Source organism: Schistocerca piceifrons, chromosome 8 (genome assembly GCF_021461385.2).
Source record: "Schistocerca piceifrons isolate TAMUIC-IGC-003096 chromosome 8, iqSchPice1.1, whole genome shotgun sequence".
NCBI classification, from domain to species: Eukaryota; Metazoa; Arthropoda; class Insecta; order Orthoptera; family Acrididae; genus Schistocerca; species Schistocerca piceifrons.
This window is the reverse complement of record NC_060145.1, coordinates 1,419,753-1,491,841: the sequence shown is the minus strand read 5'-3', so window position 1 is coordinate 1,491,841 and position 72,089 is coordinate 1,419,753. Positions and strand designations below refer to the sequence as shown.

At 43.6% G+C, this 72,089-nt stretch overlaps 1 protein-coding gene across 1 annotated transcript; it reads left to right on the top strand.

The window, feature by feature from the left end:
* The first annotated feature begins 23,288 nt into the window (after positions 1 to 23,288).
* LOC124711468 (circumsporozoite protein-like) lies at positions 23,289 to 66,585 on the top strand. The gene is made up of 5 exons (XM_047241564.1): positions 23,289 to 23,385; positions 23,497 to 23,565; positions 41,023 to 41,313; positions 41,504 to 41,872; positions 65,933 to 66,585. Exons 1-5 carry the CDS (start codon positions 23,289 to 23,291, stop codon positions 66,583 to 66,585), a joined length of 1,479 nt encoding a protein of 492 aa, XP_047097520.1.
* The last annotated feature ends 5,504 nt before the right edge of the window (positions 66,586 to 72,089 follow it).

The window sequence follows — 72,089 nt, the reverse complement described above, 5'->3', positions numbered from 1 at the left end:
TTCATTTCCAATAATTTGTTTTTACAATATTAATTTTTCTAAACTCATAAGTGTACAGTGTATCATGTTTTAGTGTGGTTATATATTTTCTTTAGTTAAGCTTGCGTAAATGTTTGCAAAAGCTCTGTTGTGTTACTTCGTTTTATTTATTTAGGCATTATCTTCTTCTTCATGTGTCATTGTTTTTTTTCTTTTTGTAAGAATGGAGAAGCGTTTCCTCTTAATTCTGTCCTCGGTCTAGGTATTAACATTATTACCCCAAGAAGGTGTTTTTGAATGTTACTTAAAGAAGAAAAATCCTGCACAAATCCTTTTATAATTTTACATATAAAATAAATGAATAGACTTTTCATGAGTTTGTGAGATTGTATAACTATACTAAGTTTCTTTAAAAAAGGTTTAATGTATCTATAAATTGTGGATTTTAAATACATAATAAAAATAATTACTTTTACAAGAAAGGGAAAAGGTACTTTTACAAATGTATCATGTTCTTAACTCTACATTTCTGCTTTATGATTTCTTTTTCTTTTTTGCTGCGTCAGATCTGTGCTTGATGATCCCCACTGAAATGCTGGAGGGCATCGACTCTTTTGTATGGGTGTCACAAATCATGAGAGAAGAACTCTAGCATGCGATGCCGGGTCTTACTTGTTGACATTGTCATCTTGGAGTGGTACCTTTAACCGATGATGATGACTGTGGTTTATTGCATAAACAGTGATGTGTTGGTACTTCTTTGCTGTCACACCTGGGACGGTGTGGCAACTTGATGATGTGGTAGGGAGATTACTGTTCATTTCGCTGAATCTATTTCTAGATAATGTTGGTTGGTACTAGTTAATATTCCGTTTGCCATTCGCTTGTATTTGTTTGACGATTCAAGGTTTATTTTTGGAGAGGTGGTTGTAGTAGTTGCTATGCCTCAAAGTTCATGGAAAGACGTTTGTAGCAATTTGCTTTGTAGGATAGGCAAGAAAGGTATCTTGCTGTCTTCTGCCCTTCTTCATCTTGCATCTTCTGTTCTTCCCTTGTTTCTTGAATTCTTCTGTTCTTCTTGGGCTAGGAATATGTGAATTTTAGTGTAGGAGTTATATAGGATTTGTAGGATCTGACTGCCTTTCCAACTGCTACTTGATGAGTTTGTAGATCTTAGTAATTTTTTGTACCTTCATTGTCGTCTCATCACATTGAGATTCTCCCTACACTCTTCTGTTGTGTAGCAGTGTCGTGACATATGACATGTCCATGCTACACATTGTCCTCCTGAAGTCCAACCTGGTTGCAACCTGCATTTCCAGTGTGGCGTTGGTCTTCATGTTGTTGTTATTGCCTAAGTACTTTCTCAACATGTCTGTACCCTCTCCGTCGCTATCTCGAAGCATCTAGTGTTAAGGGAGCTGGTGATTGGTGTTGGTGGCGATGTCCCTCTGATGTGTAGAAATATTTACAATTTTTTGTTTTACATATATTTGTTGTTTACAAAAAAACTCTGATTTTATATAATGCAAAAATTTTCTGATATTGGCAAAAATTATTGTACATATATGATATCATTTCTTTATTCTGATTATGTCCTACCACTTCCTCATTCTTTTAATTTCATGTGTACCATTTACTGTTTGTGAGCATGTTGTAGTGTACTTGATACTACAAGATAGGGTTAGTGTGTATTGTGTCTCTCTTTTCTTTTAATTAGTGTGTTATTTTGTTGAATCTATTAATTTAAGTTTTATTTAGTGGTTAGTATAAGATAGGGTGGACGTTAGTCTGCCTAACCTCTTCCGCAGTTTTTCACTTCAATATTTACGTTTTGCAGTGTTTGGTTGCCTAATTTCTACTTCTGGTTTCCCTTTGCTGTGTGGTTCTTGTCTCTGTAGACCATGATTTCCTCGGTAATTATTCGCACCCTGGTCTCGCCAATTGCTATTTCTAACATTGTGACCTCTTTCAAAGTACCCTTGGCCATTAGCATTTTGATTCCTAAACCCATATCCGCCACTGTATGAGTATCCATTACCGTTCCTATTTCGGTACCAATTATTCTGGTTATCGTTTCTATGCCAATTGTCTCCATTGTGCCACTGTCCTTGTCTGTTAAATTGCCTGAAATTATTGGTGTTACGATTACGATTTTTATTATTATTGGAATATTCGTTCCTAGTCCTCTCCTTTTGCTGTTCCCTTTCCTTTCTTTTTCCTTTCACCTCGTCTTCTTTAAACATAAATTCAAGTTCCCTTGAAACCTCTTTGATTTTTTCGGTATTTTCATTTTTTCCTACTGTTGTCTGTTGATACTTTACCGGTAATTTCATTCTACACAGACGTATCAGCTTCCGTTACTGTATGGTTTGTCTAGGCATTGATTCTTTTTGTCCATTGCATCAAAGAATTTTACCATGCTTTTCTCTCCTGAGTTTTCATATGGTGTCATCTGAAGTAACTCGTATTTATTTTTGTTTTTCGCCTCCTTGGACCAATATCTTTCGAGAAGCGCTGTTCTGAACTGTAGGCAAGACCTACAGGTAGCCGCGATCTTTCGCATCACCTCTGCTACTGTCCCTGACATGTGTTCACAAATGAAGTCAAGTTTGTGAGCTACGCTCCAGTGGTTTGGTAAGACTACTTGAAACTGATCGACGAATGTGCGTGCATGCAAGCTATCGCCTTCTTCCTTGACATGTTGAAATTTTCTAACTGTCAGGAAGTGGTCTGTATCATATCTACTCATAAATCCGGTTTGTGGCTGATTCATGGACTCAAATAATCTGCCATTGCTTGTGTCGTCGTGTTTATTCTCTGGTAATCTACTGCCTGTCAGCCTATTCTCAATTTCCTGGCTCATATCCGCGTAATATCGTATCATTGGTGAAGAAAAGTGTTGTTCATGTGTTTCTACTCTCGTCGTTCGTGGTATAGTACCTGTGCTGCTATTACACTCCTGGAAATTGAAATAAGAACACCGTGAATTCATTGTCCCAGGAAGGGGAAACTTTATTGACACATTCCTGGGGTCAGATACATCACATGATCACACTGACAGAACCACAGGCACATAGATACAGGCAACAGAGCATGCACAATGTCGGCACTAGTACAGTGTATATCCACCTTTCGCAGCAATGCAGGCTGCTATTCTCCCATGGAAACGATCGTAGAGATGCTGGATGTAGTCCTGTGGAACGGCTTGCCATGCCATTTCCACCTGGCACCTCAGTTGGACCAGCGTTCGTGCTGGACATGCAGACCGCGTGAGACGGCGCTTCATCCAGTCCCAAACATGCTCAATGGGGGACAGATCCGGAGATCTTGCTGGCCAGGGTAGTTGACTTACACCTTCTAGAGCACGTTGGGTGGCACGGGATACATGCGGACGTGCATTGTCCTGTTGGAACAGCAAGTTCCCTTGCCAGTCTAGGAATGGTAGAACGATTGGTTCGATGACGGTTTGGATGTACCGTGCACTATTCAGTGTCCCCTCGACGATCACCAGTGGTGTACGGCCAGTGTAGGAGATCGCTCCCCACACCATGATGCCGGGTGTTGGCCCTGTGTGCCTCGGTCGTATGCAGTCCTGATTGTGGCGCTCACCTGCACGGCGCCAAACACGCATACGACCATCATTGGCACCAAGGCAGAAGCGACTCTCATCGCTGAAGACGACACGTCTCCATTCGTCCCTCCATTCACGCCTGTCGCGACACCACTGGAGGCGGGCTGCACGATGTTGGGGCGTGAGCGGAAGACGGCCTAACGGTGTGCGGGACCGTAGCCCAGCTTCATGGAGACGGTTGCGAATGGTCCTCGCCGATACCCCAGGAGCAACAGTGTGCCTAATTTGCTGGGAAGTGGAGGTGCGGTCCCCTACGGCACTGCGTAGGATCCTACGGTCTTAGCGTGCATCCGTGTGTCGCTGCAGTCCGGTCCCAGGTCGACGGGCACGTGCACCTTCCGCCGACCACTGGCGACAACATCGATGTACTGTGGAGACCTCACGCCCCACGTGTTGAGCAATTCGGTGGTACGTCCACCCGGCCTCCCGCATGCCCACTATACGCCCTCGCTCAAAGTCCGTCAACTGCACATACGGTTCACGTCCACGCTGTCGCGGCATGCTACCAGTGTTAAAGACTGCGATGGAGCTCCGTATGCCACGGCAAACTGGCTGACACTGACGGCGGCGGTGCACAAATGCTGCGCAGCTAGCGCCATTCGACGGCCAACACCGCGGTTCCTGGTGTGTCTGCTGTGCCGTGCGTGTGATCATTGCTTGTACAGCCCTCTCGCAGTGTCCGGAGCAAGTATGGTGGGTCTGACACACCGGTGTCAATGTGTTCTTTTTTCCATTTCCAGGAGTGTATGTTGTGTCATTGGATTTACTGGTTCAGTTGCCTGTATTTCGATTGGTATTGGCTGAATGTATGTGTTCCGTTTTTCTAGATACTGTGCCTGGTCCTGTGGCATGTCATGTATTACTTTAATCGGGGTTTCTGTTTCGATTTCTGCGCGAGTGTTACGTCTAGCCTTGAACTGTCTCCCCGTGAAAATCTCTGAAACTCTTGGCCGCTCCCACGCAGTGTAGCGGAATTTGCTTTTAAGCGGAACACGGGGTTGTTCCCCCCTTTCATCCAGGCCCACGCTGTCTGCTACACGGGCGGTCACCAGCCGACATGGGCAGGGTCGTCCTCTGAAGGGACCGGCGTCCCGTTGTGCGGTTTCTCTTCCAAGCTAAAAGCTTCTGTGTGTCTGGAATGTATGTGTGTACGCCAGCCTCGACTATTTCAACCACGGTGCGCTTACTTGTTAATTGCATATCATTTACATGAATTCATACAACATTGACTTTATCTTATCGAGTTTGGGTTCGAATGAAGCGTCTTGATGTGCAAAATATGATTGTGGGTGCGGAATATGTAAGCAATGAAGGTCCGGAGACCAGGATGTCTTACATATTATTACTTGGTGAATTTCTGAAGCACTGGTTTGAATAAAGAGACACTGGAAACTAAAGCTGTCAAGCATTCTGTTGTGCACTTTTGTTAAAGATATAAATGTATGTGTTCATTCTGTTAGCATTGTTTGTTGGTCTTAAATAAGAAAAAGGCGCGCAGTTGGTAATGCCCTCGGCGTTTGCAGCTGTGGATTTGCCTTCACTCGTTGTTCTTATAATTACGTTTCTTCGCAAGTGTTAGTCAGACTTTGTTGTTCAGTACCACGTTCTCATTTAAAGATTAAGCTCTTTCTTAATGACTATGCAAACCACACCCTTTGATCAAAGATTTTGTTAAAGATTAAGAACACTAATAAACTTTAGAGAGAGGTTCCTTAAACACAAATAAGTAAAAAATGTCTAGTAGAGATGGGCATATCTTAGGAGCTATGAGCACTTGTTAATCTTGTATGCCGGCCGCAGTGGCCGAGCGGTTCTAGGCGCTTCAGTCTGGAACTGCGCGACAGCTATGGTTGCAGGTTCGAATCCTGCCTCGGGCATGGATGGGTGTGATGCCCTTAGGTTAGTTTTGTTTGAGTAGTTCTAAGTTCTAGGGGACTGATGATCTCAGCTGTTAAGTCCCGTAGTGCTCAGAGCCATTTGAACCATTTTTTAATCTTGCATACTATGAAACAGATCTCTTCTATTGCAAAGTCTTTGGTTTCCTCATTTTTGGGAGGAGGGAGTGTTGCCCAAATCAAGAAACAAAAGCATCTAATAAATATGGAGTCGGCATTGCATACTTTAAGAATTGTGAGCACTTGTTCATCTTGGCTAATGTGGAACACAGCTCTGCTACTGAACAAGCGCTCATAGATCTTAAGGTATGCATTTTAGAATCCCATGTTTACTAGACATTTTTTTCTTGCTGTTGTCCATACTACCTCTTCCCAAAATACGGCAAGAAAAGAGATTGCAGCAGAAGAGATGTGTTTCGTAGTATCAGGGCTGAACAAGGGCTCCTATCCCTTAAAGTATGCGCTAAAGAGACTTTTTTTACTAGTTATTTTTCCTTGTTTTGGTGCAAGGAACGTGCCCTAATGTTTGTTGGTGTTTCTTTTGGGACATGTTGTACACAGGGTTATTGATCGATGAGAGTATACGGAATAAAAAAGGTCTAATGAACTTACGTCCGAATATACGTGGTTATATGCTGGAGACATTTTATTCTGTCACACTTTGTTACAGAGACTGCGGTCTAATACGCGCTGTACCATGCAGCCACTGTCGCAGATATTTCGGAAATTGGAACTGCTACTGACGTGCGGTTTTGACCGAATGCATTAGTAATTAGGGGCTCTTATTATTAGCTAATCAACAGACTATAACAACACTTACAAAGTGTATTTTTTGTGCAAACATACATTTTAAATGGAACGATGCCTATTGGCATAACAAACCAAAAGTAGGGTAAATTAGGAATGTCAGTGGTGTTTGTTGGAGGATTATAGTGCGAGACGATTACGAGATAAGGTTTTTGAAAATTTTTCCACTTCAACTCTTGTTTGTGTCATTGAACCTTCGTAGCTAATAGATACGATGTTGCTATGTTTCATTACAATGTGTTTGGTTGTTGCTTAAGTGCACTGCGACTTGCTAGTCATTTATTGTATGACAGTCCAAACAATAGGTAGTGAGTGAGCGGTGGGATTTACCAATGCAGAAGAAATCGACCTACTCATGATGTGTGAAGAGTGTAGCAAGAAAGCAGTTCGTTATTGTACGGTGTATGCAGCAAGAAATCCCAATAGACGTCAACCATCTCGGCCATTATCAATCTCTTGTACCAGTTACGTGAAAGTGATAGTGTAACACCTGGACAACGATACGTAAGGAAATAGGGGGTCTTAGAAGAGGTGGAAATTCATCTTCTTGCCGCTGTTGCAGTTGATTCGCCCGTTAGTTTCGGGCACAATCACACGGGGAAGTGGCATCAGTCAGGCAAATGCCCTACGCATTCTTCATTGACATGTTTCATCGCTATCACATCTGTCTCTATCAAGAGCTGCATGGAAACTATTGCGAAAATAGTGTTAACTTCTGTACACGGGCATTAAGACAGAATGCTCCAGATGTATCATGAATCTTGTTTAGTTATGAAGCCACATTTACCAATTAAGGCCAAATAATTCGACGAAATATGCGCTATTAGTCTGTTGACAATCCGCGTTGGCTTTGTCAGGTGAAATGTCGGCGTCCATTAAGTGCAAACGTGTGGTATACAACAATGAACCATCAGCTCATAGGTCCGTTTTTCACAGACGTAACAATGAACGTGCACAAGTGTCGTAGCCTCCTAACAGACCATCTTCCGCGGATACTAGAAAATGTTCCTCTACAGACTAAGAGGACCCTGTGATACCAACATGATGGCTGTCCAGCCCATAGTGCGCGAAGTACTACAGCATGTCTTCACTTCTCTGGAGCACTTCTGACGGTACACTTGCCTGTCATGAGCACTCGTCATCGAGGACAACATACGGGGTTGTAATACTTATGAAGTCTTCGAGCCATTCACATATCTGAGAACATATTCCATATGCTCGTCTAGCTATATCGGATCCCGCTCCAGCTACTGCCGGGTCTGGGTGCTGGCGAGTCCTCTCCATTTCGCTCGGTCCTCCCACCACTTTTCTTCCTTCACTTGCTGCCAGGTCACACCTCTTCTGTCCATCGATATTCTCACTCCCGTTTTCCTCCGTGTTATTGGGCACCCTCAAGGTCTTTTTCCATCCATCTTTAGTTTTTTCATAATTTTGAGGAGTCTCTGCACCCACATCCTCTTAACATTCCCATACCATCTTAGTCTCTTTTTTTCAATTTCTTCTCTCAGACTTTCCTGTTTAAGGTCCTTTCTGTTATCTGCGTTCCTTAGTCCATTCTTATTTTTCCCTTAATTGCTCTGAGAAATTTCATTTCCCTGCTTGCAGTCTGCTCCAGTCCCTTTCCGTCATTGTTCATGTTTCTCCTCCATAGGTGACAATAGGGAAGTCATAACTTTCATACATAAGGAGTTTTGCTTTTTCTGAAACTTCCTTATTCCAAAATAGGGGTTTTATTGTTTGGTAGAAATTACCTCCCTTCTGTAACCTCCTATTAATTTCGTTGGTTATTCTTCCATCACTAGATATTTCACTCCCTAAATAAGTGAACCTGTTCACCACTTTCAGGGGCTCTCCATTCAAAGTAATGTTTCCATTGATCGCTTTGTCTCTTCCAAATACCATTACTTCACTCTTATGTTCATTTATTTTTAATCCATACCTTTTCATTGTTTCCTTCCACGCATCAAGTTGTAACTGTACATGTACCTCTTTATCGCCCCATATTACCATATCATCCGCAAAAATCATATTTTTGTCTTTTTCTTTTACTATATCTTTAACTGCCCTATTCATTGCCTCCATCACAATATTAAAAAGTGGAGGAGGTTGAATACTTCCTTGTTTAAGCCCTAGTCTTGTTTAGAAGTATTCAGAGTTGCCCAATGATGTTCTAATTCTACAATTGTGTCCTTTGTACATTGTCTTTATTACACTAATGTATCCATCTTCTGTATCTGTTTCCTTTATTTCTTCCCAGAGTCTTTCCCTTTAACTGAGTCATATGCCTTTTCTACGTCTATTAAAACCTTATCACCCTTTTGTTAACTCCCAACTTTTTTCCATCAGTTGGCTGACAGAAAATATCAGGTCGATTGTGCTTCTTCCTTTCCTAAGCCCGTGCTGTTCTTCACTCAGCTCCTTTTCTATCTTTTCACTCATCCGATTTAGTGAAATTCTTTCAAAAATGTTGGCCGTATGACTCATAAGGGTTGTTCCTCTGTAGTTTCTAGAAAGTCTTTTATTGACTTTTTTGAAGATGGGAACAATGTCTCCTCTTCTGCAATCGTCAGGTATTGTACTATTTCTCCACTCACTTTATAGTACTCTATGCAGCCACTGCGTTCCCACTGGGCCTGCTGGTCTTATTATGTCCACTGATACTTCATCAGGTCCTGGACTTTCCCCCAGTCATCTTCTTCACAGCTATTTCCATTTCTTCCCATGAAAGTTGTCCTACTTCTGCTTCCCAAATTCTCTCAATTTCTCCATATGCTCGTACCTTCATTAAAAGCCTGCAGAACGCAAAAGGAGGTCTAAACATGAAAGTACCTTTGCACAGCTCCTAATAAAAGACGGTCATGAAGCACCTAAAATGATACAGGGCATGAAAAGTGTTAGGGGGACAAATCACAACAAAAAACTGTTGCCATCACGCGAAAACTTTCACCTAGAATGAGCCCTTGAAATGGAACAGAAAGTAATAATCTAAGAATTTAATATATAAATAACAACTCACTGATCGTATAAGCCATTACAACCATGGCAAACAAAGATATAGAACATAACCAAAAGAAACATCGTACACACACACACACACACACACACACACACACACACACACACACACACACAAAAGAATATTAAACTACATATAGACGTCACAACACAAATAAAATATGAATGAGAAAACAGGGCCGGTCGCAGTTTCGAATCCTGATTCGGTCATGGATGTGTGTGATGTCCTTAGGTTAGTTAGGTTTAAGTAGTTCTAAGTCTAGGGGACTGATGACCACAGATGTTAAGTCCCATAGTGCTCAGAGCCATTTTTGAATTTTGAAAAAACAGGGTGACAATTGCCAGCACAACATATGGTAAAGAAACCAGACCAAAACCGAATGATCACTGGAAGTGAGGCGTTAAGGCGAAAAGCGTCCGTAATACGCCGAAAATCGGACATCCTGGGTAGACATACCATCTAAATACGTAAAACTCTAGAACGGCACAAACGCGCCAGCAAAATCACAAATCTTAAGTGGAATCATATACTAATGTAATGTCACTAACGATGTGCGACAAAAACTTATTACCCACATAAGAACAAAAGAATGAGAAATTAAGTGTAATAGCATATTTGTACTTATTCTGTAAAGCTAATATTACGAACAAAAGGAAACTTCATTACATGGCGCCGGCCGGTGTGACCGAGCGGTTCTAGGCGCTTCTGTCTGGAATCGCGCGACCGCTACGGCCGCAGGTTCGAATCCTGTCTAGGGGATGATGTGTGTGTCGTCGTTAGGTTAGTTAGTTCTAAGTTCTAGGGGACTGGTGACCAGAGATGTTAAGTCCATTAGTGCTCAGAGCCATTTGAACCACTCGAACCTCCATTACAGGGCACTGAAACTGTGCGGCTGGTCCCGGCGGAGGTTCGAGTCCTCCCTCGGGCATGGGTGTGTGTGTTTGTCCTAAGGATAATTTAGGTTTGTAAGCTTAGGGACCGATGATCTTAGCTGTTAAGTCCCATAAGATTTCACACACATTTGAACATTTGGCACTGAAGATACAGGCCATTGAAGATGCTTCAGGAATAAAACGAAGCAAGACTTTTATGGCATGACAGACACATCTTCTCATGCAGCTGCATTAGAAGAACCAGATATCAAGTACGTTCAGCAACTAAGGGAAGACGAAAAACAAACGATGACGAAGGCGCTAGTTACACGTGTACTTCGCAATGTCCTAAAAACTTTATTTACGTGTGCAGGAAGCGAACACACGCCTATTAACGGGGCGACTTCACAGTTTAGAGTGGCTACGCAACAACGTGTGAAGTGGCGCGTGGGAGTTGCCCGCGCCGAAAGCCTGCGGGTTTCGCGTCCGCTGGCGGTGTGCCAGGGCGCCGCGTCTGCTGGGGCACTTGGCGTGTTGCGCCAGCCGCGGCGCGCAGAAACCTTGGGGGGCCACAGGCCGACGTCTCACGGGCGCTGACGGTCCGTCACCGGCAGGCAGACGTCACTTGCGAGCTCGCTGGACAAAGTATTAGTCGCCCTCCTTAATCACTCCGTTCGAAAGCTGGCGTGCAATGCTGCAGAGGAATTTTACTGTCGTCTACAACACCTAGATGAAGCCACGGGTACTGCTGAGGTCGAGAATACACTACTAGCCAATGAAATTGCTACACCACGAAGATGACGCGCTACACACGCGAAATTTAACCGGCAGGAAACGATGCTGTTATATGCAAATGATTAGCTTTTCAGAGCATTCACACAAGGTTGGCGCTGGCGGCGACACATACGTCCTGACACGAGGGAAGTTTCCAACCAAAAATGTCTCTGAGCACTATGGGACTTAACTTCTCAAGGTCATCAGTCCCCTAGAACTTAGAACTAATTAAACCTCAGTAATCTAAGGACAACACACACATCCATGCACGAGGGAGGATTCGAACCTGCGATCGTAGCGGTCGCGCGGTTCCAGACTGTTGCGCCTAGAACCGCTCGGCCACCCCGGCCGGCAGTTACCAACCGATTTCACATACACAAATAACAGTTGACCTGCGTTGCCTGGTGAAACGTTGTTGTGATGCCTCGTGTAAGGAGGAGAAATGCGTACCATCACGTTTCCGACTTTGGTAACTATCGCGATTGCGGTTTGTCGTATCGCGACATTGCTGCTCGCGTTGGTCGAGATCCAATGACTGTTGGCAGAACATGGAATCGGTGGGTTCAGGAGGGTAATGCGGAACACCGTGCTGCATCCCAACGGCCTCGTATTACTAGCAGGCATCTTATCCGCATGGCTGTAGCGGATTGTGCAACCACGTCTCGATCCCTGAGTCAACAGATGGAGACGTTTGGAAGACAACAACCATCTGCACGAACAATTCGACGACGTTTGCAGCAGCATGGACTATCAGCTCGGAGACCATGGCTGCGATTACCCTTGACGCTGCATCACAGACAGGAGTGCCTGCGATTGTGTACTCAACGACGAACCTGGGTGCACGAATGGCAAAACGTCATTTTTTTCGGATGAATCCAGGTTCTGTTTACAGCATCATGATGGTCGCATCCTTGTTTGGCGACATCGCGGTTAAAGCACATTCGAAGCATGTATTCGTCATCACCATACTGGCGTATCACCCGGCGTGATCGTATGGAGTACCATTGGTTACACGTCTCGGTCACCTCTTTTTCGCAGTGACGGCACTTTGAACACAGGACGTTACATTTCACACGTGTTACGACCCGTGGCTCTACCCTTCATTCGATCCCTGCGAAACCCTACATTTCAGCAGGATGCACCAGCGCATGTTGCAGGTCCTGTACGGGCCTTTGTGGATACAGAAATGTTCGAATGCTGCCCTGGCCAGCACATTCTCCAGATCTGTCACCAATTGAAAACGTCAGGTCAATGGTGGCCGATCAACTGGCTCGTCACAATACGCCAGTCACTACTCTTGATGAACTGTGGTATCGTGCATGAGCAGCTGGACCTGTACACGCCATCCAAGGTCTGTTTGACTCAATGCCCAGGTGTATCAAGGCCGTTATTACGGCCAGACGTGGTTGTTCTGGATACTGATTTCTCAGGATCTATGCATCCAAATTGCGTGAAAATGAAGTCATATGTCAGCTCTAGTATAATATATTTGTCCAATGAATACCCGTTTATCGTCTGCATTTCTTCTTGGTGTAGCAATTTTAATGGCCAGTAGCTTAGTTGTTATTCGCAATTACTCAGATGCGCTTCAGGAGTTCTCCTCATTCACGAATGCTTGACGAGTAAAGACCTACGTTCTCTCCATTATAGCTTAACTCACCCTACCTTTCTATGCTTGTTAGTGGAGTTGGGGTAACCATATCTCACATTTTTAAGAGTGTTTTCTAGATTTTTACCAATGTGGCACCTGCCGTAGGCGATAGATGCTTTTTATACCTGTACTGTTATACAATAATATTACAATATTTTATCATTTCATTTGTTCTACACTGACATGACAAAAATCTTGTGATGCCATATAATCTCGTGTCTGACCTCATTTTGGCCGGCTTAGTGCAGCAGCTCGACGTGGCGTGGACTCAACAAGTCGCTGGAAGTCCCCTGCGGCAATGCTGAGCCATGCTGACTCTACAGCCGTCGCTAACTGCGAATGTGTTTCCATTGCAGGTTTTCGATGACCTCCATGGCGGGCGATGAGGGTGGCCAAATCATTCGCTAGAATTGTCCAGAATGTTCTTCAAATAAATCACGAACAATTGTCGGCTGCTGACACGTTTGGAAACATGAAGTCCATTTCCAGTCAATAATCGGTTTAGTTGGACCAGTCGTCCCAGTAAACAAAGCACACACCATTCTGGAGCTAACTCCAGCTTGCACAGTGTCTTGTTGACCATCTGGGTCCATGGCTTCGTGGGGTGTGCGCCACGCTCGAACGCTACCATTACCACTTCCCAACTCAAATTGGCACTCATCTGACCAGGCGACGGTTTTCCAGTCATCTAGGATCCAACCGACATGGTCACGAGCCCAGGAGAGGCGCTGGCAGGAGATGTGCTGCTGGGAAAGGCACTCGCGTTAGTCTTAACCCATTAACGCCCAATTTAGCTGCACTGTGTCATCGCCACGTTATTCGTAGGTCCCACGTTGATTTCTGCGGTACTGCTTGTCTGTTAGCACGAACGACGCTACGCGATCGCCGCTGTTCTCGGTCGTTAAGTGAAGGCCTTCCGCCACTGCGTTGTCCGCGGCTACAGGTAATGCCGGAATTTTGGTATTATCGGCACTCTATTGACATTGTGGATTACGGAATTTTGATTTTCCTAACGATTCCCGAAACGGAATGTCCCATGTGTCTAGCTGCAACCGACATTCCGCATACAAACTCTCTTAATTCCCGTCGTGCGGCCATAAACATTTTCACATGAATCATTTGAGTACAAATGGCAGCTCCATCAATACACTGCCCTATTATGCCTCGTGTAAGCGATACCACTCTCATATGTGCATATCGCTATCCCATATCTTGTCAACTACGCGTGCATCTAGGCTGCTGGTATTGCCGTATTTTTGTACTATAATTATGTAAATCGAAGAAAGACGAAGGTACTGACAACTAGTAGAAATGAGAACAGCGAGAATCTTAATATCAGTATCGATGGTCACGAAGTAGATGAAGTTAAGGAATTCTGCTGCCTAGGCAGTAAAATAACGAGTGATGGACGGAGCATGGAGGACATCAAAGGCAGGCTAGCTATGGCAAAAAGGGCATTCTTGGCCAAGAAAAGTCTACTAATATCAAATATTGGCCTTAATTTGAGGAAGACATTTCTGAGAATGTACGTCTGGAGTACAGCATTGTGTAGTGGTGAAACACGGACTGTCGGAATACCGGAACAGAAGAGAATCGAAACATTTGAAATGTGGTGCTACGGAGGCATGTTGAAAATTAGGTGGACTGATAAGGTAAGGAATGAGGAGGTTTTGCGCAGAATTGAAGAGGAATGGAATATCTGGAAAGCACTGATAAGGAGAAGGTACAGGATGATAGGACATCTGTTAAGACATGAGGGAATGACTTCCATGGTACTAGAGGGAGCTGTAGAAGGCAAAATCTGTAGAAGAAGACAGAGATTGGAATACATCTAGCAAATGATAGAGGATGTAGGTTGCAAGCGCTACTCTGAGATAAAGAGATTAGCGGATGAGACTAATTCGTGGCAGGTCTCATCAGAAGACTGATGTTGTAATGATATTGTCTTTCAGCTGTGATCTGTGAACAGGGAACCAAATGAGGGCAGAGGAGGAGGCTGACAAGAATTTCGAGGAAGGCCCAAAGAAGGAACCACCACCTGACAATGGGTGCGAGGAGTCTGATGGATAGATTTCAGAGAGCGAAGACGACACTGACTCAAGTGACGATGCCAATGAGAATGATACCTACAGCCAGATATGCACCGCGTAAAGTGCGGGGGTTCACAAATTGGATGAAGAAAACCCCAGGTACGCAGACGGTCAAAGGCAGGACGTGAAACATCCTCAGACTGGCTCCTGGACGACGAGGAAGCAAAGACTGGGAAGACCTTCGAGGAAACCCTCAGTCTTTCCACTACCCCAGAAAATGTTCAGATCGTCGTCGACCAACGAGAAGATCAAGAAGTTTACTAAAAGCCACGAGAGGAAGAGGGAAGCCTTGTACAGAAAGACGGACAAACCTAAAGCCCTGTCCTTCATGGGGCTTCTCTAGCTAATGCGAAGGTTGAAAGCGGGAAGAATAACCTGGAAACCTTCTGGGCCACCTACAGGACTGGTGTTGAGATCTTCTCCATGTCATCCCCTTGTGTTGTCACGTTTGACCATCTCAGTTTTCGACAGATTCGTAGTGTACGTGTCAGATTCACTCCAATCCACGAAGTCTTTGGTCTGTTCAGCTTGAACGGCCAGAACAATTGCATCCTCGGTAGCAACGTCAGCACCGATCTGGAGCTGGGTAGTTTCAGTGGTCGGAGCTCTTTCATTGGTTACATCCCGTCAAAACTGACCAATTACAGCATCAGTACCTTCACTGTGTACGACCGCCTGCATAGCGAACGTTTGTACGTTCTGCTTCAAAGTTCCTGCACCACTGCCACGATTTGCTGTAACATATAAAAGTTACATAATGTGAGCTGCATGAAATCGGCCAACACCCCTCAGCATGAAAAAATATAATGAGAGCACGTACTTAACACCTGGAAGGACAGTCTGTTGTTCTAGGCTTCTTCACATGCTCCCTGTGCGCTCAGAAGTAAAAAGAGAGACGTGAAGCGATCATCAGACATAGTAGAGACACTGTGAACTGCATCTGAGGAAAGGTTCATCATATTTTCACTGTGGTTTTAATTTAGCACCTGATCGCTCCCTCAAGCAAAAATAACCCTCGTTTCAGTGTGAATGAGAGTCACAGGCATCTTCTCTGTTTGAAGGTGAATAAATTAAGTAAACGGATATCATTTTTATTGTTTCCTATCTCAAGAACGTGTTATACCGGAGCCAAGGTAGCCCCTGAGGGCCGGCAACCCATATTATACCATAGAGGACGAGGTTGTCTATGCCCAAGGCGTACCAAAAGCACCATGGTAAACACTGGCTATTTACATACAAGATAATGGAAACAGACATTCTGCGCACTACTTCCTGCAGGGTGAGCTCGAGCCAAGGCCTGCAGAAAATATCACTATGCCAAAACCTGATTGGCTCAAGACAGCTATTTAGGGGCTAGAACCAGCCCCAAACTTTAGTTCACGCCGGATGCCAACCTCGTCTCCTGCAACCATTGAAGATTACGTCTTCGTCTCTGAATTGGACTGTTACTAGTGTATGTGTGAGTTACTACGGACCTTTGAGAAATAGCGAACTGTCAATCAGAACACAAGTGCCGACGAGTTGGTGCCTGTGTGTGTCTTCCTCATGGCGGAAGTTGTCCTTCAGCAGCTGGTCGAAAGTGTGCACGACTTACTACAAGGTTTTCAACAGTTTTGCAAGAACTCACAAGATACACAGGAACGTTTATTTACAGAACTTTTGCAAAACCGCCCAGTTCGCCGCCTCTACCATTTCCCACTTTCAACGAAGATGTTGAGGACTGGGAAACATATGAGAAGCGTCTCCAGCAGCATTTTCAAATCCACCAGGTTGGCCAGGAGGCTGCTCGTCGTTTCTACTTTTTGTCCTGGAACCAGTCAAAGGTGTATGTTCTCTTGACGAAACTCCAACCTCGACCTCCAGATTCTTTGAATATCTGCCACATCCGTGAGGTTCTCGCAGCTTACTACCGACAATGGTTCTATGTGTCAGGTTCCTGTGTCGAATTTTACCAGTGTCGCTAGAAGGCTGGCCAATCCTATCGCCAGTGGGCAGCAGAACTGCAGGGTCTCAGACGAAAACGTCACTTCAACAAACGAGTCTCCAAAGAATCCTACGTGGATGGGATGGACCGCAACCACCTCATCCAGGCCGCCTCTGACACGGCTTTCTGGCGCCACGCCTTCAGACTCGAGGATCCTACTGTGGACCAGATAATTGATCTAGCATTCAAGTACGAAATCTCCACAGCGGCCGACAAGTGTTTGGAATCCCGGGGGGAAGTGGCGGCCCTCTGCGACCACGACGCCTCGGAGCCCATCACATCACTAGTAGAGGTCGAAGACGTTGCCGCCGTCTGTTCCGATAACCATTCCGATAACCAGCGCTGGCCATCCTGTTCTGCACATCGTCGACAGGGCAGCCGCCCTGTCCCAGAATTTGCCCCGCTCTGACGGCTCCGCTGATCCGGCGCAGGCCGTCAGTGCATGGAGGCCCCCACACCCTCGCCAGCGTCGCCAGCCCCTCTGTATGCCGTCCTGCCCAGGATGCTTCATGAACCATGCACGGGGAGACTGCCCTGACAGGTGGTCGTATTGTGCAGTGTGTACCCCAAACGGACATGTCAGTTTGGTCTCCCGATCTCGGCAGCCCCCTCCTCATCCGGTCAATGACTGTCGGGGGCCTATACCCATGGATGTCAAACAGGTGCAGTCTTTGGGATCTTCCAAGCTGGTGATCGACGTTCAGATCAATCGTCGGCCACTGCAGATGCAGGTGGGTACCAGAGCAGCGGTCTCACTGATCAGCTATTCCTCTTATGCAAAGATTGGGGCGCCCCCCCTGTCCCCCCACCTTGGCACCTCCTTACTTATAACGAGCGAGCAATCGCCCTCTTGGGTCATTTCACGGCTTCCTTCGTGTATAAATCGGTTCGCTTGGAAGTTACCTTCCTTGTGGTCAACAATGTGGCCACAGTGGATGTATATTGGGTTGGATGCCTTACAGGCCTTTGGCTTCGCCATCTACGACAATGTTCATCTGGTGTCTTCCCAGGTTCCGTTCCCAGCAGTCAATACCTTGTGCTCAGAATTCCGGGACCTCTTCTTACCAGGTGTCGGCTGTGTTCAAGATTTTCATGTGTCACTCCAGCTAAAACCGCCTGCCCGCCTGAAGTACTTCTGAGCCAAGCAGGTTCCACACGCCCTCCAGCAGCCTCTTCAAAAAGAAATGGACAGTCTCACCATGGAGGGGGTCGTCAGTCTAGTCTGTTACTGTTCGTGGGCGACACCATTGGTGGTCCTCAAGAGACCAGATGGGCATCTTCGAGTCTGTGGCGATTTCAAGGCTATGCTAACCCTCAGCTACAGGTTGAAGACTATCCCCTCCAAGGACCTGTTCTCCAAGCTCACAGGTGGACAATGTTTTTCAAAGATCGGTCTTTCCAAGGCCTACCTCAAAATACCTTTAGATGAGCCTTCTACCCATTTGGCCATCGCCAACACATCGTTTGGGCTGTTCCGGTTGAACCACCTCATATATGGTTTCGCTAGTGCACCAGCCATCGGGCATTACTTCAAACAGCTCTTGCAGGATGTGCCAGGTTGTATGAACTACCTCGACAACATACTCATCACCAGCTGTACTGCAGATGAACATCTCAATCATCTGCAACAATTGTTCCTGAGCCTGCGGTCTGTGGGCCTAAAATGCAACCTTGCTAAATGCTGCTTTTTTTTCAACCTGCTATCTTCTACCTGGGTCACATCATTTCCTGCCATGGCATATTGCCTACCTCCTCCCAAAGCGCCGCTATAGCTGCCCTTCCTCATCTGTGCGATGTCCACCAGTTGCGGTCTTTCCTGGGTAAAATTGCTTACTATCGAAAGTTCATTCTCTCCACCGCCCACACTGCGAAAGAACATGCATTTTCATTGGTCTCCAGCTTGCGAATCGGCTTTCCAAACCTTAAAGCGGAGGTTGCACTCTGTGGCATGTCTCATGCCATATAACCCCTCTCTTCCTCTCCTCTTGGCTATGGATGCCTCAGACTATGGCGTTGGGGCTGTCCTTTCACACCATCTACTGGATGAATTGGAACTCCCAGTGGCGTACTTATCTAAAACCCTTACAGAAGCCAATGCAAATATTCTCAAATTGAGAAAGAGGCCCTAGCCATCGTGTTTGCCAGTACCAAATTCCTCCTATACCTTTACAGTAGGTCTTTTCGCTTGATCACTATCCATAAGCCCCTCGTAGCCTTATTTTCCCTGTCAGCCCACTTACCCACGAAGACTTCCCACTGCCTGCATTAATGGGCTCTATTCCTTTCAAGTTTTAGGTACACCGTCCATTTTTGGCCCACCTCCCAGCTTGCCAACGCCGATGCCTTGTCTTGGCTCCCTCCTGGCCAGTTTTTGGCATTCAACCTCCTAATTTTTCAGGTCGATGACGACATACAGGATGCGTTAGCTGCATTCCCAGTCACAGCTGAGAGGGTTGCTGCAGCGACGACCACAGATCCGCTCCTCCACCTGGTGCGACGCTATGTTCTCTGCAGCTGACCAACGCTTTCTCTGCCTCGCGCCCAGGCTGACCTCTGATTCTTCTTCTCTTCCATGTGGAAAATGACGCCACCCCACGAGTCATCATACCAATTTCCCTGCGGTCCCAGATTCCCCACGACTTACATCAAGGGCACAGGGGTATTGCCCAGACGAAAACCCTTGCACTTCGCCATGTCTTCTGGGTAGGTATGACAGTGGATATGGAGTGCATGTTTCAGGGTTGTCAGTAGTGTACCCAGGCCCTTCTCACACCGTGCCAGTCCTTACAATCCTGGCTGGCTGTTTCCCTCCCAGGGAAACACATCCATGTGGCTTTTGTAGGACCCTTCCTCGGTACTTACGGATTACTCGTCACAGATGCCTACTCCCACTTCCCCTTCATTACCTAATGCTCCTCTATCACCACAGAGAATACCATCATGGCCCCGTCAAAAATATTTTCGATTGAAGGCCTTCCCGCCGAATTGGTATCAGACAGTGGCCCACAATTTCGCAGTCAAGAGTTCGTCAAGTTCTGTCATGATAATGGTATCCACCACGTCTTTACCGCTCCTTTCCTTCTCCAATCTAATAGACAGACGGAGCACCTTGTTCACACTTTTAAAACTCTGATGAAGAAGTACACAGAGGACCGTTCTCCAGAAGAAGCTCTTACATTATTTCTCAATACCTACAGGGCCACACTAGTGGGTGACAAGAGTCCAGCCAAACTGCTCCAGCTCCTCCAGCCACAGATTGGACCTCGCGTTCTGCCAGGTACTTCCCGATATTCGTCCGGCTCCAAGTTGTGGACTTGTGGTTTCAGACCCTGGCCCAGCTGGCTTCCGGGGTCATTATCTGGCCCCGGGGTCGACAACTCTTTGACATATGCATGGACAACAGGATGGTTTTGCGTCACCACAACCAACTGCGTCCTCATTTCCTCGAGTAGTCACAGCCCCAAACGCCGGTTCCTCTCTCTCTTCCATCGCCAGTCCCTTCCTTGGAGCCTATGTTGATGCCCTCTCCTCTGTTGGTGGATGATCTTCCTGGAGATAGCCAGCAGATGCCGGCTGCTATCCCTGCGCCACCGCATTCTCCGGACCCGGGACAGCTCCGGGACCTTCTCCTGAACCCACTTCCCAGCCGCTCTTTGTCGCTGTCTTGGTTGGACGACACAGATGTCCCCATGCCGCTTGCCCAGCCCGACGTCGCCTCACAACCTCCACTGCTGCGGTGTTCAAGCCACCTCGCGTGGAAAATGGCGCCCTACTCTCCAGCAGCCAGGAGGACTTAGCTGAGGTCAACCTACGACACTGAGCTATATTGGTACTCTCTCCCACATGGTCGCCAGTGCCACACCAGCTTGTCCCAGAGGGGAGGGGTGTTATCCCGGAACCAAGGTAGCCCCTGAGGGCTGAAAACTCATATTACACCACAGAGAACGATGTTGTCTATCCCCGAGGTGTGCCAAAAGCATCATGGGAAACACCGGCTATTTGCATACAGGATAATGGAAACAGACATTCCGAGCACTACTTCCTGCAGGGGGAGCTCGAGCCACGGCCTGCAGGAAGTATCACTACGCCAAAACTTGATTGCCTGGAGACAGCTATTTAGAGGCTAGAACCAACCCCGAAGTTTAGTTCATGCTGGATCCCGATCTCGTGTACTGCGACCGTTGAAGATTACGTATTCGTCCCTGAATTTTACTGTTACTAGTGTATGTGTGCGTTACCATGAATCTTTGTGGAAAATTAGAAGAGATCTTTTGTTTGCCTCAATTACGAGTCTTTACTGGCATCGTTATTGTTACCTTTCGTTTGTTGTTCAGTCATCAACCTTGTGAACTTACATCAATAAAAGTTGTGTTTGTGAAAAATTGCGAATTGTCAGTCACAACAGAACGCTTAGTTGTGAGCCTTTATTATCAATAATAGGAAGAAGTATCGTGTTGAAATGTGTGTTACACACTAAGGTCTATGATCTCGTGGTGATGTAATAAACGTAAACTACTAAGTAAATGCAATCAAAAGATATGGCCATTTATCTCACATATTTCAATACTCATGAACTGACTCATTAAAACTTGCAAGGTGATTTCTGTTACCCTAGAGTCTTGAAATTTTGAAAGAAGCAAGGTTTCTTAACACAACTATAGAGAAAAATTCCAAGATAATCTATTTCTTTTTATCTCACAAGAAATGTTTTTTTTTCATTTGTTATCCGACTGACTGTCTGTCCGCCCGACTGTTAGGACCATTTTTCTCAGGAATGTGTAGACGTATCAAGTTGAAATTAATGTCACATAGTCCGCATCTCGTGGTCGTGCGGTAGCGTTCTCGCTTCCCACGCCCGGGTTCCCGGGTTCGATTCCCGGCGGGGTCAGGGATTTTCTCTGCCTCGTGATGGCTTCAGAGACACAGGAATCTGTAGCAATCTTCGCCTGTCGTCATTTGCGCGATTTCTGTAGAACCGAGAGCGCAACGGCTTTCGCTTCCTTAGAATCGTTGTTAAGCTTAGGTGGGTCTTTTTCGTCCTTAATTCACTTAATAGTCACTTAGTTCTCCGGAAGCCTATCATAAACTTATTTCCTCTACCTTGGCTGTGATACCAGGTTTCCTGCTGAAGAGACAATACCTGCACTCCGTTACTCGTATCACGCACCCAAAACAGAAGTGATACACTCATGGTTTACACGTCATTGGTGTAACAGTCGTCTGATCTGAAGTTCATGCCATTTCTGATATTATAAACTACTTCTTCTATTGGTTCCAGAGCAACATATAAATTTGTCTTTCCCATAATAAGCATTCCGCTCTCCAGTTCTCACTCCATAGGACGCTGTAAGCCGTTCATCGGCTGTTGGAATTGGTAATAAACTACATCATCTGGAAGTACCTCTGAGTCGTACGACGTGTAACATCTTACTTCCACTGGCATAATCTATCTTATAATGACCGTAACGACGCACAATTCTCGAATCAATTGAGGAATCAAGGAAAAGGGAAGGGGGGGATAATGGTATCAAGAGAAGAACACTCCACCACAAACCGTAATTTGGGTAGCGAAGTATAGTACTGTATTTTCCAAAGGATGTGCATATCGCCAAAACTTCTAGAAAGTTGTCACGCGAGGTAGCCGTGTGGTCTCAGGCGTTTTGTCACGGTTCTTGCGGCTCGCCCCGTAGGAGGTTCGAGGCCTCCCTCGGCCATTGGTGTGAGTGTTGTCCTTAGCGTAAGTTAGTTTAAATTAGTTTAATTAGTGTGTAAGCCTAGGGACTGATGACCTCATCAGTTTGGTCCCTTATTCCTTATCACAAATTTCCAATTTTACTTTTAGAAATTTAAATAAACTTCTCAAAAATAAACATTCTCTTTCCAACAAGTAATAAAACATTAGCGAGTGGTTCAAATGGCTCTGAGCACTATGGGACTTAACTTCTGGTCATCAGTCCCCTAGAACTTAGAACAAGTTAAACCTAACTAACCTAAGGACATCACACACATCCACGCCCGAGGCCGAATTCGAACCTGCGACCGTAGCGGTTGCGCGGTTCCGGACTGAAGCTCCTAGAACCGCTCGGCCACAGCGGCCGGCCCATTAGCGAGTGTAAACAAACTCAAACTTAGTGGTTTAGCAGCATATTACCTACAAGACATGGTTATAAAGATCTGCATGATAAATGATAAGCCGGCTGAAGTGGCCGAGCGGTTCTAGGCGCTACAGTCTGTAGCCGCGCGACCGCTACGGTCGCAGGTTCGAATCCTGCCTCGGGCATGGATGAGTGTGATGTTCTTAGGTTAGTTAGGTTTAAGTAGTTCTAAGTTCTAGGGGACTGATGACCATCGATGTTAAGTCCCATAGTGCTCAGAGCCATTTGAACCATTAATGTCACATACTAAGATCTATACACGCTTGGCGATGTTTTAAATATAAACTTCCAAGTCAATGCAATAAAATGATGACGCCATTTATGTCACATAATTTGACACTCGCGAAATTACGCATCAAAACTGTAGCAAATGTCCCGTCTGCCTAAGATCGTGAATCGTCGTATTGTGTGTGCTTTCGGATGGAACAAAGATGCGATCCTCAGTTATCTTCAATCTTAAACCTGTGGCAAAGGAAGAGCTGCTGCTTGGTGTCAAATTTCGTTGCAACAGAAAAGGATGGGTGACCAGTGAGTTGCTTACAGACTGGTTACAAATTGGTTCCCTACAGTCTGGAGCAGGAGGCTAGTCGAGCTGATCTTCTAAAGAATCATAGGATGTTGATCGTTAATGCTTTCCAGGGCCATCTGATCCAGCAGCGGAAGCAGATAACCTGGAAATAAAAACAAATCACTTAGTTATCCCAGAAGGTATGACTTCGCAACTACACGTGTTTGATGCGGTTGTGAATAAGCCACTTAAAGACAACCTCATTCAGCTGCATAGCAATTGGTTACTTCAAGGTGATCAAGCTCTGACCTGTACTACATAGTTGATGAAACCTTCAATATCCGTAATTGAAGTTTGGACAAATATATCCAGTGCGTGAATTGTGAACGGTTGTAAGAAGTGCTCAGTACCAAATGCATTAATTAGATGGGAACGAAGACCATCTACGGAAATGAAAGATGCCCATGACAGTGACGGTGACACTGCAGATTCTGGGACCATTCCATTGAGGATGACTAAGTGGAATCTATATTTGACTAATGGAGGTCTTTAAATGATTTTTTTTTTTTTTTTGTACCGGTACTTTTATTATGTCTTTTAAAAAAATGGCTCTGAACACTATGGAACTTAACATCTGAGGTCATCAGTCCCCTAGAACTTAGAACTACTTAAACCTAACTAACCTAAGGACATCACACACATCCATGCCCGAGGCAGGATTCGAATCAGCGACCGTAGCGGTCGCGTGGTTCTAGACTGGAGTGCCTAGAACCGCTCGGCCACATCGACCACCTTATTGCTTTCAGTTACCTGCAACAAGATGCAAGAAATGTGAAAGGAAATAAACCATAATGCGATCAAAGTAATTTATTATGTTCTGGAGATTATAACTCGTTAGATATAAGAAAACAGGTTTCTCATTAAAGACTTTGAATAATAGCCTTTCTAACCACCGTTTTAGTCAAGTTTAGTGTTGTCTTCTTCAAAGTAGTTCCCCTCTGATTGCGTACACTTTTTGCAGCGCTTCTGCCATTCTGGAACTTATCTTCAGTAATATCCTCCAAGACCCTCATCACAGCCTGTTGGACATTTTGCGTTGTTTGAAAATGGTATCCCTTGACCGCCGTTTTGACTCTTGGAAATAGAAAAAACTCACACAGAGCGGTATCTGGTGAATAATATGGCTGTGGTAGTACTGAAAATTGCTGTACTGACAGAGCAGAATGGAATGGCGCATAACGAGCCATTTTTGCACAAATCTTTCTCATACCAAGGGCTTCACTTATTATTGGACGAACCGTTTCTCGATTGATGTTCAGTTCTTCTGCAATCATTTTCACTGATAATCTTGGATCAGATCGTTCGAGTTTACGTACCCTGGCCAAGTTGACATTCATTCATGAGGTTGATGGTCGTCCACTGCGGTCTTCATCTTCAACATTCGTTCTGCCGTCACTAAACATTTTATGCCAACGAAAAACTTGAGCTCTTGACATAATCTCCTCTCCAAAAGCCTTCTCAAGCTTACTGTAAGTTTTTGTCACGTTTACACCAAATTTAACGCAAAAATAAGTGGCATACCTTTGCGCAATATTATGCGGTTCCATTTCCGTGACGAGAGACACAAACCCGTGTTAACTTACTACAGCACAACTGACGACTGAGCACTTGCATCGATGTGCCACTTGGACTAGATGAGGCTTATAGACCAAGGTCAAAGATATTGTGCCTACGCAAGCCTGCAGGGTTGCCACATCTTGCAAAGACAATCAGTCTCATTACTTTATTGTCGCACCTTGTGCGTTGTACTATTGGAAGTTGGAATCAGACAGAATAAATTTTTAATAAACTAAACATTTTACTCAGAGAGACTAACGACTTTTCACCCACGCAACAAATATTTCTCTTAAAGAAACGTAGTTTTACACTTCAGCAAGTGTCCAATCTCCACCATTCCTTTGAATCCAATGGCGGGGAAGCCTTCCAAGCACTATTTGCATTGCTATATGGGGAGATTAAGCTGGGCAGCTGCCGTGTTGGAACGACATACCACTGTCGCTAGTCTAGTGGTAATTCGTCTAGAAGCACAGGTAGAGTCTTGGTAAGACAGTGCGTATACGTATTGCCGTCTTACATCCCTGCGATGAAGTAAGGTCCCGCAATGGAATTTCCTATGATGCCGCGCTATACGTTTACATTTTACGGTCCTTGGTGATGTATCTAGGTCAATGTGGATTTTCAGCTGCCTCGTAGTGAAGGTTACGTAAACTGAGATTCCCGTGGTACGGCATGTTGATATTTATTACTTTCGGACCATCTAACCACCAATGAATAAAACACAGTTTTCGTGTCATATACGATTCGCATCTATTCTTTGCAAGGCATCTCCAGTAGGACACTTCGTGGACGATAACCTACTCGTTTTGTTGAAATTCCTTTGTTATAGATGTTCCTCTGCTGATAACAGCGATTTGAAATTTCATTTTTATACTCGACAGCACTAGGAACTGAACACACTGAAGAAAGACCAAACGCATACGGCACTAAATATGTGTGTTATACAACTGTGATTAGACCATCCCTAAAGTAATCATGATCAACATACCGCAATATTCTACGCAACAGAGGACGAAATGAATGTAAAACTTGAAGAAGTTACACTGCCGTTGTTCGAAATCGTTTACTTCAACGGTAAGAGGCACACCCTGGGAAAACGTAGCGTTGTCTCGCAGTCGCTGCAGAGGAAACTGACAAAACTGTATACGAAGATGGAAATGACGTCCATTGGCTCCCTGGTGTAATGACAGATGATACGAGTGGAGTAATGTCGAAGCAGAATGCGAATGACACTCGTCTGGCTGCTGCGAACATTTTTACAATACTTCCCCTGACAAAATGAATAACAGCTCCTTCATCTTGTCTGTCATTTGCAGTGTTCGTCCTACACCTCTGTCTGGCGTTGAAGCATCCTGTCCCTACTATAGTTCAATTCATTTATCTTTGCGGCTCGCGCATGCCCGCCCAGACGCGGGAGATTGCAGCGTTGCCAGTTGTACGCACCAAGAGAAGCAGCGCTGTAGCAGTGTAGTTCTCAAACTTACGTTTAGGGGGGAGCGCGCAGTTTATGAAGTAAAGCCACCACGGCCGCATTAACCCCTTCGCTGCTACAGAGACGTGCTCCCCGCATTCCACGCCGTGCGCGATTTTGTAACCACTGCACTGCTCGCCTGTGCAGACACATAGTGTTCCGACTGCTTTGACACACTTATCATTCGATTTCACAAAAACTATTTGGCCCAAAAGTTTGATTTTGACACATCTTCTTGACTGATACCTTCCCCCCATAAATGACTTAATTTTGTTTCGATTTTCAACGCAGTTATATTGCAGCATTAAATGTAGTAAACCATTGCACGAAATTTTGAAGAGTTTGCAGAGGTAAAGTTCATAGCGTATACTTTCCGTATGTTCGATTGTAGTTACCACAATGTTGAGAATGAAATGTGGACAAGATACCTAAATTTCATATAAAATTTACTGTATAACAACATCTCATTTAATTTAAGTACCAGATTGGTGTCGTATGTAATATTGAGAAATATTCCGTCTTTCGCGACTGTAATAAAAGTTTTATTTACACCGGGCGCGTTTGACTTTATTTTAAAGCACTTCAATCAATCAAAAGGAAGTACACAAAATACGTTAAACAAAACTGTGGACTTACAAAAACATTAGGACTTGAATATACTGTGTATCAGTGCTCTGAGCTATGTCAAATATAATTTTTGTGTGTGGCACACACAAAAAGCATTTATTTGCTAAAACACTGATCGGCCGACACAAACATTGAATATTGTGTTACCTCAGCACAAAACTACGAAAGGTGACTTGGCAATGGAGGAGACAAAATGCTGTCCAATGAAGATGCTTCAAAAGAGAAAAACGCGTCTGGTCTAAATAAGACGCTTATTACAGCTGGAGAAGAGGAATATATTTCAATACCATTGGTAAAATTGCAACTGTGGAACAAAAACAAGAAAGAGAACATGAGTATTATTGTGTATGTGCCTTACCCTTCATTGTTGTCAATCGCTGTGATAGTCTTCTGCATCGCTGTAGTCAGTGTCGCAGTCCGAATCATCAGGTCTTAGAGTTATGACAATGGGTTCAAGCAGATTGTCAATTACATTTTCCCTGTCCATGTCCTCCTCCTGTAGCCTTTGTGCATGCCGAACACATTCAGCCCATGCTGAAGAAGTAATTCTGTCAAGTGCTTCGTGCAGAAGCCTTTCTGTATCGGCAATTTTAAATGTCACGTTTCGTTCTGCGACATACCCTTTCACTTGTGCCCAAATTAACTCTATCGGATTGTACTGGCAATGGTACGGTGGCAAACGCAAAACTGTGTGTCCATGTTCCTGTGTAATACAATCGATTTCATAAACTTTTGTGCGAGGCTTATGAAGCACTACAAGATTCAACATTTCAGCACGAGTTTGGTTGACAGTATGTGGAATATTTTTACTTGCAAGCCATAATATGATATCGGCTTTTTTTGTACATGTTGTGGGTGTCTTGTCAACAACAACAGAGTGATAACTCGCATTGTCCATTACAATCACCGAGTTTGCAGGCAAGTAAGGGAGAAAGTGATTCCTAAACCACAATTTAAATGTCTCAGAGTTCATTTCGGAATGATAATCCCCTGAATTTCTCTTTTTTGCCCGGAACACTAATTTGCTTTCTGGAATGAATCCAGAAGCAGAACCAGCGTGAAGCACAATTATTCGTCCACCTTTACCAACTGGTACTTTAAACCCACCCGAACCATCACTCATTTTCCAACACGCTTTCCTTGTGTAATTTTGGTTCACCCATGTTTCGTCCAAGAAAAAAATGTTCTTATTCCCGGATTTTCTTACTTCAATAATACGTCTTAAAAACTGTGCCCTTGAAGCAGCGATATCACTACGTTCCATTAAAAACTTTCTTCCGTTATTTGTATGTACATATTTGAATCCAATGTTTTTAAGTATTCTATTCATTGAAGTCATGCTACCTTTAAAATTTATGGTTTCACGCATTTTCACAGTGATTTTTTTTACAGTAGGAAATTCGCCTGTGTTGTACATGTTGAGCACTTCTCGTCTTAGAACATCTTTGTCGAAATTATCTAAATTAGTTACAGTCCTCTCACGAGTGCGATATTTCCCTGGCGATCTGAAAAGTGGGCTTCCACAGGTCTCCGTAGATAACTTTCCTTCATTGGCAATCCGCTGAACGGTTCTCAAGCTAACGCCTGTCGCTTCTGCAGTGCGTTCCTGAGATCTGGCGACATCCGTGATAGGTCCACCGTTTTCTGCTTCGCGCTTGAAAAAAGCGTGAATCCGGTAAATTATGTCCCTCACCTGTTTATGGAGAGTTTGTCGCTTACCACCATTATCAGCCATGACAACTTCCAACAAATGCGATAAAAATTCACCAAAGAATAACTACAATCACATTTAACACTCGCACTCGCCAAGACATTCCCAGCAGACCGTTCAGAAAACTACTGAACACTCATTGGCTGTCAGCGGATGCGTGACGTCAGGTGCGTAGAACGAGCCTTAAATCGACCGCAGTCGTTCATGGTTCCAACTATACAGAGTGTTCATTTTAATTGGAGACATTGAAATATCCGCAAATCTACACATCAGATCAAACAAATTTATAACTAATTTTTTTTTGTCTCAGAGGGGGACATCCAATGATACCAAATTCGACGAATTTGTAGTCAAATTTGTTATAATTGGATGTCCCCTTCCGGGAGGAACTAATTTTCATTAGGATTTCTTTTGGCTCTGTGTGTCGTTTTCAAGAGATTTCAATGTCCCCATAAAATGAACACCCTTTATAACATAAACAGTGTTTATAAATTGGGAAATATTCTATCTTTAGCAACTGTAACAAAACTTTCTTTATACCAGAGTCATTTCGCTTTTTTCTAAAACGTTCTGATTAAAACGAAGTTGGCGAAGTACACAAAACTGAATTTTGGACGTAATAAAACATAAAACTAAAATATATTGCCAGTGAGGCACAGTGCACAAACATTTTGTTTTCGTCACAACGGACAGCAAATACTTGCCAAAACATAGATCAGTCGACGAAACCATTGAATATGATGTTGCCAAAGCAGCGAAGCAAAGAATTCCGTCAGACAATCAAATAGCTCGGCAACGTATGAGCCGAAATTCTGCTCTAAATAATACTTTTAATACTGCCGCAAAAGAATATATCTCAATATGAATAGTAAAACAGCGACTGCGGAAGAGGCGATATACAAACAAAACGGATAATGAATATTGTATGTGTGCCTTTTCGTTGTTTTTAATTGCTGTGAAAAGAAATATTGGAGGAGAAAATTACAAAAACTGAAAACTTATTATGATTATAATGAAGCACAGGAAATTTCAAAACATTACATTCAAACGAATAAAATTCATTAAGTAAGACACTTCGCTATTGTTTTTAAATAAATAAAATTTTTAGTATGCAACAAGCCTTAAACTCAGAATCTTCCGATTAGCAGCCCAACACCTTAACCATTACGCCAACGCAGCTACTTATTTCTGGCATCTCCTGGAGCACTCTAAACGTCTGCAAAATACCGACAAACACTGTTGGGATGACTATGAATTACTCACGTTGCGTCGAAGTACAATAGGAAATAAACAATAACCGCTGTTCTTTATTGCGAAAAAGCGGTTCGTGAGACTGATACAAACACCTTTCCTTGCTATCGCCTGAATTAGGAGGCTTATTGTTTGTTTGGTTTAATTAATTAATAGAATATGAAGCAATTGGTGTAAAGAATGCTTTTTCCAAACTTTCTATAAAAGAAAGTCTGCTATCAAGACATTGCTTTTGTTCAATTACTTCATTTATGACTGAACGTTTCTAAAACTGAAGACACTCGTCCATGCTCTGCATTGCAGTCGAGATCTGGCAACGTCGTTCTCTGTTCATTGGCTGACTGTGATTTGTGACGTCAAATGCGCAGAACGAACCTAAACTCGGCCGCCAAGATATGTGACGTGCACCTTAGCGACCTATTAATTCGTGCAAGTGCCTGGCGCGGCGGATAGTCATCATCAGGATAGACATCCCTATACCACCATACCGTTTACACAGCAATGCTTTCACATTTGCCACATAAGAGCAGAACGTGTAACTTTTCCTCACTGGTGTACACATCTGCATGCAAGAATGTTGAAGGAGAAACAACCTACCGACAAACGACATAATTCCTGCTACTTCTGCAGTGCACGAAAGTAAACACTAAGAAGGTTTGATACTAAGATGTAGCCTTGCAATAGTGTGTTTACAGCGCAATAAATGAATCTCCGATTACTTAGTGCAGGGTTTCAAATTCAAAACTAACAAGTATTGTATTACTGTACTCGTCTTTTAATGGGCTTTACGATGACGTTAAAAAAGTAAATATTTCTATTTAAGTATCATAACTGTTTTAGTAGCTCGATCGATACAAATCTTAAGACTCTTCATCACGGAACAAAAATACGTGCCCCTTATTGTATTATTATTCATCGGAAACTTCCTTTCGATAGCTGAAACCGTCACGAAATAAAGGGAGTGTTCTGTCTTACGTCATTCCCCATGTATGAATAGCGTTGTGAACGGGGATAATGTGATGTTTCCAAGTTCCAAACACAAAACAAAGGAGTAGTTCTCCTTGTCGAATGGACGAGTCACCTAGGCGAGGTTCAAAAATTCTTGCTGGCTCGTATGAGATTTTTAAAATTTGTTTTTATTGATCCGTATGAAAGCTATTAATAGTAGGACATGTGTTTCATTATTTTGACGATGCTCATATCTGCAGAATATATTTTTTTCTTACTCTAGTATATATCAACCAGATCAACTGTATGTTGTGATGCTTTATGGGTTAATGAATTGTTCATCTTCCAAACGGGAATACAAATGTAGCAACACATAATTTTGGTGTCGACTGTGAAAATGATGACATCATTGTTAATCGATGAATGTCGAATTTGGTAGCCTAGTTAGATATGCAACATTTAGGTCATCAGAGAATGGAAATGAACGCATGGCGTCAGTGGCCTGCAGTTCCCAGACGAGAAGTTCGGCCGCCAAGTGCAAGTCTTGTGGAGTGCGCCGCCACATTGGGTGACTTGGGCGTCGACAATGAGAATGAGATGATTATGAGGACAGCACAACACCCAGACCCTGAGGCGAGAAAATCTCCCTCCCCAGTCGAGAATCGAACCTGGGCCCCAGTGCGTGGCAATACAACGTGCTGACCACTCAGCTAATAGGGCGGACCAGGTCATCATAGCAAGGTGCAGTCATGGTCTGCACGTAATGCCATTCCGCATAATGCTGAGATCTCTGGACATAACCCATCGGGTTTGGTTACGTGAAAGACGTCGGTTATACCTTGGATGTACGTGACCTTGGCGATCTCCGAAAAAGAACTGTGGATGCAACAGGCTCCACTACCTCAGACATGATTGAGCACACATTTGCTGAGGTAGAGAGTCGGCATCTCATTCATTAGTTTATTTTTTTCTTAGTACTTAACGGGATCTTGTTAATGTCATCAGATCCTCCCTTACACTGATCCCGGGTTTCACACATACGTACTTTTCTTATATCATAGTTACCTAAAAAATAACAATTTTAATAAGAAAACTAGAATTAAAATTATTTGAGTGTGTGAAGTGCCAGTATGAGTAAAGTTTACTGACTATGAACTAATAAAGTTAATACTGGCACCACTTGTCCGCCTGTAACTGCTGCCACTAAAAGTGAAAATAGTAATAGTAATAATAATAATAACCATAATGATAGTGGCAGATACAAGAAGTATTTATAAGTGTAGAGAACAATGTTTTCTGACCCAGAGAGTTCTGGGGATAGGAAACTTAAGAAGGCTGCACGGCTTAGAGCACTGGGAAATGAGGTCGATCAGATGGGAAAGAAGAATGTACAACAGTAACGAGTGTGTACAGGTACAATAGTAATACTTATTGGCGCTTTAGTAGATTTTCATTAGTGTCCTCTGAAGCTGGAGATATTATTCGGTTCCCTAATGTAATTAATATAATACAAGAGGTGATTCCAGTATCAGGTTCCTGTTACTGAGAAGGATATTGAGAAAGTGGCTGAACAATGGACTGTGACAAAAAAAGTTTTTGCCCTGACGGATATGGGTGTTTGTGCTGTGTTGCTCAGACCAGAGCAATAAGACCGAGGAGAGATATGAGGGGCTATGTATATTGAGAAGATAATTGGGAAGAGTGAGAACATGAAATTCTTTGCACTTCTCAGTGGGGGGACAAGGGGAATGCTATCTCAAAGTACCGTTATCCAAGATGGAGCCGATGACGTCATCCAAGAAGGCGGCCGTGACAGCTAATGATACAATTACTGCTATCCAAGATGGCGGCTTTTGGCGGGCAGTTTGAATTTTGGTCGGAAGATAGGTCAATTGGGCTACCAGCACTAACCTAAACCCCCCCTCTCCCAGAAAATGGCGGTAAGTTCAAATTACATCAGGACAATGGAACAAACCATGGATACCTCTACTAACCCAAGAAAATGGGGGAAAAATGGGTCACTTGGCCTACCTCCACTAACCTAAGTCATCCAACCGCCATCTCTTCCTAGGAACTGCTTCTTATTTTACATAGCCATGTGATATCAGTATAACACTGAGAACCTTTTTGGATTGGCTTGTAATGGTTTGTAGCTACGCACCCACATTTTGTGGCGACGCATCAGTCGCCCTTGGCAGGTAAGCACACGTGTATGGCTAGACGCAGTTCTAATGTCCCGTTAGGATCGAGAGGAAGAGAAAGCAGCCTGTGCTATTCTGGGAAGCAGTGGAACAGATTTCTTCAACATCTGCGAGGTGAGTCACTCTGCAAATAGGTCTTATCTCCCATCTGGTCGCTTCAGCAGTGCTGCCTAGGCGAACACGTATTTCGAGAGGAATTTCTCAGGTGTCGAGTATGAAAGAGATGCTGCCGCCTCATGCTCGGCAGCTCGGCAGCTGACTGTCGCATCACCACTACCTGGAGGCTGCCGGTGCATCCCGACTTCTGGGAGTGCATGCAGTAGCATACTGTGTGGTCAAGTGGTCAGGGGCTGGTGGTTGGTGCGCGTGCGCCTTGTTTGCTTGTCTGTTGCGTTATTTTGTGAGAAGATCTGTAGGCTGTGCTATGCGTTATTTGGACAGTTTGCGAGCAGTGAGCATGTCTGCAGAGAGTTTTTCATGAGTCATTGTGATAATTTAGGAGTTGTTTTCATGACTGCACTTCAGTTCACTTCATTATTTTGGTAATTTAGGAGTAGTTTACAGGTCTGTATGCTGTGTGCTGCATTATTTCGGTAATTTACGAGATTTTTGCATATTTTTACATCAGTGTATTGCATTATTTACGACTAGTTTGCAGGCCTGCATACTGTGTATTGTGACCCCAAGCATGTCAGAGTGAGTGTTTTGTATCAGTGTAATAAATGAACTAAGTGAAGTCATTTTTCTGCCGTTTTCCCTACCCCAGACCACCAGCCTGGATTACATCACAGGAGGGATGACAGTGCCCTCTGGTGGCGGGGCTGTGTACTTGGTGAGTTGGACTCTGGATCCCATGATGAGCGCACTGGATGGAGGTACTGCCTCAAATTGGTTAAATAAAGACATATGTCCAGCACAGACCATGTCCTTTTCCCAACAGTTCGAAAGAAGATGACTTCAGTTAGTGGAGGTAGCCCAAGTGGACCATTTTCCCACCATTTTCTTATGTTAGTAAAGGTACCCATGGTCTGTTGCATTGTCCTGGTTGAATTTGAACTTCCGCCATTTTCTGGGGGAAGGGGTTTAGGTTTGTGGAGGTAGCCCAATTGACCTATCTTCCCACCAAAATTCAAATTTCCCGCCAAAAGCAAATACCTTGAATAATGGTACTTGCGTCATCAGCTGTCATGGCCGCCATCTTGGATGACGACATCAGATTACTCATGGCCGCCATCTTGGATCACGTCATCGCCGCCATCTGTCCTCGTACTGTTGTCTGCACGCAGCTGTGCATATGACAGTGAAATGTGATCAAAGAGTCGAACATCACAGAATTAACGGACACAGTTATTCATAAGCAGTTCCAGGCCTGTGAGCAAAGGCTTGCAGGATAACATCCATGTAATCAATAATTGGAAGCAGAAGTATATAAACAAGTTTCATTTTGGGTTCATAAACGAAGAGCTCCTTACATTTGTGTGGGGCACGTAGAGATGGTAATAACTTCGTGCACATTGCAGTTACGTGCTCAGTGCAATTTAGATTTTCATCACTTATTACTCCTAGACACTTAGCTGAAGTAGACAAGTTGGAATTTCTCCCATTTAGGGTTAAAGTTGGCAGGGACTCCCGATATTTCGGACTAACGAGCCTAAAATGACCAACAAGTTCCTCTTGAATTTGGATGGGTTGACTTTTAACCCTGTATCCTGCGCCCATTTTGAGTGCGCATACAGGTCGGTGTTGAGTTTCTCGAAAGCTTTTTATTGCTTTTTGCACTTAGGTACAACTCTAGGCCATCAACGTAGATGCGGTATTTGCAGTAGCATAATACTGAACAGAAAGCTGATGAGAATATTGGACCTAATACCGAACACTGGGGGACGGCTGATAGTACCCTCCTCCATTGTGCCTTTAGGGTAACGAATATGAAGCCTTGCTGGCGAGATGGTAGTCATGAGCGAAACTATTGCACTACATTTGTTAAGAAATTTAGGCTTCTAATTTTGGAAAAATAGAATATCACAGATAGCAAAAAATTGGTCAAATGGCTCTGAGCACTATGGAACTTAATATCTGAGGTCATCAGCCCCCTAGAACTTAGAACTACTTAAACCTAACTAACCTAAGGACATCACACATATCTATGCCCGAGGCAGGATTCGAACCTGCGACCGTAGCGGTCACGCGTTTCCAGACTGAAGCGCCTAGAACCGCTCGGCCACCAGCGGCCGGCTACAGATAGCAGTGCCAAAGGCTCTTCTGAAGAGTAAGAACTACATGAAAGTTGTCTCTCGTGCATCTCTTTGAAGGAATATGTTGACCTACGATGTTGGCGGAAACCTGATTGGTGTTCGTCTAGTAGGTTGTTTGTAGTTGGGTAGTTTGTTGACTTGGACGTAAACTGTACGTTCTAAGGCCTTATATATTCCACGAAGAATGCAGACAGGTCGGAAATCAGCTGGTGCTGTGGAATCGTCTTTTTTAGTAATGGCTTAACTAGTCTCTGTATCCAAACCTCAGGGGAAACACTTGGTTGAAATAATGGGTTACAGCGGACAGAAATGGATCAATAATAAGCTTCATCACTTGGACTGTGATGAGATAATTTCCAGCAGATGCTGATCAGGTCTAATGAAGAACGGGATACAACCCGTCAGCTTTGACCAATGACGTCAGAATTTGCCAGAGATCATTTATTACAAAGATGTAACAGCTGAGAAGATTGTTCAGAAACAAGGGAATACAGAAGAGAAAAAATATGGTAGACATGTATCAAGGCGAATAATACTTCGACCATAATGTTAAGGATATCGCTTGTTTGTGTCCTAGCACTTCTGTGGAAAGTAAAGTGAAACAAAGGGATAGATGTAGCGGTAGTATAGAATACTTCAAGTCACATAATGAGTTGTATCTCGAACTTCAGTCGAGCTGTATTGGTTAACTGCAGTACGGGATACAAATTTAACGTACGTCGGGCTCTTCGTTTCCGTTAGCATTAGTATCCTGTTCTTCAGTTGACCTATATACGTCAAACTGAAGTACGGGATAGAACATTTACATGTGTTGATTCTATCGCCTCCGCTACCACTAGCAGTCTGTTCTTACATAGGTAGTAGTGCTACCGACGGCGGGAAGATCCCATACATCAGTTGACTCTTAACGAAAACGAGGAAATCGACATACTTTACATTGTACCCCAACTGAACTACGCGAAGGCGCAAGAAGATGACACACACATAATTTGTATCCCGTACTTCAGTATGGGATACAATAGTTTTCTTCTTTGCCTTGCATGCTATTAGTATAGACTGAGAGTTATAGTCTTTGTAGCGACGACAAGAAAACCAACAACAGTGAAATTTGTATCCCATTCTTTAATTGAGCTATATAGATCAGCTGAAGTATAGAAGGTAGCCGATGTGGTCGAGCGGTTCTAGGCGCTTCACTCCAGAATTGCCCAGCTGCTACCATCGCAGGTTCGAATCTTGCCTCGAGCGTGGATTTGTGTGTTGTACTTAGGTTATTTATGTTTAAGTATTTCTAAGTCTAGGGGACTGATGACTTCAGATATTAGGTCCCATAGTGCTTAGAGCCATTTGTACCATTTGAAGAACAGAAAAGTAGTACTAGCGAATAGGAGATAACGACATTTATAACATGGGTATCCTGTACTTCAATTGACCTACGTATATCAATTGAAGTATATTATACTAGTGCTACGGAAGACGAAAAATAGAAGCATACATAACATTTGTATCCTGCTCTTCAGTTGACCGGTGGATAAAGATCGGAATTCAGTATTGTGATTAACAACATGATGTTGATAACCCCTATTCCTCAAATCCCTGTATGAAGAAAAACCATCTGAAATCACTACGGAACCCTCTACAACATGATTTTCAATTAATGTAACCAAAACTTCCTTCGTTCGATTGGGAACTACTTTAATAACTACTTCGGCACATCTTGACTTCAAACTACAGCCCCCCAAATCCATAATCCTACAGGAAGTTCCCTCTGTTATACTTCCTTTTGCCAAAATGCTACTCGTAGATTTCGACTATAACACCCGGCCACCCAACGGCCCCCTGTACTTTAAATATTCCCTACAAACTTCCCTACGAAAAGAGTACCGGTCTACAACCGTACGCTCACTCACACGACATTCATGCACGCACAGCCACACTGAATACCTCATACACCAACAATATCGCTCAACGCGAGCTTAGACTTCTCGATGCATGTTCCTCGTCTATCGGACAGCCACAACCGATCTTTGCTGCAGCGCCATACGAATAAGTCGTGAGTACGTCGAGCGGACATACTTGTCAGGCGCATATGTTCGTCGCACTCACGACATCGAACTTAACCGGCAACAGGAACATACATTTGTAAAAATCGACTCATGGCCATCATGTCTGAGCCCATAGCCTCCTTTAAATCATCCAGGTTCATTGGAATAGATAAATCCATACCTAAAAACTAAAACGAAAAAGAGAAAATTCTCATAAAACAAAAAACTACTGGTCTAAATTATCTCAAACTCACTAAGAATGAAATTAAGTACCGAATGAATTGCAAAATACCAATTACTGAAATCAATGCAAACGAAAGAAATTTTGCGAATATCTAGCTCTGCCTTTTAAAACAACATTCAATTTTTTAAATGTACAATGATGGCGCTTATCCGCAGCAGACAACCGATTTATCATCTATGGTTGGAAAGTAGAGACATTAATACCTATGAGCTACCTAGGACGTCATTGGTCAAAGCTGACTGATTGTATCCCGTGCTTCAGTAGACCCTGCTGGTCTGATGCCTTTATTGACGGTACTCCAGATAGAATTTTTCAGTGGCGTCAGTCGTTTACCCATAAGAAGTAGTCAATGAGTCTCTGTTTCGTTTGTGGTTTAGTTGTGGTTGTAGGTAATGTGAACTACGGGTTCAGTGTGGGGGCTGCAGCAATGGAATCAGTTCAGCATTAATTTTGCCTACATCAAGGCCACGGCGGTTGTTCATATGACAGCTGATCACTTCTGCTAACGGTTAATTCGAGCCCATTGCTGAGTTTTGCATTTCTCAAAGCTTGACTGACTCTCTTCAGTATTTAACTAACATGATTTTCGGGGATGGGGCGTACATTGCATTTCCGATGTGCAGAAACTCTGCTGTGTACCACTATGAAAGGAGCCACTGTAGAGGAGTTTCTATTTTTTAGTGCAATATGTTCGACTTGCCTTACTCGATACTCAAATTCGCAAGTATATATATTAAATAGCTCTTTAAACATTAAATTTGGGAATCAGGAAGGCATCAAGTGGAAACCTTGTGCGTTATAATGGGATAGTAGTTTTGTACACGGAAGCAATTGCGTGATTGACAACATTACATGTACCACTAAAGCAGTAAAAAAATGTTATTAATACAGGGTGTGGTAGATAAGTAATGAGACTGGCCGCCGCGCGGCGCCCCAGTCGCTCGCAGGGCGGTCTCCACCTGTACGTCACGTGGTGGGGGATCTGAGCTAACAATAGAACCGGTTCGCAGTCGCGTCGGAGCTCTGGTGCAGTGAGGGTCGAGCTTCGCGTATTACGTTGTTTGTGTGCCCGTGACACTTGTGAAAACGCTGAAGATGGATCGCTCGATAGAACAGCGGTATGCAATCAAATTTTGCTTTCGCTTGGGCAAAACTGCTTCGGAAACTTTTGCTATGATTACGGAGGCCTACATAGAAGACTCCCTATCAAAAGCTCAAGTGTTCCGGTGGTTTAATGAATTTAAAAACGGGAGGGAATCCGCTGAAGACATGGAACGATCTGGACGCCCTTCAACGAGTCGTGTGGATGAAACGGTGGCCAAAGTGAAAGAACTCCTGGACTCCGATCGTCGTTTAATTCTCAAAATGATCGCCGATGAGGTCTCCGTGAATAAATTTACGGTTCACCAAATTGTTGCGCAAGATTTGATGATGAGGAAAGTTTGCGCAAAATTGGTTCCCCGAGTGCTCACCGCCGAACATAAGCAACGACGAGTGGACGTTTGCCGTGAGATGTTGAATGATTTGGAAAATATCCACACTTTTTAGACAACGTAGTAACAGGCGACGAATCGTGGACATTCCAGTACGACCCGGAGACGAAAGCCCAGAGCTCGGAGTGGCACACACCGGCATCCCCGTGGCCGAAGAAAGCAAGAATGTCAAAGTCCCGCATCAAGACAATGCTGATTGTGTTTTTCGACAAGCGGGGGTTAATTCACAAAGAGTTTGTCCCTCAGGGGAAGACTGTCAATGTCGAATTCTACAAAGAAGTCCTTCAGCGATTGCACAGAGCCATCAAACGGAAGCGACAGGACCTTGCTCAACGCTGGCGTCTCCACCACGACAATGCTCCGGCCCACACAGCGTTCCTCGTGACCTCCTACTTGACCCGAATTGGAGTTGACGTTTTGCCACAGCCACCATACAGCCCTGACTTGAGTCCTCCTGATTTCTTCCTATTTCCGAAGGTCAAAAGATGCCTGAAGGGTCATCGTTTCGACGATATTCCGAACATCCAACGTGCTGTCACGAAGGCACTAACTGGGATAACTCAAACGGACTACAGTGAGGCCTATGAAGCTCGGAAAACGCGCTGGCAACGTTGTGTCGACGCCCAAGGCGAGTACTTTGAAGAATATTAACGTTTTGTACAAATTGGATCAATAAATTTGTTTTTCTGGATTGAGTCTCATTACTTATCTGCCACACCCTGTATACTGTTGGAGTACGACAAAATGGTGGGAATGTGAGAGTTACACCCCCCTACATTTCTCATCATGCAGGATTCGCAGCATCTCAGGAACAGACAACGGAGGACCAGCCACTGGAAGTTTGTAGGTAGGTACAGCATTTACTGTCTGGAGTATATAGGAAATTGTAGCGAGTACACCCAGTAATGTGTACTTTCAGTGGCTGATATTTTTTACGATATGTATTATTTAGAATTTTAATGTGCAGGAAGAAGGATTTCTGGATTCACAAGCACAATTGTTTGGATCCAACTGCGATATCAGCAAGACAATATGAGCACAGAAAATGTATTATCAGATCTTTGAACTCTGTCTGATGCCACACGTTCTAAACAGCATTAATCGAACTTTCTCATACCAGTTCTTCCTAGTGTATTCTATTAAGTGTCGTGGGTTTCCGCAGAATAAAGTTCCTGTACAACCGTGGAATTTTTGGTTGTTTTGATGCAAGTATGCAGCACTCGGCAAATTCTGCGAGTGACACCCATAGAATCTTGCTCAACAAAACTGTGTGTGGGAGGAATCAGTCTGTTGATATACTTACAAATAACTCCAAAGGAAAACAAGCTGCTACCAAGTATCTAATCTAGGGACACAGCAAGATTGTTTCAGTTTAAATTTCATTCAAATCGTGATCGATCTGTGAAACTGTAATCCTGTGCTCCACTTTCCAACATCTCAGCACATTCATTGCCAGAAAAGCGATTTTTATCTGTTTTGTACAATAGTCATAATACTCCATTCGTTCCTTTCGATTCTTTTCTTGTCAACTAACACTGCAGTAGAATTGGCAAATGAAAATTACTTGGGATGAATTTTGAAGTATTAGGGGGCTATAAGCATATGTATTAGAGATTACATTAAAATGTATCCACACACATGTAAGTGTCGTGTCTCTACACGCATACAACAGCGTAGCTAGAAATAGACACAATATATAACACATTAAATTTCGATTTTATTTAATCAAAAGTGTAATAAGAACAAATAATATAATTCACTGAAATTCAGAATCTTGCGATGCGAATCACGTTGTAGCTGGCAGCAGGACTGGTGACAGAACGTGTGATGTGTCTGGCAGCAGGACTGGTGGCACAGTGTGTGCTGAATCGGGCAGCAGGACTGCTGACACAGTGAGTGCTGAATCAGGCAGCAGGACTGGTGACACAGCGTGTGCTGAATCCGGCAGCAGGACTGGTGACACAGCGTGTGCTGTATCTGGCAGCAGGACTGGTGCCTTGATGGGTGTTGTATCTGACAACAGGATTGGTGCCTTGATGGGTGTTGTATCTGGCAACAGGGCTGGTGACAGGATGCATGCTGTAGCAGGCAATGGGGATGGCGGATGCTATTTGTGTGGAGGCTGACGGTGATGCTTTGGACACCAACTGCTCTAAAGGTAACGAGGCTACACGTTTTGTGGTTAGATAGGCTGCTGATGAAGTAACTTCTGTTGTGCCTGGCGATGAGGCTCGAAGAATTGCTCTTGTTGTGGGTGGCAACGCCACTTCAATTGTAGGTGCCGACGTCACTTGTGTCATGCCTGATGAGACATGTGTTGTAGATGGGGACGTGGCGGGAGATGCCACGTGTGTTGCAGCTGCTGGTTCAAGTTGTGTTGAGTATGGCAATACGGCTGGAGACTCCAGTTGTGTTGTGGCCTCCTTGGCCACTCCTGTTGTGGCTGGTGACGCAGCTGGTGCAACCACTTGTGGAGCAGCTGGTCGTTCAAGTGGTACTGTGGATGGACACGCGGGTGGAGACGCCTCTTCTCTTGTGGCTTCTGCTGGCTCTCCTCCTGTGTCCGGCAACGTGGCTGGCGATACCTGCAGTGTTGCAGTGGGCGACGTGGCTGGTGACGCCGCTGTTGTAGCTAATGCTGGCTCCTGTGAGAAAAAGATATAATGGATGATGTTAAGATGTTGATAAATGTGTTCCATGTGATACAAATTGAGAGAAGATCTATTCACAATAATTTAGATCATTAAAGTAACATCAAATATTGCCAGTTCTTTGGTACATCTAATCAGTACATATTTAAATCGAATGAAAGTACGAATTATTTATCTGTCAATATAGTGACACTATAAATACTGTGAGATTATATTGGTGTATAAATTATTCTCGTGCATTTTCTTTGTCCAGGTTGGATTTTTAAGAGCTTGTTATTCTGAATAGTAATCTAAACATTAGCAAAAGACCATTACTGCTCGATGTTCCACACAATGATACAGTCTCATTGACAACATGACGTTGTGATGTCTCCCAATCGCTCGATATGGACCATGCCTGTAAGCTCACTTCTGCACTTACGAGAAGAGACGCGAGGATGCGCATATCCACCTTGCAGCGTTTCATGGCGGTCTGTGTCCTACAAACTTATACTGACGATCCAAAATAATATGACCTAATATTTAATATGGTGTTGGGCCGCCTCAAGAATACAATACACAAGAGGTTCTGGATGTCGCGGATTAGGCCTTTGTGCCTGGACCAGCAATCTGCTCTGTCGTCATATCTGCCACAGGTAGCCTCCAATCATGCTCTACAGTACCGTGATGAGGAGAGGACATCGAAGGTCTTATCGCCTACTGCAGGTTTCACCGTCATTCAACCTCCTTTCATAGCTCACGACAGCCAAACAAGTTAACCATTTATCAAAGATTGTCCCTAAGCACCTGACACAGCGGACTAGCCGTTCTCAGAGACGCTGAAGTCAGTCCGTTTCCGCATTATCGACCCGTATCGTCGCTAGAATGATTTGTGCTCTGTTTCCATACCTTCATTAGCGCACCACGTATTCCCAATCCCACGAGGGAGGTTTCAGTGTTAAGATACACAATGGGCATAATGTTTACGCTAATTAAAATGAAGCCACTATATAACAAGCCACACTTACGTTTTCCTAATAATTTCCCACTATTACTCTTGATGTTCGGTTCCTAATTCGATTGATAAATATAGAATTACGTTTGACACCTTATGCGAGTGCCACTTTTGATTCCCATCGATGTATAAGGACTAACCACTTAACATGAGAACAGAGAATCCCGCCACTGGAGAAAGTGACATTTCTTGACTCTTACAAATAACAGTAAAGTAGGTAACGCTCAGAACGTAGCCTAAAGGAAGCAGTAATTCAGAACACCACTTTTTATCCCAGCCACTAGCTAAGAAAGATTGCCAAGGTTTCACAAAATACCCAATAGTGATAGATGATGAAAATAGCGCTTTTAAATCGAGTAGTCTGCTCCGTCGATGCCTCTCAGAAGTCAGGCACCACGGCGCCCCTCACCTCCATGCTGTCCAGTGGGTGGCCAGGGGCGGTCTGCTCCTCCGGCGGCTCGTCTGCCTCTCTCCCCTCCCCAGTGGTACAGCAGGGCAGCCACCGGCGAAACCGGCGAAACATCTTCTGCAGCAAAGAAACTCACTAAATATTGTCCGACATTGTGTGTGAATGAGGTGTTCCTTCAACGCACCACACTTGGAGTAGACTATAACGCATAAATGTAACTGTTGAAACGTACCAGTCTAATTACAGAGTTAGATGGGTCGATGGATAATGTATCTGTTATGTAGCATGAAACAGTATAATGTGAACTTCAACTGCTATTATATTAAAGAAGGTATCTCGAGCCACCGCCTACTACTTATTTACCTCGCACATTTGTTTCGAAAGAAAAAACAGTTAGTGGATAGGCTTCAGTTCAGGAAAAATGTATGGAATTTTGATATAGCTTGATAATCCTTGATTAATTCTACGGGAGAATCAGATTGTTAAGTGCTCTTAAATATATTAAAAATCATACACGTCTGAGCTAATCTGGTCTGCGAAAACGTTGACAGGGGACTGAATAAATACCGGCTGAGTTACTGAATGTCAGCAAAGGCATTTCTTTTAGGATTAAATCTTAAAAGGGGAAGCACACGAACAAACGTGTTTTTGAAAGTAAAACTTTAATTTACCGTGGACTGTTTGCAGTGAATATTGCCGGTAAACCCGACTCAAAAACATATACGAATCGCACGATCATTTTAAATCAGGAGTGCCGTTGAAGATATGGATTATGTACACAAATATTAAGACTAACCATTCATACACAGAAAAAAGTTGCTCAATATTTTAATAAATGAAACATCTAACCTGGGTTGGAGAGAGAAGATCCAAGATGGTCGAATACTTTAATAAAAAATTGTTCCAAAATTAATAAAAGTTTTTTTCCTAGACAGCTATGAAAACAATGAACCCGAACTACGTTTTACGTTTTTCAAACGAGTATGATGGATAGGCCAATCTCTAATTGCAATCGTTTAGTCTGAAAAGATAATGTCTTGTACTATTGTGTGATCTTGTACTATTTCCGAGGCGGTTGTAACAGCTTTACGTGTATTATGGACTACTTAATGTAATTCGTTCCTGTGTGTGCGAAATTGATGTCTGTCTAATGCCGGACAAGGACAGAATGGACCACTTATTAGATTCCTGTTCCGAAGAACTGGTGTCCGGCTGGAGAAATGGACGTTTAGGCTTCTTCTCAGATGGTAATACGAAGCTTTCTCAACTTCCTTCTTTGCGTTAACTGTTAAGTTACGGTTTTTTCAGAACACCTCGCAACAATGGTACAGCGCACGAGAACTATACGGACTCGCAATGTTCCTGGCCAACATCGCAGATCGCTTCAAGTGACACTGCATTGTTGACAGGCAACCCAGATGACGATACATCCGCTGTTAACTGACTGCGTCCTACAGTTGCTACACAACGTTTCGGTGTCCATATATTACAGCATTTTCATAAATGTGTCTCATTTGAACTTAAGTGTAAATTAAGGAGTGAAATATCTAAAGGAAACAATTATTGCTTGAAATACAAAATATGCCAATGCGATTTCCTTGTATACCTCTACATCTACATCATACTCCGCAAGCCACCTAACGGTGTGTGGCGGAGGGGACTTTCGGTGCCACTACCCGATCCCTCCGACTCTGTTCCACTCGCGAATAGTGCGTGAAAAATTTCATTCTTTCCCGTACTGAACTACTGAACAACTTCTACGTGACCATTGAAAATATGTTTGTCAATTTTTGTAGTAATGTATTGCCTTATGGTATTAAAAGATTCCTTTATAGAGTAGGATTTTAATAGATGTAGTCAACGACAGAGGAGCTGTCTAGATGTCTTATACTGTATTTGTATCTACTTGCATAAATGACAGTGTTATACGAAATGTTGGCAACATGTTACTACGGACGTACGTTGTCACACGGGAACCCTACGGCCAGTTCGCCTGTGAGCCCAGCTTATTGTGTCGCTGTGGTTACTCAAGTACGAAAGCTGATTTAATTCTTATCCGAGTGTGATCGAGGCCGTGTGTTCGGGGAGCGAAAAGAACAAAAACGGTTCACTCTACTGATATTAGAACAGTTACTGCAGTTCACTCTTTCTCGTTGGTAGTGCTACGTTCTTTGAACTGAAATTTATATATGTGGGTTGCGAAATATTCCGTAAGATTAATTCGAATGCTGGTGCAAATGCTTATGTCCAGACATAACATAGGAAGTGACTCTGAGAACACTAGATACACTCAGAGGAGAAAATTTCTCTTTCTCAATGATGGCGCCAGCAGTTTCACAAGTTTCCGATGTGAAACGTACTTCCACCCACCGGTTCACATTTACAAATTCATAGACACAAACACGGCTCACACGTTTGATGACCGTTTCATCAGGGGAGACAATAACGAGTAAATGAAGCAGGAGTTAATGTTATGTCATGTTAAATAAATATCTTAATGCAGGTTAATGTAATATTGTCCTTGTTTTCCGTATTTTCCCTTCTCGTATCAGGGAGTATTTTACTGGCTTCTTCAGAGCACTAAATAATACGCATAAAAAGGGAAAATAGGAGGATCATATACCGTGAGATGAGATTCTCTTTGACCCTAGTGATGCAATGGAAAGCCCGTCCCCCCATACGGTGGTGAGGCCGCTCACTACTGAGAAATGTTCTCACAATTTACCTGATGTTTCCACTTAGGAAACAAAATTCCTGTAATCGTCTTCCCCGCAAACAGAATGATCAGTAAACGTGCTCCTGAAGAACGGCTCAAGACACGTGAGGGTTTGAAGTGTCTCCGTCAGGCTTGTCTATGTTGCTGTGTAGCCATATTCTAACGTTCTGTCGCTATTCTTCTTAACTGAAATTTACCCTCATCAATGAACACTAAACGTGAAAAGACATTTTTATCTTCCATCTCAACGCACAGACCGAATTCACAAATCTGAACACGTTGTTTATTGAAATCAGAGTGGCATGTTTGCAGTTGAATGCTGTATTGCGTGAAACTCGAATATCGTCGCAAATCACGCCGTACGGAATGCGGAACAGTTAATTCCTGATTGTTATGTAGACTAAACTGCTACGGATTACATTTACAACAAGAAAGGAAAATTAGAGAACTGTAAACACTCTGATGGCGTGCTCTGCGCCTTGTCTCACAGACAAGAAGAGTCTCGAAATAATGGCACAAATCGTAGGATCGCTTTAGTTATGGAAGATGCAATATCGCATTCGTGGAGAAAACCACGTTGCACTGTCGTAAATGAATAGTGGCGGTTGAAACGGAGAATGCAATACGCTGTTGCCTGATATCTCTGTCTTTATATCTCGCTTGTTGGGTAATGGACGAGAGAACGCACGAGTTAGGTTCTCGAAGGAGAATTCCTGCTGCAAGTACAAGAACCAGCAACTTACAGTAGCCACCAATGAACACTTTTAGCTTCGAAGTGGAAGTTAAATTTCATCCCAAGTTTCTATATTGATTCGCGTAATAAATAAGGAGCGTTGGAGTCGAAAAAATATTCTGTTACAGCTCTCGGTCTGAGTGCATAATTACTTATACTCCTTTAAATAACGGAATTTTAATTCCGAAAATAAATTAAAAAACACAGCACGATAGATAATACCATAGCGAGTGAAAATGCAACTATCATCAAGTAGAGAAATAATAGAATGTAGATCCCATCACAATATTCAGATATGCAAATCAAGCGGTACTGTACCAACTGATGATTTGTTTATGATTTTAGGAAACTATTCCTGAAAATCTGTAAATGCTGCTAGGTACCTTATCTTAATATGAATGCAATGACCATGCGGTAGAGTGATGGCATAATTATTCCGATGGGCGTGTAGAAATTTCTGAATTTTTAAGTGAATTTTGTGACGAGAAAAGACATAAATTCCGCGTGGCGTATTGAGCAGGTCGGTGGCTAAAAACTGTGACTGCATTTGGTCCCGACAGACTTAATATTTGGCGAGTATTCGCAATCAAAAATAATCAGTATTTTTGTAGCTATTACGTTTTCGGGAAATGCAACACCATGACCTTGCTAATGTGAGTGAAAGGGATTGTGAGTGACTGTGTTAAGACCAGCACGGGCTTGGCAGCGACACTTGCTCACCTAAGTTTCAGAATATATTAACTGAGGACAAGATTTCCAGCCTTTCATTTCGTGCGAAAAATTTCTCCAGAAACGTAGATTGGTGACTTTAATTGCAGCCTGGTTCACGTCGAAGTACTGTAGGTTTCGCTCGGCTTCCCTAATGATGATATGCCGAGACAATGTTCACAGGTAGGTGCAGGTTCGTCGTAAAGGGACAGAAAGAACCGCGCCGCCGCAATATCTTTAAGAAGAAGTAAAAGCCAAGCTCTCTCTTTTTAGCACGCATCTTCTCTATCCTCTGTCGCCCACAACTGTATTTCACACATACCCAACCTTGATGTTGTTTGCCTCTTGGTCATCGTGAACAGCGGAAAGTTGTGGTAGCTGCCGGCTCCACTCGATGTAGCCCGCCCAAAGCCACGAAGAGGCAGACCACTTCATATCTCCCTCTTTCTCAGTTTGTTCGGAAATTTTCCTCTTTTACTTACAATTTTACATAAAAATGTAGTTCATAATTTTTGTTTGGATGTAATAAAATAGCTAAATACAAAATTAGTCCAGGATGTGAAACTCACATCAGTTATTAATATACGTAAGGGGGAAAAAAGATAGGTCATAGGAAAGAGCAACTACGAAGAAAAGGAAAGAGACGACCGATGATGTCTCTGACCGAGCCAGCGACATCAGGATGCCTTCGAGTCTTGCAGTTTTGGTTCGAACTATTTCTTCTGAAACTACTTAGTTACACACTATAGATACTATTTACAATACTTGTTCAGTGTCACGTGTTTTTCGAATGAAAATTATTAGCTAATCTGTTAGTATTACTGCAACTGTTCCCTCGATATAAAGTGACGTCGTATACGCAATGCCGGATGTGTTTGTTAATTGTTATCTGTGTTTGTTAAATTAGGAGTGCTGCAATACAGATTTTATATGTCAGTGGAGGTATAATGACTGCGATATCGTTACAATAATTACGTTTACTGTAGTAATACAACTAATGCAGGTTTTACATATTTATTGCGATTAATGACGACAAAACTGTTAATGCTATTGTACTATTCTAAATACCACGTTATCCTAAATCACGTGTAGTGTTGTCTACGTTCTGTGTCCTTCATGCATTGTCCGTGAAACATCATTTATTAATATCCACTTACATTTGTTCCTGATTGTCATACCACCATCGAGACGTAAGTGTTTGATGTTCTGCCGCCACAAAATTAGGTGTCAGAATAGCGGACGTTGTCTGTCCAGTACGACCTGTGAGCCCACTGCCTGCATTATGGTCGCAAGATATGGTGATTGCTGACAAATTTGTTCTTTTTGAGTGTTGGACGTTTTATTTCTTTTTTGTTTTTCCGAGTGTGGCTCCTGGCAAGCCACATTTTAGACGTTTTACATGTGCACAGTATTTTTTGTTGTCAGAGTAAGTGTTAGTGTGTTTGAGGCAGTAAGATGTGTTATTTGTTTCGTGCCATTTAATTACTTTTGTATTGGTTTATGACGATACTGAGTATCATGATTCGGAGCTGTAGGAAGTCAGGTTGTTCTTGTACTTAAATGTTTTGTTTCGGGACTAACTGGGAACGAAAGCAACACAATGACAGAGTCAAGGACGCAAGGTGTGTCGGAACCAGAAGCAGTGCGGATTTTGATGGAAAAGATAGCAGAATTGACAGTGGACAATACGCAGCTGAGAAATGAATTAACATCTAGAAGTGAGCCGGAAACCGCATGTGATCAGTCGTTGTTGCCTAGGGAGCAGAAGATTGATCCAGCCGCCGTAAGTTTGATAATTCCGTTTTCTGGCAAGGCAACTGGGGACGTGCGTTCGTTTGTGGAGGACTTGGAGACTTGAGCGGTGATGAGCGGCTGGTCTGATGAGCAGTTGTTACATATAGCCAAGATTAGATTAACAGGTAAAGCGAAAACATATGTAAGGTGTGCTGAGGCCTTAAGGGAGGCAGGACAGTTTAAGCAGTTAAAGGAAGGGCTTTTATAAAGGTACAAGAAACAGAATAGCGCTCGGTACTTTAGGGAGAGGTTAAGTACAATGACAAAGAGACTGGGGGAGACGATAGAGAAATTTGCGGACAGGGTAAGGGAAATTAATGAGTATACTTACGAGTTGGATCAGAACGATGAAGCAAATACTGTTCTGTTGCAGGAGGCCGAGCAAAGGCCACTCGATGTATTCTTGAGAGGGTTACCGGCGCATCTGTCACGGAAAATGCGTGAAGGGAATCGGAAAGATTTCCATTCGGCCGTTCAGCTGGCAATCCAATGTGAGGAAATAGATATGGCAACAGCGGTACGTGAGAAGCAAACAGTGTTTACGGCGGGGGTAAAATGTTATAATTGTGGTCGTACGGCTCACGGGCAGAGGCAATGTACCCAGTCGCCAAGGAATAGAGGAAGGGGTGAAAATCAGCAGAGTGTAGCATGGAGAAGTGGAGATAGGAGAGGTGTACAAGAGTTAAAAGGCAGAGGGGTCCGAAGACCCACCTAAGGCAGCTCCCATTTAGTATCAATGATACGAATACGTATGCAGAGGTGGAATGTCCAGTGGTTGGATCCATAGGAACTAAAATGCTTAAGATTTTGTTGGACACATGGGCGCAAGTGTCAGTGGCTACTAAGAATATAATGGGACAAAGGAAGTTAGACCCACCACGTTGTAGATTGAGTGGATTGGGGGATAAGGAGGTCACGACTTTGGGGTCGGTGACAGTTGACTTTCGAATAGGGAATGTCCGATTTAATGCATGCCTGGAAGTAGTACCATGGGTAAGCGAGGGCTACGACATGATCCTATGAGTAGATTTCTTGTATCAACATCATGCCGAAATTGACCTTGGACAACGAACTGGGGAACTTGGTGGAATGTTATTTCCACTAGTGGAAACTGTTGTCAATGCAGAGCTGTCGCGAAGGGTGTTCAACGTAATGAACAAACCAATTGAATGGCGTACATTAGCATTAAGGCTTAATTTGCATGAGTGTGTGTCTAGTGGCATCGGGAAGTCGGTTTGGGTAAGTGTGGAGTCAAATCTACCTGTGGGTACAGCATGTGTTACTGAACCATTGGAGGATAATGAAGTTTTGGGTTCACTGGGTTGTTTTGTGAAAGGTAGTGTTGTACGCGTACAGGAGAGGAACGACGGGCGATTAGCTCCGGTGAACGTGGATAATTTGAGCGCTGTAAACGCGAATTTGAGCAAAGGAGTTTTAGTAGCACATTTAGATGTGCCAGATGACGAAGACTGTGGATCGAGAGGTAGGCGAAGCGATCAACCACTATCTGCCGATATAGCTTCATTGCGTGACAAAATTAAGCATTTAAAAGGAGGAGAAAGAGAGCATATGGAAAAATTATTGTGGGAATTTAAAGATTTGTTTTTTCCACAAGAGCCGTTACCAGCAACCTAGGATGCCAACAGGGAATGAAGCACCTGTTTACCGCAAACCATACAGAATACCGAGTTATTTGCAGTCGATTGTGGAGGATTTCATTGATCGGCAGCTGGCGGACGGTATTATAGAGCATAGACGTAGTAGCTGGGGAGCGGGCATTGTCGTTGTGGCTAAAATGTCTATGGGTGGATCTAAGAAATACAGGTTCCGTTGTGACTACAGATGTCTCAATAATAAGACAGTAACGGACGAATACACCATTCCAAACATATCGGAGACTTTGGATCACTTAGGACAGTGTCAGTACTTTTCTACGATGGATTAGACAAGTGGTTATCATCAGTTAGAGGTGGCTCCAGAGGATCGTCCAAAAACTGCTTTCTCTAAACCTGGAGGCAATAACCGGTACATTAGAATGCCATTCGGTTTGAAAAACGCTCTAAAAACGTTTCAGAGGTTGTTAGACACTGTTTTGAGGGGTATGAAACCATGGCAGTGTCTTGTCTATTTGGATGATTTTATAGTGTTATCAAGCAGTATTATGGAGCAGCATAGACAGCGGTTAAGGGATGTCTTTATGAGGTTAAGAGCAGCCCGTTTGACGTTGAGCTTAGAGAAGTGTCATTTTGCGTTAGAAAAAGAAAAATATTTGGGTCATATTATCAGTAAGGACAGAGTACGAACAGATGCGAGGTTGGTACAGGCTGTAAGGGATTTTCGGGAACCGAAAACAGTTAAGGAAGTGCAATCATTCATCGGAATTTGCAATTTCTATCGAAAGATCGTGAAGCGTTTTGCAGATTTAGCGCAGCCATTGACGCGACTCTTACGAAAGGGTGTAAAACTTGAGTGGACAGGAGAGTGTCAGAAAGCGTTTGACAAACTGAAAGAAGTGTTAACACCAAGTCCGGTTCTTGTGTTTCCAGATTTTGAAAAGGAGTTTATACTAGCAAGCTATGCATCGAATCAAGAATTAAGGTGTGTTCTTAGCAATGAAATAGATGGGAAAGAGCATCCTGTAGCCTATGCGTCTAGGCAGTTGAACGCAGCAGAGAAGAATTACTCAACAACAGAGAGGGAGATGCTTAGCGTAATCTATGGAATCAAATATTTTAAATGTTATTTATATGGGAGAAGATTTTGGGTAGTGACAGATAATGCTGCGTTCAAGTGGTTGCTGGGGTTGAAGGATCCATCCACTAGACTCGTTAGATGGGCTGTGAGGCTTAGTGAATTCGACTACGAATTGGTGCACAAGCCTGGGAAGAAGCACGGTAATGCGGCTGCACTGAGCAGAAAGGTGGCAAAAATAGAAGTCATAGGTTATGACCTGGCGGTATGGCAAGAATTACACGACGCGAACAATGATTGTAAATTGTATCGGACACAGCCACAATTTCATATGTGCCACTCTCTTCAGTGCAGGGAAACGAAGATAGGGCCAAGGGTAGTAGTGCGAGCGATGCTGAGGGATGAGGTTTTGAAGGAAGCACATGATCACGTGTTATCTGGTCATGCAGGGTGTAGAGCGACGAATAGGAGAGTGGCGGGAGGTATTGGTGGGGAGGTGTGGATCAGTATGTCAAGAATTGTATACCATGTGCGCAGGGAGCAGATTTCAGTGGGAAACAGATACAGCTACAACGATTACTGGAAGCAACATGTCCATTCTCGTTGCTCGGGATTGATGTTTTGGGACCTTTTAGGACCTTTTAGGCTATGCCGAATCAACAGGCAATGGTCGCGCAAGCGTTAGTAAACAACTGGATTTTGAAGTTTGGTGTACCAGAGGCAAGAAGAAGGCACAAACGTCATGTCGGATTTAATGATGGAGCTGTGTAAAGTGTTGAACGTAAAGAAGTAAGGACGAGCGCGTTGCATCCTGAGGCCAACGGTAGGACAGAACGGGTGTCATGTATAATTGAGTTGCGTAGATGAAGTAGGCATTCTGCTTTCGTATATGTGTTTTCGAGTATTGTGAGCCTGCTGAGGCATCAGTCTTTTTGAAGAGGGAGGAATGTTGATGGTGTGATCCCTATCCTTAGGTAACTGGAAAGGGAAGTGTAGCGCCTGACGTATGTGGAGTGTTGTTGGAGGAGAAATCAAACGTAGTTCTGTACAAATAAATGCGTTGGAATGAATTTTGCGGGATAGAAGTAGAAAATATTTGTTGAGCGATGTCAGAGGCATACGATTTCTTGTTTAAATTTTTAGTTATCGATAGTGCTGCGTCAGGGAAGTCGTGTTTGTTGCACCATTTCATATAATGTAAATTTAAGGATGAAAGTAGTAGTCACACAATCGATGTTGAGTTTGGATAAAAAATAGTGAATGTTGGAGGAAAAACTGTGAAACTACAAATATCGGACACGTTCACGGTGCACCTATTATTAGCCAGGGGAAAGGAACAGACTGTCCAAGGGACATCAAGGAGCCAAAATTGAGCTTGCAATGGGCCCACTGTTCACATCCGATGACAGTTCAGAAATTATGCTATGCCTGCATCAGCCAAGCCATGTATAAAATGATCGTTAGTAGTGGGGAATACCTCTTAGAAAGAAACACATAGCAGCAGCCTCCAACATGTGAAAATTACAAGTCATTCCGCCACTAATTCTGTAAACAGCACATTGTCAGGCAGATGAATACATGGAGATTGCAGTGCCTGACAAACACCTATCGCTAACTTAGAGATATCTTAGTTATGAAGCTAAAGTCTCGATATTACACCCAAGATGCGACAGGTGGATGAAGTACATCACATAAATCATACTTCGTTTAGAGGGATTTGTCACGTTTCATCACAGATGAGATGGAAGTCCTCTGATGACCGACAGATTTACCATCAACAATCGCAAGTAGACAGTGCCTTATATCATACAGAACACGTGGCTGTGTACAAGTCGAACGGGTGGCTATGTAACGCGACTGATGCATCCTGAAAGAACAGTGGAAAACTTGCCCAGCAGCAAATTTTCCCTTTCTAGAATGCATCATCAGTCTACCATTAAATCGTACCTCGCTACAGCTTTATCTCAATTACTCACCCCGTCCAATCTCTGTTATCATTTAATGCACATGCTTATAAGTTTAGAGGTGGGTGGTTGTCTGTCTTTCTGAAAGCGCCATATCGTAGTCAACTCGCGTATATCACTGGTACCTCAACAGACATAAAGTATATGTTGTCTCGACGGAAAAAAATAATTGACTGCTTCCCTGATTCCCTTCGCTTCCATGTTGACATTTTCTCGGATTCCTCTTGCTGCCATATACTTGCTTCAATGTACAAACTGTTCTCAACCAACCAGAAGGTATGCAAGCACTTCCTCAATTTTCCCGTTTTTCGGTGTACATTCGGTCAAATTGTACCTACTCCCCCGCCATTTCCCGAAATTCTATCAATTTTAAGTCAGTTCTACTCATGCCTTAAACTCTCGTTCTGTGTTCTAAAATTACTTGTAAATGAAGTACAGCTGCAAACACCTAGCCAAAATGCACTGATTGGGAGGCGTCGTTTTCTGTACATCTCTGTATATGCATCAGTCGTGGATTTGTCACAACACAATACTTTCAAATCTGTTACTATACATCGACAAGGAGTGCTAATCTCCTCTAAATGGGCGCATCTCGAGAACTCTTGTGCACTTCAATGGGCGAGGACTCGGCAAGATCCATTCATTCACAAGACGTGGAATATAGCGGTCTTCTTCTGGTCGGTTGCAGATGAAAGTGGCAATGGTGCTGCAGGTCTGGTTGGTCAATGGCCGTGTGAGGCGGTGCCTTTCAGTCTCTTATTTTACCCTAAGACACCTAGAATGCTCTGAGATACCCATCAGCATAGAGATAGATCGTAAACTAATCGAGGTTTTAGAAATACGTAGAGTCCTGTCTGATATACTTTGATGATGTATGTGTTCGAGAATTAACAATGAATAGGCTTACAGGACAGTCATCTATCTACATTCGCAATGACACTCACAAATTGAAGACCGGATGGTTTAGCCATGATACTGAAACTGGGAAAAATGCTGTCACATCATTGATAGGTGTGGAAATTACTGTAAAATTGCAAAAATTGTTCACACTATCAACTATAATGCTTATTATTTCAGTACATCGACGGCGTCTTTTCCATCCCATCCGTCCACTGACATGCTGTTGGTTACCACATAATGATTGACTGACATCGCTTGTTTGAGTTGGAGCAAGAGATTTGTGGAGGGGTGACACATTCTGGGGATGGCTAGCACAGTGATCGCGTACAGAACCGCAATATGAGGAATCAGTTGAAATGGAATGCAGAGCCATCAGCTATTCCATCGCTGTGACAGATGAGTTCAAATGTAGAGCTCGTGAATCACCTTCAGACTGCAGTTTGGAAACCCCCCACAACGCCACAAAACTCTTACAATTTCCTTATGTTGTAATTGACTTTTAATTGAAATCATACAGTGTGTGTGTTGTGTTATGGTAACAGCGGTAACAACATGCTTTACACCGTGCGACGTCTAGTTTCCTGCGAGAGGTCGTGGATCAGAAAGTGTTAATGTCAGTTTAGAACCTGACACATACCTCGAAGTCGTGGTAGGAAAACAAAATGTTTGTCTGTATACAAAGCGTGTTAGAGGAGAAAACAATAATGTTTAAACAACGAGAAAGGGTCACAGAGCGCCTCTCTTGAGACGTACAGTATAGTCTGCGGGATATGGTCATCCTCCCAGAGCACATGTGATGAAGCTTTAAACTGGTCTGTGCAGTTGATCAATGCCTGTATATTTAACAGGATTGTCACATGTGCTCGATGCCTCCAGCATGCTGTATTTGTTTTCGACATAAGGGAGGAGAGAGATGCGGTAAAATTCTTATCGACTTCTGTGTCGGATAAAGTTACTGGAGCTTTTATAGTTCCTAATTTTTCTCTGTTGGAAGGTACATATTAACGAAGATAGCATTTTGGGAAGATAGATGTGAATGGATGTTTATCTTCAGTACTTGCATATAGTTTGGGGACGCACCACAGTGCAGTAGCAAAAATCCTTGTCCTTCTCCCAGTTCCCGTTTCCATCGAATGGTCAAAACACAGTCCTGTCGCAGAACGCAGCTTAGCCTGTTTCGACATGGGTTGCAGAAGGTGGTAGATATATTTACCTCCGACTCCTAGCAGCTCCGACTTGAAGTGGAACGATCACATGTGTAAAGCTGGTGAAATGGCAGCAGCTGCAAGGTGCATGAGAGTTATCTAATACGAGGGTGGAATTTTGCTGTAGCAGATACCTTCGAGAAAGGTGACTCGTTTCGAGATACGAGCGTGCCAGAAATATGATTGACTAGTGCCTTTAATCAATAAAAGACTTCTCCATAGGATCAACGCAGGTATGTGCGTGAATGGGAGGACTTGTTTCGAAATCCCAGAGAGAAATTCTAGCGGACAGCGTAGCACTAGAGATCTGAACAGCTAGTGTAAGTTTCTTACGACCTCAATCAGCACATCATCCACTGTTTTTGATCCTTCTCAATCAAGCATTGCCTATAGCCCAGTCGATATATCACCGAACGTCTGACACGGCATCGAGACAGGAATGCATTACAAATACCGGAGAAATATCTAGCGGCGGTGGAGTGAGGGAGTCGCAAATACCACATTCATTAGCTGAATCTCTTGTTTGATTGTGTAACATTATTACAAGATTGCCCCATCGGCGACATGTAAGCACACTGTTGGTCTGATACAATATACTCCAGCGAACACCGTTAAATTACGTGTTATGGTATTTGTCTGGACAAAAAAACCACCTTATTCACAGGTGATGTCGTACCTCGATTTGTAAAGCCGTTATAGTTTTAACATGGATACTTGTGTGCACCTGTAGAACCAAGACCGCTTGTAATGGTAATATGATTGTATTTTATAACACCTCGCTGTTTGTAAGACGATTACGCCCCTCTTTCTAGGACACAGTCGTACCATTCACAAGAAAACTTATTAGGCATGTCTACCCATCCTTCATTTTCGGTCAGTATTATTTCGTGTCGCTGGAAATCAGTTATTGACGAAGTATTATAGTTAGTAGTAGAGGATATTGATACGTTCGCCTTGAGCATCAGAATTGTAAAGTATGTGTTTGGGTTCAGACCTGTGCAAAAGACATGACTATGACCAGTCGTAAGGAAGGTATGGATTTCAAGTAGAATAACGTGACGGCAAAGGGAAGTGTATGTCAAGTCATAAGAATTGTACAAATATTTCTATTTCCAGAGCCATAGCCGTCAGCAGGATGTAGTTCCGAAAGTTCCCTCACTGTCGAATGTCATTCAAATGAAACCACAATACTAACATTTAATTGTAATTATAGAGATCAAATATATATGTGACCGATTTTGTAGGATGATTCAGTCTGTGCGTGGTCTGTGGCGGGAATGATTCACGTTTCCCGTTAACGGGAGGGACCGTCCAAACGGAGAGCGCTGTTGCAGTGCAGGAATGAAGTTCACTTAACTGTGTAGTCCTCTAGACGCCCGAATAGTGAACTAATTCTTAGTATGTGCTGGACAGCTTTCGTGAGCAAGTGCAAATCTGACGAGATTCAACATGGACATTCGTTTGCACTGGGCCATTATTCCATCGCATGTAAATTGTTCTGTTGACTGAGTCTACGCATTTGATTTCTTTACTTAGTTGAGGTAAGTTCGATTGTGGTGTATGCAGCTAGCTTGTGGAAGACACATTTGCTGCTTGTCTAGAAATGAGAAACACCTCAGTTGACTTTGTAAATTATATGGATTATTTGGAATCTGCTAAATCACCGACATCAGTATTCGTGAGCGAAAATATCAGATTGCTCTATTTTTTTCTTTTTTCAAGGTTGTTCACATAAAGGTCTTTGGAGACGGGCTAAGTTTCTAGTTACTCAGTGGTTTACGGAGCGCTCCACCTCGCTAAAGTTTCGGGTTTGTAGAGAAATAATTCCCAGTCTATATCTGTAGAATTATGTTGCACAAGCGCTCACTTAGGATACTGCTATGTGCGTGATATCGAGAAGTTTCGCGTGAGTGGTATAATGTTCTGGCAAACCATGTAAAAATACATGTGTTCTTGTAAGCCCCAGAGTGTGGAGATGGGTGTAGAAAAGCAAGCAAGTCGGGACCAGCAAAAGTAACGTCTTTGTGTCGAGGAGAACCGATCCAGTCTTTGTAGAACACTTCTGAGAGTGACTTCGGTCCACTGAGGGTGCTCTGGTCACCCATTGGTAGTGGATAACCGCCTGACCTCATGAGAAATATCTAGTGCAGTGAGGAGTATATATGGTGCTGTCCATCTTTGCGGTATATCTACGAGTTTCTGGCAGTCGATAGCTATACGAGTGATGTAAAAGGGGCGATTTTGTATGTCGCAGAATAGAAATTGTATGTTTACTACATCGAAGCAGTAGTTGGTGATATATTTTTGGGATGGATAGCTATGCATGCGCATTTCATGGCGATGCGTCAGTCACCCTGGACAGGTAGGCACGTGTGCCCAGTTAGACGCAGTTTGATGTCCCATTTTAATCGTAAGAAGGAGAAATCAGCCTGTGGTATTGTGGGAAGCAATGGGACAGATTTCTCCAGCGTCTGCAAGGGTGAGTCGCTCTGCAAGTAGGTCTTCTCCCCCGTCATGTCGTACCATCAGTGGTGCCTAGGTGAACACGTATTTCGAGAAGAATTTCTACGGTGTCAAATATGATAGGGATAGTACCGCCTTGTGCTTGTGCGACCCAAATGGCCTCAGCAGCTGACAGCCGCATCATCACGTCGTGGGGGCTGCCGGTGCATCCCGATTTCTGGGGGTGTGAGCAATAGCATCCTGTGCAGTCAAGTGGTCAGGGGGCAATGGCTGGTCCGTGTTCGCGTTGATTGTGTGCCTGTTGCTTTATTTTGCCAGAAGATTTGTATGCTGTGCTATGCTTTATTTGGACAGTTTACGAGTAGTGAGCATGACTACAGAGCTTTTTACATGCGTTATTTTGATAATTTGGGAGTTGTTTTCGTGACTGCTCTTCAGTGAACTGCATTATTTCGGTGATTTAGGTGCATTTTACAGGTCTGTATACTGTGTGCTGCATTATTTCCGTAATTTAAGAGTTGTTTTGTGTGTCTGTACATTAGTGTACTTTCTTTAATTACTAGTATTTTCAGGTCTGCAGACTCAGTGTTGTGAACCCAAGCTCATCAGAGCAGGGATGACAGCGCCTTCTGGGGGCAGTACTATGTACTAGGTCATTTGGACTCCAAGCCTCATGGTGAACACTCTTCATTGTGGTAATGCCTCTAATTGTTTGAATATGGGCATATGTCCAGCACAGGCTGAGTCCTTTTCCTGCCATATTCCCCCACCTCCGACGACCATCTTGGATTACAACACTGAAGCGATGACAGAACCCTCTTGTGGCGGTACTGTGTACTAGGTCAGTTGGACTGTGGATATCATAGTGAACACACTTCATTGTGGTAATGCCTCTAATTGTTTAAATAAAGACTGCATGCAAAATAAAGACTTATGGCTATCTTATTCCTAGGATGAGGTGGCGGTCAGATGACTTATGTTAGTGGAGGTGCCGCAAGTAACCTATTTTCCCGCCATTTCCTTAGGTTGGTAGAGGTAGGCGTGGTGTGTTGCATTGTACTGATGGAATTTGAACTTCCCGCCATTTTCTGGGGGAGGGGGTATCATTAGGTAAGTGGAGGTAGCCCAATCGACCTCTCTTCCTGCCAATACTCAAACTTCAGGCCAAAAGCCGCCGTCTTGGATAATGGTAATTGTGTCATCATCTGTCATGGCCGTCATCTTGGATGAAGTCATCACCGCCACCTTGGATAACGGTTCTCTGGGGTAGCACCCCCCCCCCTCTGTCCCCCTACTCCCATCTGCATGCAGCTGTGCATATGACAGTCAAATGTGATCAAAGAGTCGAACATCACAGATATAACGAACACACGTATTAATAATCGGTTCGAGGCCTGTGAGCATTTCTGAGGAATCCTTGCAGGATAACATCCCTGTAATCATTTCGAGGTCTAAAGGAAGAGCTCCTTATATTTTTGTGGGGCACAAAAAGATGCTAATAACTTCGAGCACATTGCAGTTATGTGCTCAGTCCAATTTAGATGTTCAACCCTTATTACTCCTAGACACTTCGCTGAATGCGACAAGTTGGAATTTCTCCTATTTAGTGTTTAAGATGGGAGGGACTACTACTATTTCGGACTAACGAACCTAGAACGGGCAACAAGTACCTCTTGAGTTTTGGAAGGGTTGAGTTTCAACCCTATATCCTGCTCCCAATTTGAGTGCGCATGCTGGTCGGTGTTGAGATTCTCGAAAGCTTTTTATTGCTTTTTGCACTTAGGTACAACTGGAGGCCATCAACGTAGATGCGGTATTTGCAGTAGCATAAAACTAAACACAAAGCTGATGAGAATATTGGACCTAACACCGAACACTGGGTAATGCCTGATAGTACCCTCCTCCATTGTGATTTTATGATAACGAATATGAAGCATTGCTGGCGTGATGTCAGGTATGAGCGAAACCATTGCCTTACATTTGTCAAGAAATTTAGGCTTCTAATTTTGGAAAGATAAAATATCACAGATAGCAGTGCCAAAGCTTTTCTAAAGAGTAAGAATCACATGAAAGCTGTCTCTCGTGCATCTCTTTGAAGGAAAACGCTGACCTGCGATGTATGCGGAAACCTGATTGGTGTTGGTCTAGTAGGTTGTTTGTGGTTGGGTAGTTTGTTACCTGGACGTAGACTGTAGGATCTAACGGCTTACACATTACACGAAGAATGGAAATAGGTCAGAAATCAGAGGTTTCTGTGTAAATGTCTTTCTTAGTAATGCCTCAAGTAGTCCCTGTATCCAAATCTCAGCGAAATACTTGGTTTAAATAATGTGTTACAGCGGGCAGCAATGGGTCAGTAATATCTTCATCATTTGGACTGTGATGAGATAATTTCCAGCAGATGCTGATCGGATCTACTGAAGAACAAGATACAGCCCATCGGCCTTGCCCAATGACGTAGGAATTTGCCAGAGATCATTTTTTACAAAGATGTAACAACTGAGAGGAGTGTTCAGAAACAAGGGAATACAGGATTGAAAAAATATGGTAAACATACACTCCTGGAAATGGAAAAAAGAACACATTGACACCGGTGTGTCAGACCCACCATACTTGCTCCGGACACTTCGCGAGGGCTGTACAAGCAATGATCACACGCACGGCACAGCGGACACACCAGGAACCGCGGTGTTGGCCGTCGAATGGCGTTAGCTGCGCAGCATTTGTGCACCGCCGCCGTCGGTGTCAGCCAGTTTGCCGTGGCATACGGAGCTCCATCGCAGTCTTTAACGCTGGTAGCATGCCGCGACAGCGTGGACGTGAACCGTATGTGCAGTTGACGGACTTTGAGCGAGGGCGTATAGTGGGCATGCGGGAGGCCGGGTGGACGTACCGCCGAATTGCTCAACACGTGGGGCGTGAGGTCTCCACAGTACATCGATGTTGTCGCCAGTGGTCGGCGGAAGGTGCACGTGCCCGTCGACCTGGGACCGGACCGCAGCGACGCACGGATGCACGCCAAGACCGTAGGATCCTACGCAGTGCCGTAGGGGACCGCACCGCCACTTCCCAGCAAATTAGGGACACTGTTGCTCCTGGGGTATCGGCGAGGACCATTCGCAACCGTCTCCATGAAGCTGGGCTACGGTCCCGCACACCGTTAGGCCGTCTTCCGCTCACGCCCCAACATCGTGCAGCCCGCCTACAGTGGTGTCGCGACAGGCGTGAATGGAGGGACGAATGGAGACGTGTCGTCTTCAGCGATGAGAGTCGCTTCTGGCTTGGTGCCAATGATGGTCATATGCGTGTTTGGCGCCGTGCAGGTGAGCGCCACAATCAGGACTGCATACGACCGAGGCACACAGGGCCAACACCCGGCATCATGGTGTGGGGAGCGATCTCCTACACTGGCCGTACACCACTGGTGATCGTCGAGGGGACACTGAATAGTGCACGGTACATCCAAACCGTCATGGAACCCATCGTTCTACCATTCCTAGACCGGCAAGGGAACTTGCTTTTCCAACAGGACAATGCACGTCCGCATGTATCCCGTGCCACCCAACGTGCTCTAGAAGGTGTAAGTCAACTACCCTGGCCAGCAAGATCTCCGGATCTGTCCCCCATTGAGCATGTTTGGGACTGGATGAAGCGTCGTCTCACGCGGTCTGCACGTCCAGCACGAACGCTGGTCCAACTGAGGCGCCAGGTGGAAATCGCATGGCAAGCCGTTCCACAGGACTACATCCAGCATCTCTACGATCGTCTCCATGGGAGAATAGCAGCCTGCATTGCTGCGAAAGGTGGATATACACTGTACTAGTGCCGACATTGTGCATGCTCTGTTGCCTGTGTCTATGTGCCTGTGGTTCTGTCAGTGTGATCATGTGATGTATCTGACCCCAGGAATGTGTCAATAAAGTTTCCCCTTCCTGGGACAATGAATTCACGGTGTTCTTATTTCAATTTCCAGGAGTGTATATCAAGCGAGTAATACTTCTACCTTGATGTTAAGGATATCGCTTGTTTGTGTCCTGGTACTTCTGTGGAAAATAAAGGGAAAAAATGGGATAGAAGTAGCGGTAGCATACAATACCTCACGTCACATATATAAGAGTTGTATCTGGAACTTCAGTCGTGCCGTATAGGTTAACTGGAGAACGGGATACAAATGTAACGTACGTCAATTTCTTCGTTTTCGTTAGTATTAGTGTTCTGTTGTTAAGTTGAACTATATAGATCACCTGAAGTACGGGACACAAATTGTACATGTGTTGATTCTTTCGTTCTTTCGCCTCCGCTACCACAAATAGTCTGTTCTTACATAGTTAGTAGTGCTACCGACGGCGGAAAGATCTATGTGCATAATATTTGTATCCCATTGACACACACACACACACACACACACACACAGATATATATATATATATATATATATATATATATATATATATATATATATATATATATATAAAAACTGAAGTATGGGATACTTGGTTAGGTTTAAGTAGTTCTAAGTCTAAGCACTGATGGCCTAAGATGATAAGTCCCATAGTGCTTAGAGCCATTTGTACCATTTGAAGAACAGAAAACTAGTACTAGCGAATAGGACATTTATAACATGGGGATTCTGTACTTCAATTGTCCTACGTATATCAATTGAAGTTTATTATACTAGTGCTACGGAAGACGAAAAATAGAGCCATACGTAACATTTGTATCCTGCTCTTCAGTTGACCGGTGGATAAAGATCGAAATTCAGTGTTGTGATTAACAACACGATGCTGATAACCCCTAATCCACAAATCCCCAAATCCCTAAATGAAGAAAAACCGTCTGAAATCACTACGGAACCCTCTACAACACGAATTTCAATTAATGTAACCAAAACTTCCTTTGTTCGATTGGGAATTACTTTAAAAACTACTTCGTCACATCTTGACTTCAAACTACAGCCCCCCAAATCCATAATCCTACAGGAAGTACCCCCTGTTATACTTCCTTTTGCGAAAATGCGACACGTCGATTTAGACTATTACACCCGGTGACCTAACGGCGCCCTGTACTTTAAATATTCCCTACAAACTTCCATACAAAAAGAGTACCAGTCTACAACTCTACGCTCACTCACACGACATTCATGCACGCACAGCCACACTGAATACCTCATACACCAACAATATCGCTCAACGCGAGCTTAGTTTTCTCGATCCATGTTCCTCGTCTATCGGACAGCCACAACCGATCTTTGCTGCAGCGCCATACGAATAAGTCGTGAGTACGTCGCGCGGACATACTTGTCAGGCGCATATGTTCGTCGCACTCACGACATCGAACTTAACCGGCAACAGGAACATACATTTGTAAAAATCGAGTCATGGCCATCATTTCTACCATAGCCTCCATTAAATCATTCAGGTTCATTGGAATAGATAAATTCATACCTACAAACTAAAACGAAAAAGAAAAAATTCTCATAAAACAAAAAACAATTCGTCCAAATTATCTCAAACACACTAAGAATGAAATTAAGTACCGAATGAATTGCAAAATACCAATTACTGAAATCAATGCAAACGATAGAAATTTTGCGAAAATCTAGCTCTTTTAAAACAAACTTTCAATTTTTTAAATGTACAATGATGGCGCTTATCCGCAGCAGACAACCGATTTATTGTCTATGGTTGGGAAGTAAAGACATTAATAGCTATGATTTACCTAGGACGTCATTGGTCAAAGCTGACGTCTTGTATCCCGTGCTTCAGTAAACTCTGCTGATCTGATGCCTTTACTGACGGTACTCCAGATAGAATTTGCCAGTGGCGTCAGTCGTTTACTCGTAAGAAGTAGTCAATGAGTCTCTGTTTCGTTTGTGGTTCAGTTGTGGTTGTACGTAATGTGAAGTACCGGTTCAGTGCGGGGGCTGGAGCAATGGAATCACTTCAGCATTCATTTTGCCTACACCAAGGCCACGGCGGTTCTTTCATATGACAGCTGATCACTTCTGCTAACGGTTAATTTAAGTGCATGCCTGAGTTTTAACTCACAGCTTGACTTACTCTCTTCAGTTTTTACCTAACATGATTTTCGGGGATGGGGCGTACATTGCATTTCCGATGTGCAGACACTCTACTGTGTACCACTACGAAAGGAGCCACTGTAGAGGAGTTTCTATTTCTTTCTGCAATATGTTCGACTTGCCTTACTCGATACTTAAATTCGCAAGTATATATGTTAAATAGCTCTTTAAACATTAATTTTGGGAATAAGGAAGGCGTCAAGTGGAAACCTTGTTCGTTATAATGGGACAGTAGTTTTGTACACGAAAGCAATAGCGTGATTGACAACATTACATGTACCAGTAAAGGAGTAAAAAAAAGTTATCAATATACTGTTGGAGTACGACAAACTGGTGGTAACTTAAGAGTTACAGCCGCCTATATTTCTCATCAAGCAGTATGCGCAGCATGTCAGGAACAGGGAACGAGGGACCGGCCACTGGAAGTTTGTAGGTAGGTACAGCATTTACTGTCTGGTGTATATACGAAATTGTAGCGAGTACACCCAGTAATGTGTACTTTCAGTGGCTGGTACTTTTTACGATATGTATTATTTAGAATTTTAACGTGCAGGAAGAAGAATTTGTGGATTCACATGTACAAATGTTTAGATCTAACTGTGATATCAGCATGACCATATGAGCACAGAAAATGTATTATCAGATCTTTAAACTCTGTCTGATGCCACCCGTTCTAAACAGCATTAATCGAACTTTCTCATATCAGTTCTTCCAAGTGTATTCTATTAAGTGTGGTGGGGGTCCACAGAATAAATTTCCTGTCCAACTATGGAATTTTTGGTTGTTTTGACGCAAGTATGCAGCACTCGTCAAATTCTGCAGGTGACACCCACAGAATGTTGCTCAACAAAACTGTGCGTGGGAGGAATGAGTCTGTTGATATACTTATGAATAACTCCAAAGCAAAACTAGCTGCTACCAAGTATCTAATCTAGGCACACAGCAACATTGTTTCAGTTTAAATTTCATTCAAAACGTGATCGATCTGTGAAACTGTAATCCTGTGCTCCACTTTCCAACATCTCAGCACAATCATAGCTAGAAAAGACATTTTTATCTGTTTGTACATTAGTCGTAATATTCCATTCGTTCTTTTCCCTTCCAAACAACAACGTTTTCTTTTCTTGTCAACTAACACTGCAGTAGAATTGGCAAATGGAAAACTACTTGGGATGAATTTTGAAGTACTAGGGTTCTATAAGCTTATGTATTACAAATTACATTAAAATGTATCCACACACATGTAAGTGTCGGGTCTCTACATGCATACATCAGCATAGTTAGAAGTAGACACAGTATATAACACATAAAATTTCGTTTTTATTTAATCAAAAGTGTAATAAGAACAAATGATATATTTCAATGAAATTCAGAATCTTGAGACGCGAATCATATTGTAGCTGGCAGCAGGACTGGTGACAGAACGCGTGTTGTGTCTGGCAGCAGGACTGGTGGCACAGCGTGTGCTGAATCGGGCAGCGGGACTGGTGGCAGAGTGTGTGCTGAATCGGGCAGCAGGACTGGTGATGCAGCATGTGCTGAATCGGGCAGCGGGACTGGTGGCACAGTGTGTGCTGAATCGGGCAGCAGGACTGGTGACACAGCGTGTGCTGAATCCGGCAGCGGGACTGGTGATACTGCGTGTGCTGAATCCGGCAGCGGGACTGGTGGCACAGTGTGTGCTGAATCGGGCAGCAGGACTGGTGACACAGTGTGTGCTGAATCGGGCAGCGGGATTGGTGATACTGCGTGTGCTGAATCCGGCAGCAGGACTGGTGGCACAGTGTGTGCTGAATCGGGCAGCAGGACTGGTGACACAGCGTGTGCTGAATCGGGCAGCGGGACTGGTGGCACAGTGTGTGCTGAATCGGGCAGCAGGACTGGTGACACAGCGTGTGCTGAATCCGGCAGCGGGACTGGTGATACTGCGTGTGCTGTATCTGGCAACAGGATTGGTGCCTTGATGGGTGTTGTATCTGGCAACAGGGCTGGTGACAGGATGCATGCTGTAGCAATCAACGGGGATGGCGGATGCTATTTGTGTGGAGGCTGACGGCGATGCTTTGGACACCAACTGCTCTAAAGGTAACGAGGCTACACGTTTTGTGGTTAGATAGGCTGCTGATGAAGTAACTTCTGTTGTGCCTGGCGATGAGGCTCGAAGAATTGCTCTTGTTGTGGGTGGCAACGCCACTTCAATTGTAGATGCCGACGTCACTTGTGTCATGCCTGATGAGACTTGTGTTGTAGATGGGGACGTGGCGGGAGATGCCACGTGTGTTGCAGCTGCTGGTTCAAGTTGTGTTGTGGATGGCAATACGGCTGGAGACTCCAGTTGTGTTGTGGCCTCCTTGGCCACTCCTGTTGTGGCTGGTGATGCGGCTGGTGCAACCACTTGTGGAGCAGCTGGTCGTTCAAGTGGTACTGTGGATGGACACGCGGGTGGAGACGCCTCTTCTCTTGTGGCTTCTGCTGGCTCTCCTCCTGTGTCCGGCAACGTGGCTGGCGATACCTGCAGCGTTGCAGTGGGCGGCGTGGCTGGTGACGCCGCTGTTGTAGCTAATGCTGGCTCCTGTGAGAAAAAGATATAATGGATGATGTTAAGATGTTGATAAATGTGTTCCATGTGATACAAATTGAGAGAAGATCTATTCACAATAATTTCGATCGTTGAAGTAACATTATATATTGCCAGTTCTTTGGTACATCTATTCAGTACATACTTAAATCGAATGAAAGTGCGAATTATTTATCTGTCAATATAGTGTCATTATAAATACTGTGAGATTATAGTGGCGTATAAATTATTCTCATGCAAAAGACTATCACTGCTCAACGTTCCACAAAATGATACAGTCTCATTCACAACATGATGTTGTGATGTCTCCCAATCGCTCGATGTGGACCATGCCTGTAAGAGCACTTCTGCATTTACGAGAAGAGACGCGAGGATGCGCATATTCACCTCGCAGGGTTTCATGGCGGTCTGTGTCCTACAAACTTATACCGACGATCCAAAATAATATGACGGAATATTTAATATGGTGTTGGGCCGCCTCAAGAATACAATACACAAGAGGTTCTGGATGTCGCGGATTAGGCCTTTGTGCCTGTACGAGCAATCTGCTCTGTCGTCATATCTGCCACAGGTAGCCTCCAATCCTGCTCTACAGTCCGCAAATGATTCCGACCATTACGTACCGCGATGAGGAGAGGACATCGAAGGTCTTATCGCCTACTGCAGGTTTCACCGCCATTCAACCTCGTTTCATAGCCCACGACATCCATCCATGTTAACCATTTACCAATGATTGTCCCTAAGCACCTGACACAGCAGACTACCCGTTCTCAGAGACGCTGAAGTCAGTGCATTTCTGCATTATCGACCCGTATCGTCGCTGGAATGACTCTTCATTTATTCCTGCTCCGTTTCTATACCTTCATTAGCGCACCACGTATTCCCAATCCCACGAGGGAGGTTTCAGTGTTGAGATACACAATGGGCATAATGTTTACGCTAATTAGAATAAAGCCACTATATAACATGTCACACTTATGTTTTCCTCATAATTTCCCACTGTTACTCTTGGTCATTAGTTCCTTATTCGATTGATAAATATGCAAATACGTTTGACACCTTATGCGAGTGCCACTTTTGATTCCCATTGATGTATAAGGACTAACCACTTAACATGAGAACAGCGAATCCCGCAACTGAAGAAAGTGACATTTCTTGACTCTTACAAATAACAGTAAAGTAGGTAACGCTCAGAACGTAGTCTAAAGGAAGCAGTAATTCAGAACACCACTTTTTATCCCAGTCACTAGCTAAGAAAGATTGCCAAGGTTTCACAAAATACCCAATAGTGATAGATGATGAAAATAGCGCTTTTAAATCGAGTAGTCTGCTCCGTCGATGCCTCTCAGAAGTCAGGCACCACGGCGCCCCTCACCTCCATGCTGTCCAGTGGGTGGCCAGGGGCGGTCTGCTCCTCCGGCGGCTCGTCTGCCTCTCTCCCCTCCCCAGTGGTACAGCAGGGCAGCCACCGGCGGAACCGGCGAAACATCTTCTGCAGGAAAGAAACTCACTAAATATTGTCCGACATTGTGTGTGAATGAGGTGTTCCTTCAACGCACCACACTTGGAGTAGACTATAACGCATAAATGTAACTGTTGAAACGTACCAGTCCAATTACACAGTTAGATGGGTCGATGGATAATGTATCTGTTATGTAGCATGAAACAGTATAATGTGAACTTCAACTGGGATTATATTAAAGAAGGTATCTCGAGCCACCGCCTACTACTTATTTACCTCGCACATTTGTTTCCATCGAAAAAAATCAGTTAGTGGATAGGCTTCAGTTCAGGAAAGATGTATGGAATTTTGATGTAGCTTGATAATCCTTGATTAATTCTGCAGGAGAATCAGATTGTTAAGTGCTCTTAAATATATTAAAAATCATACACGTCTGGGCTAATCTGGAATGCGAGAACCTTGACAGGGAACTGAATAAATACCGGATGAGTCACTGAATGTCGGCAACGGCATTTCTTTTAGGATTAAATCTTGAAAAGGGAAGCGCACGAACAAACGTGTATTTAACAGGAAAACCTTAATTTACCGTGGACTGTTAGGACTGAATATTGCCGGTAAAAACGACTCAGAAACATATATGAATCGCACGATCATTTGAAACCAGGAGTGGCGTGGAAGATATGGACTACATACATATAAAAATTAAGACTAACCATTCATACACAGAATAAACTTTTCAGTAATTTAATAAATGAAACATCTAAATGGGGTTACAGAGAGAAAAGCCAAGATGGTCGAATAATTTAATAGAAAATTATTCCGAAATTAATAAAAAGAATTTCGTTAGACGCCTATGAAAACAATGAATCCGAACTACGTTCTATGTTTTTCAAACGAGTAGGTGTATATTCCTACTTCTACGACCAAATGTTTTGTCTGAAAGCGTAGTGTTTGTGTCTTGTATTATTGTGTGTATCTTGTACTATTTCCTAAGCAGTTGTAGCAGCTTTATGTGTAATTTTGGACTACTTAATGTAATTCGATCCTGTGTGTGCGAAATTGTCTGTCTAACGGCGGACAAGGACAGAAAGGATCACTTATTACATACCTGTTCCGAAGAACTGGTGTCCGGCTGGAAAAATGGACGTTTAGGCTTCTTCTCAGATGGTAATACGAAGCTTTCTCAACTTTCTTCTTTACGTTAACTGTTAAGATACGCTTTTTTCAGAACACCTCGAAACAATACTAGAGCGCACGAGAACTATTCGAACTCGCAATGTTCCTGAGCAACGGCACAGATCGCTTCAAGCGACACTGCATTGTTGACAGGCAACCCAGATGACGATACATGCGCTGTTAACCGACAGTTGCTACACAATGTTTCAGTGTCCATATATTACAGCATTTTCATACGCGTGTCTCATTTGAACATAAGTGCAAATTAAAGGGAAAAATTATTGCTTCAAATACGAAACATGCCAATGCGATTTCCGAAAATACACCTACATCTACATCATACTTCGCAAGCCACCTAATGGTGTGTGGCGTACCACTATCTGATCCATCCAAGTCTGTTCCACTCGCGAATAGTGCGTGAAAAATGTAATTCTTTCACATACTGAACTACAGAACAACTTTTACGGGACTTTAGTAGTCCAACTCATGACCAGTGAAAATATGTTTGTCAATTTTTTGTAGTATTGTGTTGCCTACGCTACTAAAAGATTCCTTTATAGAGTTGGATTTTAATAGCTGTAGTCAACGACAGAGGAGGAGCTTAGATGTCTTTTACTGTATTTGTTCAAAAATGGTTCAAATGGGTCTGAGCACTATGGGACTTACCAGTCCCTAGAACTTGGAACTAATTAAACCTAACTAACCTAAGGACATCACACACATCCATGCCCGAGGCAGGATTCGATCCTGCGACCGTAGCGGTCGTGCGAATCCAAACTGCAGCGCCTAGAACCGCTCGGCCACACCTGCCGGCTACTGTATTTGTATCTAACTGCATACAAGCTTATGTTCTACGAAATGCTGCAACTTGTTACTACAGACGTGCACTACCACAAGGGAACCCTACCGCCAGTTTATCTGTAGCCCCAGATTATGGTTTCGCTGTGGTTACTGAAGTACGAAAACTAATTTTATTCTTATCCGAGTGTAAGCGACGCCGTGTGTTCTGGAAACGAATGCATGACCATTGAAAATATGTTTGTCAATTTTTGTAGTAATGTATTGCCTTATGCTATTACAAGATTCCTTTACAGAGTAGGATTTTAATAGATGGCGTCAACGACAGAGGAGCTGTCTACATGTCTTATTCTGTATTTGTATCTAATTGCATAAAAGACAGTGTTATACGAAATGTTGGCAACATGTTACTACGGACGTACGTTGTCACAGGGGAACCCTACGGCCAGCTTGCCTGTGAGCCCAGCTTATTGTGTCGCTGTGGTTACTCAAGTACGAAAACTGATTTAATTCTTATCCGAGTGTGATCGCGGCCGTGTTTTCGGGAAGCGAAAAGAACAGAAACGGTTCATTCTACTGATATTAGAACAATTACTGCAATTAATTCTTTCTCGTTGGTAGTACTATGTTCGTTGAACTGAAATTTATGTATGTGAGTTGCGAAATATTCAATAAGATTAATTTGAATGTCGGTGCAAATGCTTATGCCCAGACATAACATAGGAAGTCAACGAGAAGTCTAGATGAACTCAGAGGAGAAAATTGCTATTTCACAATAATGGCGCCAGCAGTTTCACGAGTTTCCAATGTGAAAGGTACTGCCACCCACTGGCCCACACTTACAAATTCATAGACACAAACACGGCTCACACGTTTTGATGAGCGTTTCATCAGGGGAGACAATAATGTGCAAATGTAGCGGGAATTAATGTTTTGCCATTTTAAATAAATATCTTAATGTAATATGTGTAATATTGTCCCTGTTTTCTATATTTTGCCTTCTCGTATCACAAAGTAGTTTACTGGCTATCTTCATAGCACTAAATAATACGCATAAAAAGGGAAAAAAATGAGGATCGTATACCGTGAGATGAGAGGATCTTTGACCCGAGTGATGCAATTAGAGGCCCGTCCCCCCATAAGGCGGTCGATCTTGGAGGCAGCTCACTACTGAGAGATGCTCTCACAATTTACCACTTAGGTGGTACTCCGTCATGTTCAAAAATGAAATACTAATAAAGCCATATCGGCGATATTTAGGTAACAAAATTCCTGTAATCGTCTTCTCCGCAAAAAAACGCTCCTTAAACGTGTTCTCGAACAACGACACAGAGCACATGAAGTTTTGGAGAGCCTTCGTCATGTTTGTCTATTTGCTGTGTACCCATATTCTGTCGCTACACTTCTCTTGTTTAACAAAAGTTACCCTCATCACTGAACACTAAACCACAAAGGGCATTGTTATCTTCCATCTCAACGCACAGACTGAATTCACAAATCTGAACACGTTGTTTATTGAAATCAGAATGGCATGTTTGCAGTT

Coding starts and splice junctions, on each gene's coding strand:
- LOC124711468 (XM_047241564.1), top strand. CDS start 23,289: ATGCGATCCTCAGTTATCTTCAATCTTAAACCTGTGGCAAAGGAAGAG. Junction 23,386..23,496: donor CAGAAAAGGATGGGTGACCA/GTGAGTTGCTTA, acceptor AATGCTTTCCAG/GGCCATCTGATCCAGCAGCG. Junction 41,314..41,503: donor CAGGATGCATGCTGTAGCAG/GCAATGGGGATG, acceptor CTTCAATTGTAG/GTGCCGACGTCACTTGTGTC.